This window comes from Cannabis sativa, chromosome 8, assembly GCF_029168945.1.
Source record: "Cannabis sativa cultivar Pink pepper isolate KNU-18-1 chromosome 8, ASM2916894v1, whole genome shotgun sequence".
Taxonomy (NCBI): Eukaryota; Viridiplantae; Streptophyta; class Magnoliopsida; order Rosales; family Cannabaceae; genus Cannabis; species Cannabis sativa.
This window is the reverse complement of record NC_083608.1, coordinates 27354648-27426736: the sequence shown is the minus strand read 5'-3', so window position 1 is coordinate 27426736 and position 72089 is coordinate 27354648. Positions and strand designations below refer to the sequence as shown.

The 72089-nt window shown below is 32.4% G+C and overlaps 3 protein-coding genes across 6 annotated transcripts in view; 1 reads left to right on the top strand and 2 right to left on the bottom strand.

Annotated features, from left to right (window-relative positions):
- The first annotated feature begins 29271 nt into the window (after window positions 1-29271).
- Window positions 29272-35589, top strand: LOC115700577 (choline/ethanolaminephosphotransferase 1). Of its 4 annotated transcripts, none has more exons than XM_030628164.2 (20): window positions 29272-29461; window positions 29788-29955; window positions 30973-30982; window positions 31106-31156; window positions 31670-31747; window positions 32348-32423; window positions 32539-32561; window positions 32655-32755; window positions 33053-33147; window positions 33292-33360; window positions 33555-33624; window positions 33799-33862; window positions 33952-33992; window positions 34095-34179; window positions 34364-34426; window positions 34614-34672; window positions 34761-34813; window positions 35008-35080; window positions 35171-35215; window positions 35338-35589. In XM_030628164.2, exons 2-19 carry the CDS (start codon window positions 29819-29821, stop codon window positions 35190-35192), a joined length of 1170 nt encoding a protein of 389 aa, XP_030484024.1. In that variant the 5' UTR covers window positions 29272-29461; window positions 29788-29818; the 3' UTR covers window positions 35193-35215; window positions 35338-35589. The 4 variants fall into 4 exon arrangements, with proteins under 4 accessions (XP_030484024.1, XP_030484023.1, XP_030484021.1 ...); XM_030628163.2 differs by having other exon boundaries at window positions 29784-29955; XM_030628161.2 differs by having other exon boundaries at window positions 29273-29461; window positions 29735-29955.
- Window positions 35590-40797: 5208 nt separating this feature from the next.
- Window positions 40798-45051, bottom strand: LOC115698495 (uncharacterized). Its single transcript, XM_030625570.2, has 8 exons — window positions 44560-45051; window positions 44216-44296; window positions 44031-44090; window positions 42332-42375; window positions 41674-41716; window positions 41516-41587; window positions 41315-41416; window positions 40798-41227 (listed from the first exon to the last, which is right to left on the bottom strand). Exons 1-8 carry the CDS (start codon window positions 44935-44937, stop codon window positions 41108-41110), a joined length of 900 nt encoding a protein of 299 aa, XP_030481430.1. The 5' UTR covers window positions 44938-45051; the 3' UTR covers window positions 40798-41107.
- Window positions 45052-58431: 13380 nt separating this feature from the next.
- Window positions 58432-72089, bottom strand: part of LOC115710786 (uncharacterized) — a 14452-nt gene continuing 794 nt past the window's right edge. The window contains exons 2-4 of the mRNA XM_061103295.1: window positions 71597-71713; window positions 71252-71482; window positions 58432-61049 (exon numbers count right to left, since the gene is read on the bottom strand). Coding sequence (XP_060959278.1) covers window positions 58432-61049; window positions 71252-71482; window positions 71597-71713 — 2966 coding nt within the window. The remainder of the gene's footprint in view (window positions 61050-71251; window positions 71483-71596; window positions 71714-72089) is intronic.

Sequence of the window (72089 nt, the reverse complement as noted above, 5' to 3'; positions counted from 1 at the left end):
AAATGCTGAGAATATGGGAGAGTTGTTTGAGAAAATTTGAAATGTAGAAAGAGGCAAATCACCTATTGATGACACAGCTGGTGAATTAAATGGGTCAACTGTGGAGGAATCCTTGTTGATTTTGGAGAATAAAAGGAGAAGAATGGGCCACGTTGACTTACAAGGAAATATGGACACTATTAGTTTGCGCTCCCATGCATCAAGCCCAATCAATATGATCAATCAAACTATGGACAACAATGGCATGGAAATTGAAACTGAAACAAATGTCAACACAAAAAACATGTTTGGGGCGGTAACTATTTCGCAGGCCCGCCAAGAATTATGAATGTCCTAAGTTGGAATTGCCGGGGTCTTGAGAACCAACGAGCTGTTCAATTCATAAAAGAGATAGTTACTCAAAAGAAACCCAACTTTATCTTTTTATGCGAAACAAAAAGTGATAAAAGAAAGAGTGGGTTGATTATTGGATTTTGAAGGGGTCTTTACTGTTGAAGCCCAAGGGAGTGCATGAGGCTTGGCATTTCTCTGGAAATATCAAGAAAATGGAAGTATCATGGGTTTCTCACAAAACCATATCGATTTCTTAGTGGAGTCCTCGGAGAGGGGCAGATGGCATCTCACTGGGATTTATGGAGAGCCGGTGCGTGCCCAAAGACACCAAACTTGGAACCTGTTGAGGTTTTCAGCAAGAGACTCGAACCTACCGTGGTGTGTAATCGGAGACTTAAACAACATTGTTAGACACAAAGATAAAAGGGGAATTCGACGATATCCCTAGCACCTCATCGATGGCTTTCAATCTGTCTTAGACGAGTGTGGTTTGGAGGATATGGAGCTGGTTGGGCACCCGTATACATGGGAAAAAGGCAGAGGTAGTAGCGCCTGGATTGAAATTTGACTGGACAGAGCATTGGTTAACTCCCTTTGGTCTCAGGTTTTCTCTCTTGCAACTCTCTTTAATCTTGAATTCTCTTCATCTGACCACTACCCTTTGTGGCTGGAAATTGAAGCCAAACAGGTGTTGAGTGTTAATAAAAAATTCAAGTTTAAAAATGCTTGGTTAAAGGAGCCTATGTGTTTTGAAATCATCAAGAATTGTTGGAACTTGGCTGCTACTGATGTAGTCTCAGATAAACTCAAGCTATGTGCTGAAAGCTTGAGTGAGTGGGGAAAAGAAGTGACGGGAAACTTTAAGCTCAGGATTCGGAGGTGTAAACAAGAGTTGAAGACTTTAAAAAATAAAAGAGACTCTCTCTCTGTTCAACGATATAGTGAGGTGAAAAAGAACTTATTCAAGGTCTTGGATCAAAGAGAGGCTTTCTGGAAATAACGATCCAAACAACTCTGGTTAAAGGAGGGAGATCAAAATAGTAGTTATTTCCATAAAGTTTCTACTTCAAGGAGATGCCATAATCAAATTGAGAAACTGAAGAACAGTGATGGTGAGTGGGTGGACTGGGACAATGGCTTACTAATGGTGGTATCTAATTATTTCAATTCTTTGTTCCAAGCCTCTAGGGTTTCTTACCGTGAAGTAGTTGATTGTGTGAACCATAAAGTCCCTATTTTTGCGTGCTGAATTCCAACAACAAGTAACTGAAGAGGTTAAGAAGGCAGTCTTTTTCAATGCACTCAGACAAAAGTCCATGTCCGGATGGCATGACACCAGCGTTTTACCAGAAGTGTTGGTCCATTGTTGGCACTGATGTAGTGAAGATGGTTCGAAATTTCTTTACTACTGGAGAGTTCGAATCCAATTGTGGTGATGCCAATATTGTTCTAATTCCAAAAACAAAGAACCCTTCAGATATGACTTAACTTCATCCGATTGCGTTATGTAACGTATCATACAAAATTATCACCAAAGTCATGGTGAACCGCATGAAACCTTTCATGGATGATATAATTGCCGATAATCAAAGCTCTTTCATCCCGGGTCACTTAATCTCGGACAACATCCTTGTCTCTTTTGAAGTGCTTCACTATCAAAAAAGAAAGAGGAAAGGAAATGAAGGGTTTATGGCGCTCAAGTTGGACATGAGCAAGGCTTATGACAGAATAGAATGGCAATTTTTGGAGGCTATGCTTTGGAAGTTGGGTTTTGATGCTTGGTGGGTTAGTTTACTCTTAAAGTGTGTCTCCTCAACTCGCTATATGGTAGTTCATGGTGGACGTGACATGGGACCGATTTTACCTACAAGAGGCATTAGACAAGGCGACCCCTTATCTCCCTATCTTTTCATCATTTGTGCAGAAGGCCTCTCGACCTTACTTCATCGATATGAAAGTAGGGGTCTTATTCATGATTACAAGGCTGCTAATGGGGCACCAAGAATATCTCATATGTTATTCGCCGATGACAGTTATCTCTATTGCAAGGCAACATTGGTAGAAGCTTCAAGCATTCAAGAGGTGTTGAACAAATTTGAATTGGCTTATGATAGATCGTTAATTTCTCTAAGTCATCTATTTTTTTCAGCACAAACACGAATGTGGCCACTCAAAACAACATTAGCAATCGGCTTGGTATGAATATTGTTGGGTTTTATGCCCTAAATAAAACTCTTTACAATCTGATTAGTTATCAATATAAGAAATTTGAAGTGATTGTTGTTTGCATGAATTTTACATGCTAATGGTTTAATATGTTTATTACATTTACACACAAAATCAGTTAAATCCAGATCATATGTTTATTCACAATTATAGTATTGTCAACACAGTGGAATGTGATTGTGATCATCTGAATCAAAAGACTTGGTCCCTGTTTCATCAGTGTTATTGGATTTACACTAATGTGATAATCAGCGATGATGTATACTTACACTTGGAGTAAGTGTTATGTTCTTTCCAGGACATTAGTAAAGTATACTAGTTTCGAATGTATGGAGTATACATTGGACTGGACCGATATTGCAACTAAGTTAAGATATTACAAACTTACCGTTATATATATATCTTTCCAAGTCAATATCAGTAGTTGATCTTAAGATTAAAAGAATCTAAATCCTGATATGCTTGGGCTCAACTCAGGAGTGCTATTCATGTTCTTTGATTTATTAGTTAAGCCTACTTTTAGGTCAGGGTGATACGTATATTTTGGGAACATGATAGTATGATTGAGTGGGAGTGCTGAACATAAATATGGAATCTATAGCTTCTACTGGTGTATAGAAGTAAAGTGATGATTCCCTTCAAGCTTAGCAAATAGAAGTAAATGGATGAGCTCTTATTTAACTGACTATTTATTAGATCACTAAACACCATTTACAGGTAGCTAAGTGTTTTAAGGGGCAAAATACATTGAGGGGTGAGAACGGTAAAGAAATCCCATATCGATGTAGATCATCTATATAGAGGATCTTTAAATCACAATAAGATTATAACAATGGTAAGTTGAGATAGCGTATTGATATCGTGTGACATACAATATGCTCTATATAAGTCTGAGAGTGCAATTCTAAGTTCTAAGAGTGGATTCAACGAAGAATTAATAAGTAGGAATTTATTTGGTAAATTTGGTTCACTTATTGGAAGCTCAGCATATAGATCCATGGTCCCCATTCTAGTTGAGAACATTCTGCTTGTAAGACTCATTAATTGATTCGTGATTGATCAATTATAATTCTAAAGTTAGACTATGTCTAATTTTATGAATTTTCACTAAGCAGGGGTGAAATTGTAAAGAAAAGAGTTTCTAGATTTATTTATTTATTAATGGACTTTATATGTCTAATTAATAATTAAATTAAATGACAATATTATTTAATGATCTATTTTAGTTATTAAATAATTAGTTTTGGCATTTAAAAGGTTAGAATTGGAAAATTGGCGTTTTTGAGAAAATAGAAATAAAATTTGATAAAACCGCAAAATCAAGTGGGGCCCACTAATACACCTTGGCCGGCCACTTATTGTGGAGTTTCAAATTGATTTTTTCATTATTTTAATGCCAAATAATTCCTAACCTAAACCTAGTAGTTGCCTATAAATAGAAAGTGATGGCTCAGTCAAATTATAAGTTTTTCATTAGTTTTGTGACAGAAATTTCTCTCTCCAGAAAAACTGAGCCTTCCCCACTTTCTATACCTGGTCGAAATCCCTCTTCTCTTTTCTTCTTCATAAATTTCGAACCCTAGTGAAAGAGTGAGTGCCCACACACAGCAAGCAGTAACTCAATCATAGATTGGAAGACTGTGAAGGATCAAACTTGAAGAAGAAGGACATTCGGGCTCAGATCTTGATTATACTCTGCTACAGAAAGGATTACAAGGGTTAGAGATCTGAGCGGAAGGAGACATTAATTCCGCTGCATCAATGTAAGGTTTTCTTAACTTTATATGTGTTTAATTTATCGTTTTAGAAAGTTCATATTTAGGGTATTTAAACAACATACTTGTGAGTAGATCTAAGATCCTGGTAAAATAAACTCCAACAAATATTGCAGCCCAAAATAGTTTGTATCTTGGCCTCCCAAGTACAATGAGCAGAAACAAACCGACTGTCTTAGGCTTTCTCAAAGAGAGAGTGTGCAAATGAATCTAAAGTTGGGAATCAAAGTTCCTTTCAAGTGCGAGAAAGGAAATTTTAATCAAAACAGTGGCACAATCTCTTCCAAGTTACGCAATGAGTGTCTTTTTGCTTCCATTGGAAATAATGCGGGATATGGAGAAAGTAAAGAGCAAGTTCTGGTGGCGATCGTCAAATAAAAATGGGAAAGGGATTCATTGGCTCTCGTGGGATAGACTTTGTCACCATAGGGAAAGATGAGGCATGGGTTTTAGACATTTACTTAATTTGGCAATGCTTGGGAAGCAAGGGTGGAGATTAATGGTTCGACCCGACTCTTTGGTAGCAAGGATTTTTAAAGCCAGATACTTCCCCAATGGTAATTATCTCACGACATCTTTGGGAAGCAATTCGAATTTTGTGTGGAGAAGTGTTTGGGAAGCCCAACAACTAGTTCAAAAGGGAGTGCATTGGTGTGTTGGTGATGGCAGTAACATTCAAGTATTAAATGAACCTTGCATGCCTTGTGATGAGTACCCTTACATTACTTTATCACATCCAGCTTTAGATAATGCAAAGGTACAAAATTTTGTGAGCACCGAAGGAGGTTGGGATCTAGGAATTCTTAATGATTTGTTTAATGACAGAGACAAAGAGTTAATCACCAAGGTTCCTCTGTTTTCTTCTGTGGTGGACCGCCTGCACTGGAAGCTTGAAATGGCGAGTCTATACTCGGTAAAAAGTGCATATAATCTCCTCCAAGTCAAACATGGTAGATGGGATAATAATCCTGATGATTCTGTAAAATTTTGGTCATCATTTTGGCGCCTGAAGCTCCCCCCTAAGATCAAAAATTTGATATGGCATGCAGGTAGAAGCTGCCTCCCAACATTGTGTCAACTTCAGACAAAGAGGGTCAATGTGTTGTCTCTCTGTCCAGTTTGTAAGGGGGCTAAAGAAACAATCATTCATGCTTTGGTCACTTGTCCAAAAGCCAAACAAGTGTGGAATAGAGTGGGCATAGGCACCTAGAATCGTGGGCAAACTGACAACACCACAACTGAAGAAAATGGCAATTTTTTTGATTGGTTTAAGATGATTTTTGCTGGTGCAAGTATGGCCAATAAAATGTTAATGTCGGCTCTTTGCTGGGCAATTTGGAATGGGCGAAATGAGGCCGTTTGGAAAAAGAAAGAGGTGGGGGTTGAAAGCATAATAGTGTTAGCTAAAGGATATCTTGATCAATGGACAAGTGCTCAACATTCTCTTATTGAGACATCATGGACTGGTTTAAGGTCGGGTGATGGTGCCGAGCGTTGGTGTCCTCCAACAGAGAACAGTATCAAGATCAACGTGGATGCTGCTATGTTTAATGGTGGAAACAATTATGGGATTGGTTTAGTTGCAAGAGACATCCATAGCCCGTTGGTGGAAGGTCGATCCGAATATTACTTGGGAGAGTTAATCCTGAAATTGTCGAAGCTATTGGAGTGAGAGAGGCGTTGAGTTGGATAAAGTGTCGTAATTGGCAAAGTGTGGTCATTGAAACTAATTATTTAACGGTAGTTCAAGCTCTTCGAAATTCAATCCACATGGTTATTTTATTTGGTCAAGTTATTAATGAATGTAAACAACTCTTGTTGGAGTTGGATAATGTTAATGTGTTTTTCGTTAAGCGATCAGCAAATGTAGTAGCTCATAACTTCGCAAGAGCTTCTCATTTATACCCTGGTTGTTGCTTTGGTTTGGAGAATGTTCCGACCAATTTGTTACCTTGTTTGGTAACTGATTTTGATGGTTAATAAAACTATAATTTTCCATTTAATAATAATAATAATAATAATAATAATAATAATAATTGTTATAGTGTGAATTTTTCACCTAGAAACTTGAGATCAAGCTCCCATAAGAACGACACGTGGACTCACTCTCCTCGAGGATTGCTGAGCTGTCAGAAGGAGACCAGTATAAACCTCGCCTGAACCAGACTTAACGAGATGATGTGACCCTGACAGAGTCTAGTCGCATTATTACGCCTCGCGTGATGTAAGACCGAGAAGGCTGGGTTCAAGGATTGCATATATCAAGATATATGCGATGTTTATAAAGGCTTCTCCTGTGAGTTGGCAAAGATCGATTCTTTACTTAGCAAGCCGGTCTGAATGACCTAACGCGCTCGATGATCCGATAAGGACACGCACGTCCTAAATAATCGACGTTCACAAGGTATCCATATATGCGACTTAGATAGAATGTGGATATCTTAACACAAAGACTGTTGGAAATTATTTTACCATGATCTTAGATCTACTCACAAGTATGTTGATTAACACCCTAAATATGAACTTTCTAAAACGATAAAATAAACACATATAAAGTTTAGAAACCTTACATTGGGTGCAGCGGAATTAAATGACTCCTTCCGTTTAGATCTCTAACCCTTGTATCCTTTCTGTAGCAGATTATTATCAAGATCTGAACCTGGATCTCATTCTCTGAATCTTTGATGCTGAAACTCCTTTTGCTGATGATCTTTCTTCACGATCTTCCTCACTATGATTGAGGTATTACTTGCTGTGTGTGGGCACTACTCTAATCACTAAGGTGTTTCAAAATTATCAAGGAAGAAGAGAGAGAGAGAGGGTGGCGGCCAAGGTAGAGAGAGAGGCTCAGGTTTTCTGAATCAGAAGTGTAATTTTCCTGAAGCCTTCACTACCTATTTATAGCATTCCACTAGGGTTAGGTTTGAATTATTTGGCATTAAAATAATGAAAATATCAGTTTAAATTGCCAACAAAAGTGGCCGGCCATGGCTTATTGGGTTTGGGCCTTGCTTTTTACAATTTTGCAGTTTTAACACTTTTCTATTTGATTTTCTCAAAAACGCCAATTTTCTAATTCAATCATTTAAATGCCAATTCTAACTATTTAATAACTATAAATAATTATTAAATAATATTGTCATTTATCATATTTACTAATTAAACCATACAAAGTATCATAATTAACAAATATGCCCCCAACAACTCTTTCTTTACAATTTCGCCCTTACTTAGTGAAAATTTCACAAATAGACATAGTCTAATTTGAGAATTATAATTGATTAATCAAAACCAATTACATGAGTCTTACAAACAATATTATCTCAACTAGTGTGGGGACCATGGGTCTATATAACCGAGCTTCCAATAAGTAGATCAAGAATTTAGCACTAAAATTCACTAACTTATTAATTCTTCGTTGAATCCACGCATAGAACTTAGAATTGCACTGTCAGTATATAGAATGCTCTATATGTTCCACCGTATAGACGCATCATTAGTTATCCATTGTTATAATCCTAATTTGATTAATGATCCTCTATATGAATGATCTACACCGTAAAGGGATTAGATTACCATAACACCCTACTACGTATTTTATCCTTAAAACACTTGATCCCGTATAAATGATATTTCAGCTTATGTGAAATGAGTACTCCACCATTTATGTTCGTTTGGTCAAGCTCGAAGGAGATCATCCTTTGCTTACTATTTGCCAGATAGAAGGTATAGATTCCATGTTTATGTTAGCGCTCCCACTCAATTGCACTACCGTGTTCCCAAAATGCATGTATCACCCTGACCTAAAAGTAGGCTTAACTAACAAATCAAAGAACACGAATAGCCTTTTAAGATTGAGCCTAATCATAACAGGATTAAGAACATTTGATCTAGGATCAACTTGGCAATATTGACTTGAATAGATTTTACGGTAAGTTTAATCTAAGTCAAAGTTCAATATCGGTCCCTTCCGATGCATACTCCATGCATCCAACCTGAGCTTTACTTTAACCAATGTTCTGGAAAGAACATAGCATTTCTCCAAATGCAAGTAAACTCTTGTTGTAGATTATCATATCAGTAAAACCCTGTGTCTGATAAATCTAGGAAACTTTATTCACATAGTCATGTTTACTTTCCAATGTGATGACAACACAATAAACAGGATCAAGTATGTGAAAAGGGTTTCAGATGAATTTATAAATCAAATAGACAAGCAATTGATAAAGTGAACCAAAACATACACAAATGAATGAAAAATACTTCTGTTTCTTTATTGATGTTGAATAAAATAGATTACATTGAAATGGAGTTTTATTTAGGGCATAAAACCCAACAAACTCCCACTTGCACTAATATAAAACTAATCAGTACATATCAATTAATCCTAAATTCTGACGGTGCTTTTCAAATGCTGTCACGGCCAAGACTTTGGTAAATGGATCAGCTAGGTTGTCCTCTGTGTCAACTTTCTCAACTAGTACATCCCCTCTTGCCACGTATTCTCTGATAATGTGATACTTCCTTTCAATGTGTTTGCTTCTCTTGTGGCTTCGAGGTTCTTTACTGTTTGCTATTGCTCCATTGTTATCACAAAGTAAGACCAGAGGCTTTTCCATTCCAGGAACGACACCTATACTGGTGAAGAACTTTCTTAGCCAGACAAGTTCTTTAGCAGCTTCGGCTGCAGCTATGTATTCAGCTTCCATAGTTGAGTTCGATATCGCGGTTTATTTTGCACTTCTCCAAACCACTGCTCCACCCCCAAGAGTAAACACCATCCCAGATGTAGATTTCCTGTCTTCAAGACTTGCCTGGAAATCTTAATCAGTGTAGCCTATGGCATTTAAAGTACCACCCTTGTAGACTAACACAAGATTCCTTGTACTCTTTAAGTATTTCAGAATATAGTTAACTGCATTCCAATGTTCATGTCCTGGATTAGACTGATACCTGCTCACGATTCCAACTGCATAGCAAATGTCGTGTCTAGTGCATAGCATTGCATACATTAGACTTCCAACTGCAGAAGCATAGGGAATTTTCGCCATGTCCTCTATCTCTTGAGGATCAGTCGGAGACTGTTCCTTAGATAGACGAATACCATATCTAGAAGGCATGTTTGCCCCATTGGTGTTGTTCATGGAGAATCTCTCTAAGACTTTGTCTATGTAGGTTGTTTGAGAGAGAGCAAGAGATCTGTTCTTCAGGTTTTTGATAATCTGAATACCAAGAACATAGGCTGCTTCACCCAAATCTTTCATATCGAATTGAGTGTTAAGCCATTCCTTGATGTGAGTCATTTTCTTGACATTGTTTCCAATGATCAAAATGTCATCAACATAAAGGACCAGGAATACTACTATTTGGTCTTCCTTGAGTTGGTAAACACAAGGTTCATCTTCATTCTGTAGAAAGCCGTAGGTCTTGATGATTTCATCAAACCTTTTATTCCATGAGCGAGAAGCTTGCTTAAGTCCATAGATAGACCTGTTTAATTTGGAAACCTTCTTATCCTGCCCAGGAAGAACATAACCTTCTGGTTGCTCCATATAGATGGTTTCTTCAAGTACCCCATTAAGGAAGGCAGTCTTGACATCCATTTGCCAGATTTCATAATCGAAAGCAGCAGCTATGGAGAGAAGAATTCGGATGGATTTGAGCATGGCAATGTTGGGAATTATTTTACCAGGATCTTAGATCTACTCACAAGTATGTTTATTAACACCCTAAATATGAACTTTCTAAAACGATAAAATAAACACATATAAAGTTAAGAAAACCTTACATTGATGCAGCGGAATAAATGTCTCCTTCCACTCAGATCTCTAACCCTTGATTCCTTTCTGTAGCAGAGTATAATCAAGATCTGAGCCCGAATCTCCTTCTTCTTCAAGCTTTGATCCTTCACAGTCTTCCAATCTATGATTGAGTTACTGCTTGCTGTGTGTGGGCACTTACTCTTTCACTAGGGTCACGAAAAAGATGAAGGAAAAGAGGGAGAGAGGTTTCGGCCAAGGTAGAGAGTGAGGAAGGCTCAGTTTTCTGAAGAGAGAAATTTCTGTCAGAAAGGCTTATTGAAAACTTGTATTTTGACTGAGCCATCACTTTCTATTTATAGGCAACTTACTAGGTTTAAGTTTAGAATTATTTGGCATTAAAATAATGAAAATAATAATTTGAAAAAGCCTTATAAGTGGCCGGCCATAGGTGTTGTAATGGGCCCCACTTAATTTTGCAATTTTATCAAATTTTATCTCTATTTTCTCAAAAATGCCAATTTTCCAATTCTAACCTTTTAAATGCCAAAACTAATTATTTCATAATTAAAATACATTATTAAATAATATTGTCATTTAATTTAATTATTAATTAGACATATAAAGTCTATTAATAAATAAATAAACCTAGAAAACTCTTTTCCTTACAATTTCACCCCTGCTTAGTGAAAATTCATAAAATCAGACATAGTCTAACTTTAGAATTATAATTGATCAATCACGAATCAATTAATGAGTCTTACAAGCAGAATGTTCTCAACTAGAATGGGGACCATGGATCTATATGCTGAGCTTCCAATAAGTGAACCAAATTTACCAAGTAAATTCCTACTTATTAATTCTTCGTTGAATCCACTCTTAGAACTTAGAATTGCACTCTCAGACTTATATAGAGCATATTGTATGTTTCACGATACCAATATACTATCTCATTTAACCATTGTTATAATCTTATTGTGATTTAAAGATCCTCTATATAGATGATTTACATCGAGATGGGATTTCTTTACCGTTCTCACCCCTCAATGTATTTTGCCCCTTAAAACACTTAGCTACCTGTAAATGGTGTTTAGTGATCTAATAATTAGTCAGTTAAACAAGAGCTCATCCATTTACTTCTATTTGCTAAGCTCGAAGTGGAATCATCACTTAACTTCTATACACCAAGTAGAAGCTATAGATTCCATATTTATGTTCAAGACTCCCACTCAATCATACTATCATGTTCCCAAAAATATACGTATCACCCTGACCCAAAAGTAGGCTTAACTAATAAATCAAAGAACATGAATAGCACTCCTGAGTTGAGCCCAAGCATATCAGGATTTAGATTCTTTTCAATCTTAAGATCAACTACTGATATTGACTTGGAAAGATATGTATAACGGTAAGTTTGTAATATCTTAACTTAGTTGCAATATCGGTCCGGTCCAATGTATACTCCATACATTCGAAACTAGTATACTTTACTAATGTCCTGGAAAGAACATAACACTTACTCCAAGTGTAAGTACACATCATCGCGGATTATCACATTAGTGTAAATCCAATAACACTGATGAAACAGGGACCAAAACTTTTGATTCATATGATCACAATCACATTCCACTGTGTTGACGATACTGTAATTGTGAATAAACATATGATCTGGATTTAACTGATTTTGTGTGTATGAATGTAATAAACATATTAAACATATTAAACCATTAGCATGTAAAATTCATGCAAACATCAATCACTTCAAATTTCTTATATTGATAACTAATCAGATTGTAAAGAGTTTTATTTAGGGCATAAAACCTAACAAACTCCCACTTGCACTAATATAAAACAAACTGCGCAAATAGGTCAATCTGATGTCTTGATCTTCAGATCAAGTGTAGTATATTTGAATCCACCCAAACTTCTGGAAACTAGTTCATAAATACTCTTATGAAACATCCTTTACTATATGCTTTACTCATCAAGGGATACTGAAATCTTTACTGTTTTAAAAGTACATCTGAATTAACAGAGGACATATCTCTCATATTTTAAAATATGTAATTGAGATAATACGGTGTAGACTTTTTCTTTAGTGATATAACTTTACGGTATTTTCGACTAGACCAAGTTATAGTTCTTCTCTGGTAGAGCTTGAATTATTATACAATAATTCCTCCACCCCCAAAGTAAGCACCATCTTAAGAATTTCGAAATTAGATGGTGTGATACAAAGACAATCGATACACGGTTCCTTAATATCTGACATATAGATCACTTTCATAAATCCTTCTTGAATATCTTCTAATGTTCCCTATTTGATTACATCTCAGATAGCTCCCACTCAATAGCAGATGTCTGGTTAAATAAGACTTTTAACCTCTGATTGTTTAGAGAGTTACCTAGTTGTGACTTTTGTGTTAGTCTGAAACTTTAAGTCAAGACTAAGTCATCAACATAGCAGACTAGTATTTGAAGTGAAAAATACATGCCAGAGATAAAGTAATCAAAATTAAGATACCATCAAATTTTATGAGGATTAAGAATTCTATGTTCAAGTCATTCGAATGGACTGAACTAGAGTTCTTTATCTTATTCTCATAATTCTGATAAGCTATATCTATCCATGTGAATGGATAGATTTGCTTTTCAGTAGTGTTCTTAAGTACCTATCACAATTATCAACCTAATGAAGATGGGTATAGAACTTTAAAATTCTCCCACTCAATTAAGGTAGTGTGAAACTTTAACAAAGAACTTTCAAAGGTATCATGCTTTTACTTACAACAGTAAAAACGAAATGGAACATACAATCAAGATCAAGAATTTATATTGACAATAGCTGACTCATTATATTACTTCTATGTTTAAACAAGATATGTGTTTCATAGGGAATTGTGGAATAGACTCCACCCCTAAGAATATACATATAGGGTACTATGGATAATCTCCACCCCTAAGTATATAGAGATTATGATCCACCCCTAAAGGTTGTAAAGATCATGATTCTCTGTGTGATAGAGTTTATGTGGAGTTGAATACTATCCAGAGTTCATTAGATATAAAAGATCGTTGAACTGCATAGTTTTCTTAACTTTTCTCCACCCCTATCAGATCATAAGATCCTTTTATTAAACAAATTCGTAAAATTGTATGAGAATTAACAATTATTGATAAACATAGAAATAATTTCTAATGTTTATATAATATAACTCTATGAAGAGTTGTAAATATTATAGAATTTGCATCAATAATAAAAACACTTACACATACAAACATACAAATATAATGTGGTAATTGTTGATGAAGATAAAATAAATGAAGCTCAATCTCATAATTTGCAATAGGGAATTTCGAAAAAAAAAAAACTTTATTAATAATAAAAAAGTATTGCAACAATATGAGAGAAACAGGGATAAATATCCCTGACTAAAATTTGAAATCCAAATTGTTTTTAAACTAAAACAATTAATTCAAAAATTGAAGAGCTTCATCTTCATCTGGACGATTTCACCCTTGGTCCAGCTTGCTGATCCAACTCAATTGAGTTCAAGTAGCTTGGCCTATAAGAAGAAGAAAACAAATAAACAAAGTTAGTCCAGAATTATAAATCCAATTGGATAATAATTCACTAAAACTCTTAAAGTTTATGAAAGGAAATACCTTGTTTCTTTGCAAGAAGTTTAGGACATTGGGGTTTCCAATGAACTTTTTTCATTGCAGTGGAAACATTTTTCTTTAAGTGTAGCATCACCAGAAGAAGCAGCCTTTTTCATGACTTTTGTTCGCTTCTTGGTGTTCTTCCACTTCTTCTTCGATTTGGGCTTTGAAGCAGAGGCGACATTTGCTTCAGGTTTCATCGTCCCATTACCATTACCAGGATGAGGTTTACTCCCTTTCTTCTTGGGTCCTCCAATCAAATTTTCATAAGTTTGAAGGTCATTGACTAATTCATGAAAGTCAATTTCCTTCTTATTCATGACATAATTTGATCTGTATGGTAGAAATGCTGGAGTCAGGCTGTTCAAGATAAGACTTACTTGAGTAGCACTGTCCATTTCAGCACCATGATCCTGGGCTTCTTGGAAATAACTGGACATGAGGAGAACATGATCACGCACGTTTTGATGAGGTTCCATCCGTGCGTTAATGTACTTCTTAGTCGCGTCAAAGCGTGACTGAAGTGATGCCTTACCGAATAGTTCATTTAACTTCGTCATAACTTCAGCAGCCTTCTCAGTTTTAGAAAACCGAGTTTTGAGGGTGTCAACCATGCTAGAAAGCATAAAGTATAGAGCTTTGTCATTTGCCTTCTGCCAACGCTCATACTTTTCTTTCACAGCTTTGGATGCATTATCCCCAGGCACTTCAGGTGACGGCTCAGTTAAAATAAACAAGGCACTTTCTCCTATGAGAGCAATATTAATGTTCTCATTCCATTTATTAAAGTTAGATCCATTCAGCTTATTTTCAGTCAACAGTGATAACATGGGATTCATTTTGACAAACAGGATACTACAAAATAATAGAAATCAACAAATAGAAATTAATAATGGTTTAACATACAAAATCAATTCAGAAATTATAAGCACATAGCAAGTAGGAATGATATGAGAAAATACTTAAAAAAAATCAATCCTAAATAATTTCCAAGGTTTTCAACAAACTGATATCAGTGTCCCGTTTAGGCGAGAGTCAAAGCTATCATCCATTGAATAGAGTTGTCAGCTCATCTAAAATGTTAAACATTCTAGCAACCTTTTATTCGATCAAGATCAGAATCCAGCGTTGTCCCGTTTAGGCGAGAGTCAAGGCTATTCTATCTTATGAGCTTCTACCATTGTTTCGCAATTTGCAAGTCAAATATGGTCGCCACCATTAGGGTGATCTATACCATATAAAACACTTACAAACCACTTATCATGCGAGATTAAACGGTGCGAAATTGCTAATGAACGTTCCTCCATTAGGGAGGATTACTCACTAAAACAAACGCGGTGTAAAACCCACAATGGAGATCGAATATCTTAATAATAATAAAGCTCATTGTTTAAAATGTATTTTCTTATTATTCTAATAAATAAATCTCATTAAATTCTATTTAAGAATTAAAATTCAAAAATAAGAATTTAATATAATATTTATAAAATTATACTAGATGGTGATTGAAATAAAATTAATTATTTCCATCTTAGTAATAATCTTAAATATAAATATTAAGGAAATTAATTTAAGATGAATTAAATAAATAATTAGCAACTTAAAAATTTCCTTTGAGAATATATTTATTGGGTTCGAAAATTAAAAAAAATATACAATTTTCGAAAAATAATAAAAATAGAAAAGAAATACTTCAAGCAAAAATATCACCTATCTAGATATTCTTTTGACTAGTTAATTCAATTTCTAATAATATATATATTTTAAATTCACTTATTTTAAATTAATCTATTAAATGAAAAAATCATTGACTTGAGTTGGTCCAAGAATTAATTAAAATAATTAATTAATTTACAACTCAATCTATTTTTCAAAGAAATTCGAAAATATTGCAATTTTCGAAATTGATTAATAAAATAAAGAAAAATATATATTTTGAAAATTATTTAAATTTAAGTTGAAAAATTAAATTTCAACCTAAAATTAATTTTCTATTTAATTAAGTGTCATGAAAAATCAATAAATATTTAAGTATCATTATGAAAATCAACTTAGATATTTAGATTTTTCAACTTAATTAATTGTATTAAATTCAAGAAATAAATAATTAAGTGTAGAGAAGCCTTAATTATTAATTTCTATTTAATACTAGGAAAAATATACTTAATAAAATTGTACCAAAATTAATTATTTAAATAATTAATTTCACAAAAGTATAATATTTTCCTATAAGTATTAGAAATAATAAGTAGTCTAGAAATTACTATCTAGAAAATATCTTATTTGACTAAGTATCTTTTCAAAATTTGAAAAATATCTAATTTAAGTTATATAGAAAAAATCTAAAACTTAAATAATTTCAAATCTAGATTTAATTAAATATCACAAATTAAGTTGTAACCACTTAATTTGAAGATATCTTTTAAAGTTAATATTTGAAAAGATATTAAAAAAAAAATATCTAAGATATTCCATTTCAAGTTAATATTTGAAAAGATATTAACTTAAAAAATATCTTAAGAATCTTTAATAACTAATGCCTAAGATTCCTCAACTTGATTTAAAATTTAAATCAAATATTCAAATTTAAGTTAGTTAAGAAAAATCAGTTGATACAACTAATTTATAACTTAAATAGGAATATTTAATTAAATAAGCTCCAGAAAGAATCTAGTTAGTTAAAATTCTATATTTAATTAAATACAAGAAAAATACAAATAGTTTGTCGAGAAATAATATCTAAACTAAAAGTGTTTTTCTTAAAATTAACTTTAAAATATTAAAATGAAAAATAAATTTTCATATATTTTAAAAGTTAATTATGTTGCTAATTCAATTTTATTAGGTCAAACTAATATAATTAACCTAGTACAGTTATTCAAATCAGGCAAATGGGCCTTCACAATTAGGGTAGTTCATGTGAGGGGGTGCTGGGTTCAGTATGTCGTACCCACTTCTATGGCACCCAACTCTCACACAAGGCCCAAAAGAGAGGAATTTAACCTTAAAATGAATAACTGTTATTAATTGAATAGGTCCAAAAACTAAATGGACCTAAATAAAATCTATCATGGTGTGACATTTTATTTAGCAACAACCTATATGCATCTATATAATAAAATAAACATATAGGCTCACACAGGCACACTTTGGATGGATCCTATCATGTTGCTAGGTCATACACAAATGAAAGAAGATTGTAAAATTTACCTGTTACAAATTATTTACTTGACCAAGGGAGCCATCAGATCATTAGATCTGGCAAAAAGTAACCATGGCTATTTGCAATCAAGTAATAATAGGTTTTTAAAACTTACATACAAGCTAAAAACACATACTCCTGCAACAAGGTTAGCTGGATAGTTGGAAGTAGGATTTATTTAATTTTAAATAAATAATTTCGAAAAAAAAAATAATAATTAAAAATATTTTAATTAATTTCGAAAAATAAAAAAAAAATTTAATTAATTTCGAAAATAAAATAAATTTAAAATTTCGAAATTATTTTTAAAAATAAATATTTAAAATTAAACCTACTATTTGAAAAATTAGGTTTCAACCAACCTAAATATCATTTCAAAATTTGCTAACTACTTTTAAAAATTAAATGTTATTTTAAAAATAAAAATTAAATAAAATTAGAAAAGATAAATAAAATATCTTTTCAGATTTTAAATTTAATTTAAATAAATAAAATAACAAAATTTAAAAAATTAGCAAAATATCTTATATCTATTTAAAATTACATGATTATAAATATCTTATTTTAAATTTAAATAAGGTCAAAATATCTAAAAAGATTTAAAAAATCTTAATAGATAAGATATTTTTAAAATATCTTAAAAGATAGGATATTTTTAAATATCTTAAAAGATATTATAAATATCTTTAAAAGATATTATAAATATCTTAAAAGATATTTTAAATATCCAAAAAAAAATCTGACCTTAAATTTAAAAAAAATATAATCAAATTTAAAAATAAGATTGATTTTTAAGCAAAAAGATAAATACTAGTTCTATTCAAATTCAAATTACACTAATATCTTGAATTAAATTAAAAAAAAATTAAATTAATTCAAAATGATAATTAGAATTGAATTAGGAATAGTAATAGTATATATATAAAACCATACAAAAAATTGGAAGTTAATTCCATGAAAAAGTATGAAAAATTGAAGAAAATTGAAAAAATTCGAAACTGTACGGACAGTTCTGTAAAAGGCTAACTTGCTTAATTTTTTCCATACTATCCAATAAAAATAATTCCAGAACCGAAATAACAATTATTTTTCACGAAAATTTCATAATCATCAATCAATCATCAAATAACACTCAATACAACATGATACCATCCAAAGAACATACAAACAATCGTTTTAAAGTCCAAATTACATGCAAGTAAATCAATTAACCTGGCTCTGATACCAGTTGTTGGGAATTATTTTACCAGGATCTTAGATCTACTCACAAGTATGTTTATTAACACCCTAAATATGAACTTTCTAAAACGATAAAATAAACACATATAAAGTTAAGAAAACCTTACATTGATGCAGCGGAATAAATGTCTCCTTCTACTCAGATCTCTAACCCTTGATTCCTTTCTGTAGCAGAGTATAATCAAGATCTGAGCCCGAATCTCCTTCTTCTTCAAGCTTTGATCCTTCACAGTCTTCCAATCTATGATTGAGTTACTGCTTGCTGTGTGTGGGCACTTACTCTTTCACTAGGGTCACGAAAAAGATGAAGGAAAAGAGGGAGAGAGGTTTCGGCCAAGGTAGAGAGTGAGGAAGGCTCAGTTTTCTGAAGAGAGAAATTTCTGTCAGAAAGGCTTATTGAAAACTTGTATTTTGACTGAGCCATCACTTTCTATTTATAGGCAACTTACTAGGTTTAAGTTTAGAATTATTTGGCATTAAAATAATGAAAAATAATAATTTGAAAAAGCCTTATAAGTGGCCGGCCATAGGTGTTGTAATGGGCCCCACTTAATTTTGCAATTTTATCAAATTTTATCTCTATTTTCTCAAAAATGCCAATTTTCCAATTCTAACCTTTTAAATGCCAAAACTAATTATTTAATAATTAAAATACATTATTAAATAATATTGTCATTTAATTTAATTATTAATTAGACATATAAAGTCTATTAATAAATAAATAAACCTAGAAAACTCTTTTCCTTACAATTTCACCTATTTAGTGAAAATTCATAAAATCAGACATAGTCTAACTTTAGAATTATAATTGATCAATCACGAATCAATTAATGAGTCTTACAAGCAGAATGTTCTCAACTAGAATGGGGACCATGGATCTATATGCTGAGCTTCCAATAAGTGAACCAAATTTACCAAGTAAATTCCTACTTATTAATTCTTCGTTGAATCCACTCTTAGAACTTAGAATTGCACTCTCAGACTTATATAGAGCATATTGTATGTTTCACGATACCAATATACTATCTCATTTAACCATTGTTATAATCTTATTGTGATTTAAAGATCCTCTATATAGATGATTTACATCGAGATGGGATTTCTTTACCGTTCTCACCCCTCAATGTATTTTGCCCCTTAAAACACTTAGCTACCTGTAAATGGTGTTTAGTGATCTAATAATTAGTCAGTTAAACAAGAGCTCATCCATTTACTTCTATTTGCTAAGCTCGAAGGGAATCATCACTTAACTTCTATACACCAGTAGAAGCTATAGATTCCATATTTATGTTCAGCACTCCCACTCAATCATACTATCATGTTCCCAAAAATATACGTATCACCCTGACCCAAAAGTAGGCTTAACTAATAAATCAAAGAACATGAATAGCACTCCTGAGTTGAGCCCAAGCATATCAGGATTTAGATTCTTTTCAATCTTAAGATCAACTACTGATATTGACTTGGAAAGATATGTATAACGGTAAGTTTGTAATATCTTAACTTAGTTGCAATATCGGTCCAGTCCAATGTATACTCCATACATTCGAAACTAGTATACTTTACTAATGTCCTGGAAAGAACATAACACTTACTCCAAGTGTAAGTACACATCATCGCTGATTATCACATTAGTGTAAATCCAATAACACTGATGAAACAGGGACCAAAACTTTTGATTCATATGATCACAATCACATTCCACTGTGTTGACGATACTGTAATTGTGAATAAACATATGATCCGGATTTAACTGATTTTGTGTGTATGAATGTAATAAACATATTAAACATATTAAACCATTAGCATGTAAAATTCATGCAAACATCAATCACTTCAAATTTCTTATATTGATAACTAATCAGATTGTAAAGAGTTTTATTTAGGGCATAAAACCTAACAGGCAACAGGACTAAAAGTTTCCTCATAGTCCACGCCTTCTCTTTGGGTATAACCCTTGGCTACAAGTCTAGCTTTAAAAGTTTCGACTTCGCCTCCAGCACCTCTTTTCTTCTTGTAAAGCCACTTGCATCCTATCGGATGATAGTCGTCAGGTGCGTCCACATATTCCCAAACTTTGTTCTTTTTCATGGAATCCATTTTTGAATCCATGCCGGCCGACCATCGTTTCCGTTGCGGACTAGCCATTGCCTGTTTATAGGTTAATGGATCGTCATCAATACCGTCACCTACGACCATATTGATTTCACTATCCAAGCCATAACGAGCTGGTTTTGTTGAAACCCTCCCACTACGACGAGGTGCGGTGATCTTCTTAACAGAAACTTTAGTAGTAGATTTCTCAGTTTGTTCAACTGAGGGAGTGGGATTGTCTTCTTCACAAGTGGAAGAGGACGGAACATTGGAAGGACTTATATCTGATAGCAATTCCTCTAGAACAACTTTACTTTTCGGTTTGTAGTCTTTAATATAGTTCTCTTCAAGGAAAGTAGCATTTGTAGAAACAAACACTTTATTATCCTTGTGACTATAAAATAGTCCACCCCTAGTCTCTTTAGAATTTTCGACAAACATGCATACTTCGGTACGTGATTCAAGTTTGCCTTCTTTCTTTCTTAAGACATGAGCAGGGCACCCCCAAATTCTGTAGTGGCATAAACTAGGTGTACGACCATTCCAAAGTTCGACGGGTGTCTTAGGGACTGCTTTAGATGGAACAACATTTAAAATGTCATTTGCCATCTGAATAGCATATCCCCAGAAGGACGTAGACAGAGTTGAATAACTCAGCATGGACCTAACCATTTCCAAAAGAGTGCGATTTCTTCTTTTCGCAACTCCATTTTGTTGTGGAGTGCTTGGGGCAGTGTATTGGGATTCAATTTCAAGTTCAATTAAATGATCTTTGAACTGCATATCCATATATTCTCCACCCCTATCAGTTCGCAAGATCTTTAATGATTTACCTAATTGGTTTTGGGCCAAAGCATGAAACTCCTGAAACTTTTCAAACGTTTCAGATTTCTTTTGCATTAAGTAAAGAAAACTATATCTAGAGAAATCGTCAATGAAAGTGACAAAATACTCATAACCACCTCGGGCTTTGACATTCAAAGGTCCGCAGACATCAGAATGCACTAACCCTAGAGGGATTTTGGCACGCTCTTCCTTTGCAGAGAAAGAACGTTTAGTCATTTTTCCTTCTAGGCAGGACTCGCATACTGGCAGTTCACCTAAGACGACATTTTTCAATGGACCGCCTTTGGTTAGCCTATTGAGTCTATCAAAGCCTATCTGACCTAAACGTAAATGCCATAGATATGTTTGATCATCATTATCAATCTCTTTTCTTTTTAGGTTTCTAGGTTTAGCTACATTGAAAAGTTCACTATTAAGTGAGATTTGTGTATTCGGTCTTAAAACATAAAGCCCTTGTTCCATTGTAGCAACACATATTTGAAATCCATTACGAGAAATTGAACAATTTGTACTCGAAAAATTCAATATATAAGATTGTGTTTTCAAACATGAGACACTAATCAAGTTTCTACTAAAGTTTGGAATAAATAAAACATTTTCTAAAATTAAAAATCTTTGTTGAAACTTGATGCGGGTTTTTCCTCTAGCTTTGACCGATACTAATTCGCCATTGCCAACTTTAAGCTTTAACTCTCCTAGAAGCAGATTTTCCCAAGTTTCAAGCAACTGCAGTGAAGAACATACATGGTTAGTAGACCCAGAATCAACAATCCAGATGGATTTGTCGTTCTCTAAAACACATGATTCAAAGACAGAAGCATTACCTTCGTTTGAATTGTTTAGAAGCCTGGGACATCGTTCTTCATGATGTCCCTTTTCATTACAATTCGAACATAGAAGATTACGTCTGATAATTGTACTTGAAGAAGCAGCTTTGCTAGATCCTTCATACCTAGTCCTTTTCCTCTGATTATGAATTGCAAACCCAGGGGGACCTATTGCTATCAAATTCCGTTCATGGGCTCGTAATTCTGCTTCGAGCTTGTCCATGTCGGAGGAGTTAGAATTGTTGATCATGTAAGAGATAACAAATTCATTATACTCCGGAGGAAGACTATTAAGGATGAATTGGACCCATTGTTCTCCTGATAAATCAATTCCTAGTAGATTTGCCTTTTGGAACTTCAGATTCATCATCAACAATCAACAGGTACGAATTTATGCAACTACCAGGATACATTTTCACATTATAGAGTTCTTTTGCTAAGATATTAACTAGGAGAGGATCGGGGTGAGGGTTATTCATAATGACACTACAACACATCAATAAAATAGAAGTAAGGTTTTGGTTCATAAATTCATACACAGTTCAGAAAATAACAAATAATCACATATGCTATAGAAATACTAAATCTAACATAGTTTATTTTCCAAGGTTTTTCAACAAACTGATACAGTGTCCCGTTTAGGCGAGAGTCAAAGCATCATTCATTGAATAGAGTTGTCAGCTCATCTAAAATGATAACCATTCTAGCAACCTTTTATTCGATCAAGATTGGAATTCAGCGTTGTCCCGTTTAGGCGAGAGTCAAGGCAATTCTATCTTATGAGCTTCCACCATTATTTCATAATTTGCAAGTCAAGTATGGTCGCCACCATTAGGGTGATCTATACCATACAAAACACTTACAAACTACTTATCTTTCGAGATTAAACGGTGCGAAATCGCTAATGAACGTTCCTCCATTAGGGAAGATTACTCACTAAAACAAACGCGATGTAAAACCAACAATGGAGATCGAATGTCTCTTGATTAAAAGCTCATTATTTAAAAATAAATATGTATTTTGTATAATCATTTTATTCGATATTATAATAATGAAAAATTACAAATTAAAGTTGGTTTAAATAAAAAAAAACTTTAATTAATTTTCAATTATTATGTAATTCAAAAAATAAATTCGAATAAATATCGAACAAGTTCCATATTATAATAATGAAAAATTACAAATCAAAGTTGGTTTAAATAAAAAAATCAACTTTAATTAAATTTTAATTATTATTTAAATTCGAAAAAATAAATTCGAATTAAAATGGAACAAATTTGAAAATATATTGTTTAAGTTGTTTTAGAATAATCTAAAAAATCAACTTAAATATCTTTCAAATCAGATTTAATTAAATTAAAATTAAGTTGTAACCACTTAATTTGAAGAAATTCCATTTTAAGTTAATATTCGAAAAGATATTAACTCAAAAAAATATCTAAAATATTCCATTTTAAGTTAATATTCGAAAAGATATTAACTTAAAAAAAATATCTAAAGAATCTTAATAACCAATGCCTAAAATTCCTCAACTTAATTTTAAAATTTTAAATCCAAAAGATATTCAGATTTAAGTTGGTTAGTTGTAGATAACTAAATATCAACTTAAATATGAATATTTAATGAAAAATTTAAATTAAGCTTCAGAAAGAATCTAGATGGTTATAATTCTATATTTAATTAAATACAAGAAAATACATATAGTTTAGCTTAGAATATAAAATTCTTTACACTATGGTTTTCTTAAATTAATTTCAAAATAAATGAAATTAATTATGTTGCTAATCAATTTTATTTAATCAATTTTATTAGGTTAAACTAGTGTAATTAACCTAGTACAGTTATTCAAATCAGGCAAATGGGCCTTCACAATTGGGGTGGTTCATGTGAGGGGGTGCTGAGTTCAGTATTTCGTACCCACTACTATGGCTCCCAACTCTCACACAAGGCCCAAAAGAGAGGAATTTAACCTTAAAATGAACAACTGTTATTAATTGAATAGGCCCAAAAAATAAATGGGCCTAAATAAAATCTATCAAGAACTATGACATTTTATTTAGCAACAACAACCTATATGCATCTATAATGAAATTAAACACATAGACTCACACATGCACACTTTGGATGGGTCCTATCATGTTGCTAGGTCATACACAGATGAAAGAAGATTGTAAATATACATGTTACAAATTATTAACTTGACCAAGGGAGCCATGAGTTAAAATCAGATCATTGGATCTGTCAACAAGTTAACCATGGCTATTTGCAATCAAGCAATAATAGGTTTTAAAAACTTACACACAAGCTAAAACACATACTCCTGCAACAAGGTTAGCTGGATAGTTGGATGTAGGATTTATTTAATTTTAAATTAAATAATTTCGAAAAAAAAATAAATTAATTAAATAAAAAATATTTTCGAAAATTTTAAAAAAATTTGAAAAATTCGAAATTAAATTAAAAAAATTAAATTTAAAAATTAAACCTACAATTTTGAAAAATTAGGCTTCAACCAACCTAAATATCATTTCAAAATTTGGTAACTACTTTTAAAAATTAAATGTTATTTTATAAATAAAAATTAAATAAAAAATTAAAAAAGATAAATGAATATCTTTTTCAGATTTTAAATGTAATTTAAATAAATAAAATAACAAAATTTAAAAGTTAGCAAAATATCTTACATCTATTTAAAATTACATGATTATAGTTATCTTATTTTAAATTTAAATAAGGTCAAATTATTTAAAAAAAATTAATTTAAAAAATTTGAAATCTGACCTTAAATTTAAAAATAAGATAAGATATAATCAAATTTAAAAATAAGATAGATAATTAAGCAAAAAAGATAGATATTGACTATTAAAAATTCAAATTACACTAATATCATGAATTAAATTTTAAAAATATTAAATTAGGAATAGTAAATATATAAATACAGAACTACACAAAAAATCGGAAGTTAATTCCATGAAAAAGCATGAAAAAACGAAGAAAAACGAAAAAATTGCAAGATGTACGGACGGGATGCAGTGCATACCCGTACGCGCGCGCGTGCTGGGTGCTGGGCCAATTTTTCTCGGCGGATGCGTGTCACGCATGATTTTCGCGCGCGCAGGGGGAAATCCAGCAACCCTATCTTTTTTTCGAATCTTCAAAAAATCATAACTAATTCAAATTAAATCGAAATTGAGTTCTGTAAAAAAGTAACTTGCTTAATTTTTTCCATACTATCCAATAAAAATAATTCCACAAACAGATATTCAATTATTTTTCACGAAAATTCACAAACATCAATCAATCATCAAATAACACTCAATACAACATGATACCATCCAAAACATCAAACAATCGTTTTAAAGTCCAAATTTCTTGCAAGCAAATCAATTACCATGGCTGTGAGGCCAGTTGTTGGAAATTATTTTACCAGGATCTTAGATCTACTCACAAGTATGTTGATTAACACCCTAAATATGAACTTTCTAAAACGATGAAATAAACACATATAAAGTTTAGAAACCTTACATTGGGTGCAGCGGAATTAAATGACTCCTTCCATTCAAATCTCTAACCCTTGTATCCTTTCTGTAGCAGAGTATTATCAAGATATGAACCTGGATCTCTTTCTCTGAATCTTTGATGCTGAAACTCCTTTTGCTGATGATCTTTCTTCACGATCTTCCTCACTATGATTGAGGTATTGCTTGCTGTGTGTGGGCACTACTCTAATCACTAAGGTGTTTCGAAATTATCAAGGAAGAAGAGAGAGAGATGGTGGCGGCCAAGGTAGAGAGAGAGGCTCAGGTTTTCTGAATCAGAAGTGTAATTTTCCTGAAGCCTTCACTACCTATTTATAGCATTCCACTAGGGTTAGGTTTGAATTATTTGGCATTAAAATAATGAAAATATCAGCTTAAATTGCCTACAAAAGTGGCCGGCCATGGCTTATTGGGTTTGGGCCTTGCTTTTTGCAACTTTGCAGTTTTAACACTTTTGTATCTGATTTTCTCAAAAACGATAATTTTCTAATTCAACCATTTAAATGTCAATTCTAACTATTTAATAACTATAAATAATTATTAAATAATATTGTCATTTATCATATTTATTAATTGAACCATACAAAGTATCATAATTAACAAATATGCCCCTAACAACTCTTTCTTTACAATTTCGCCCTTACTTAGTGAAAATTTCACAAATAGATATAGTCTAATTTGAGAATTATAATTGATTAATCAAAACCAATTACATGAGTCTTGCAAACAATATTATCTCAACTAGTGCGGGGACCATGGGTCTATATAACCGAGCTTCCAATAAGTAGATCAAGAATTTAGCACTAAAATTCACTAACTTATTCATTCTTCGTTGAATCCACGCATAGAACTTAGAATTGCACTCTCAGTATATAGAATGATCTATATGCTCCACCATATAGACGCATCATTAGTTATCCATTGTTATAATCCTAATTTGATCAATGATCCTCTATATGAATGATCTACACTGTAAAGGGATTAGATTACCGTAACACCCTACTATGTATTTTATCCTTAAAACACTTGACCATGTATAAATGATATTTCAGCTTATGTGAAATGAGTACTCCACCATTTATGTTCGTTTGGTCAAGCTCGAAGGAGATCATCCTTTGCTTACTATTCACCAGATAGAAGCTATAGATTCCATGTTTATGTTAGCGCTCCCACTCAATTGCACTACCGTGTTCCTAAAATGTACGTATCACCCTGACCTAAAAGTAGGCTTAACTAACAAATCAAAGAACACGAATAGCCTTTCAAGATTGAGCCTAATCATAACAGGATTAAGAACATTTGATCTAGGATCAACTTGGCGATATTGACTTGAATAGATTTTACGGTAAGTTTAATTAAATCTAAGTCAAAGTTCAATATCGGTCCCTTCCGATGCATACTCCATGCATCCAACCTGAGCTTTACTTTAACCAATGTTCTGGAAAGAACATAGCATTTCTCCAAATGCAAGTAAACTCTTGTTGTAGATTATCATATCAGTAAAACCCTGTGTCTGATAAATCTAGGAAACTTTATTCACATAGTCATGTTTACTTTTCAATGTGATGACAACACAATAAACAGGATCAAGTATGTGAAAAGGGTTTCAGATGAATTTATAAATCAAATAGACAAGCAATTGATAAAGTGAACCAAAACATACACAAATGAATGAAAAATACTTCTGTTTCTTTATTGATGTTGAATAAAATAGATTACATTGAAATGGAGTTTTATTTAGGGCATAAAACCCAACAAAGACTCATTAGTCCGTTACGCATCCTAGGCCCGCGAGCTTATAAGAGAATATGAACAAACAACTTGTACCATAAAGGTCGCGTACGTTGCTATATTTAGTAAATTGAATCGAAACTATTCTTTATTTATTCCATTTACGTTTTTCATGATTTATTGTTAATATTCAATGTAAAATGGTTTGATAATTAATTAAGTTCAATATAATCCAAAGGACACTTGCTTTGTATATAAATGAGTGATCCAACATGAATAAAGGAGAGAGAAATGTCTTTCAACAATGGACTAAGCAGACCGTGATCTAACTGAACCACTATAATTCCCTTATGTTCATTATATTTTCTAGTACGTCTGAGTGTCTTTTCTTTGAATACTCGTCATTCTAGGTTGAGTACTCGCGCATTTTAATTAATAACTATATTTAATTTTTATTCGTTGCTGTCAAAATTCCTCCAACAACATTTGACGCTGTCTGTGGGAAGAATTTTTACTATTGATTTCGGAGGAAAATCAAAATAGCTGGAAATCAGATGAATGAAAATAACAACACAAGTTCTTTCAATGTCGGAACAATGAATGTTCCACTTCCGGGCAACAGAGCGAATCCCGTTTGACACAATCAATGGCGGGGTAGGATGGACTACTGTCACTCACCTCAACTTGTTTCCAGAAGCCACCACTCATGCTGGGGAAACTTCAACACCAGCAGCCACCGTGGGACATTTCCCACCGATCACACCAGTCGTGGCGTTCGAAGGAATTATTCAACTAACTACGACCCAGTATACGACCTTACAGGAGCAAATGCGGGCCTTACAGGCCGAAGTTGATGGAAGGGTCAAAACCCGACGTCCACCTCGCGTACCTAATCCATGTTATGATAACCCCCAAGTAACAACTACTAGGCGACGAACCCCCAGGGTCAAATGCGGGCCTTATAATTTTTGAAGCATTAATGAAAAATATAATTTTCATTAAAAAAAATACAAATTCTATGAGAAAAAAATAATTATATGTGAGAATAAAAGTGAAAAATATAAATTTTATGGGGATAAATATAAAAATATGCAATGACAAAAATGAAAAAAATTTATTTTTATGAATATAAAATACCCAAAAAATTATATACAAAATTTATATAAATAAAAAATTGAGGGGGGGGGGGGGGGGGGGAAATGACCCCACATGCCCCCCTTCCCTCCGCCTCTGGTTGTTGCCATGCCAACAGTAGCACAAGCCAGTCCTGTCCTACCGGGAGGGATCGACTAAGAAAGCCTACTGCGGGCGTTGAGGATGATTGAGCAGCAGAGAAAGCCTATTTACAAATTCCATGGGACCTCGCCTTCAATGAAGATGAGCGACAAGCTTGACTCCCTAAAGGATTCAGGTTATCTGAATCGCTGAAATACAAAGGTGCTACTAATCCCATAAATTATTTAGATAAATTTAATACAATTATAGAAGTAAATCAGTTACCACAACTAGCGAAGTATCGTATACTCGCGGCAACCCTGAAGAATAACGCTCACGATTGGTTCAGCTAACTACTCGAAGCCTCCATATCAACTTGTTCATTATTTTAATTTCATATTTTAAATTATTTAGTTATAATTTTATTATTTCAAAAGTTAGGGTAATTTTTTTTAAGATATTTAAATTTTATATGCTTATTTGTATTAATATATATTTTTTAAATTTAGTATGATAATATATTTATAATTAATATATTAAATAATAATATATGATATTATAATTATAATATTTTTAACGAATAATATAATACTATATTATTAAAATATTTTTAAAAATAATGTGTTAGATAAAATTAAAAAAATATATATTATAGTATCATAGTTAAAAAATTAGTCTTAGCATTTCACTTTTTGAAAAAGCAAACCACGTTGAATAGTGATTTGTCCTGATATTTTTGGTAGCTGTGACCAAACGCCAGAGATTTTTTAACATATATTTGTCAGTTCTGTTCAATAATAGTTATTCATTTTCTTTTTATCAACTATTCCTTTTGATCTGAACTATTCCTTTTTTTTTTTTAATTAGGGGTTTGAAAATCGTTCGTTTCAAAAGAAATTCTTCATTTGCTTTGCCAACTTTTTATTTATTTTCGTTTGATTAATACGAATACAAATATACAATACCCACTCTCCTCTCATCCATCGCTCGATCTTCTCTACCATTCAAAGAGGTAAAGCTTTTTAATTTATATATATATATTTATATATATATACATTTTACTTTACTCGAATGTAGATCCATGTCCTCCATTACATATTTCATCATCTCTTCTGTCCGTTTAAGGTTTTCTATCAATATTGGTATTTATTAATTTTCTTAATTTTGAGACGTTTCTAGCATAGCCCAAATGCTCAAACTTGAATATATTCTATTATATTCTATACTATTTGAAAATGATTGCATTGCTGTTACATTAAATTATTTCAATCTGCTTATTGTGCAGGTGGTTTTGTTGAGACTTGAATTGGGTTCTTTTCTTTTTGTTTTCGAAGCTAGTTAAAGTTTTGGGTTTGGAAAAGAAGAAGGAATGAGGTATATTGGAGCACATGGTATAGCTGCACTGCACAAGCACAAGTACAGTGGTGTAGACAATTCGTTGCTAGCCAAATATGTCTTGCAACCCTTCTGGAGTCGCTTCGTTTTAATCTTTCCCCTTTGGATGCCGTAAGCTCTCTTTTCCTTTTTAAATAATAATAAATGAAACAAAATAATAATAAAGAGTATTCTGTTACTAATGCCTTTCCTGTTCTTAGTTTTTGGTATTCTTGCATGTTATACTTGACCAATTGGTATTTACTTATATGCGTGAGCTATGGGGCTTGTTGGGGCTATGTAACTTGTTTAATCCTTAGTTGCTGGTTGTAGTTTGGTCTAATTGTTTGCCTTTACCTTTGCCACTATGAACCAACTTTGCAAGATGTCAACAAAAGAAAGCAAGTGCCCCTGATTGGCATTGTTTTTGGAAATGAGAATATAGAACACCTTTTGTTGCTTGACAAAATCAAAAGGTGTTTGTGGTTAATGTTTTCTAATTAATTTTTTAGCTTTTCTATTTTTAATTTAAATTATTTAAATGAAAAATTAATAAATATATTAATATGGAGACAATTTTTAAAAGTTTGTAATCTGAAGAGGAAAGTGATGAAAAAAGAAAAAGAGAGAAAGAAAAATGAGAAAAGATAGAGAGAAAGTGATGTGAGAAACTATAAAGATAATTTTGTAAAGTGTTCTTAAAGTTTTCTGTTTTTTTTTTTTTCAGAAAATGGTTTTCTGTTACATTGCCAAGCCTCTAAACGTGAAGTGAAACATTTTGATTCTGTCTTCTTTAAAATTTGGATGTGGGATTCGGCCTTTTTTTTTTTTTTGATAATCCATTTTTTCGGAAGGTAATTCGAAAGTCCGTGGAATTCCTGTTTATAACTTAGCTGAAATAGTATGGTGTTTTTTTTTTCTTTATATAAATGTTCACTTATTTATGGTTGCAGATGCAGTTTATTGTCGACTTAGCGAATGGAATATCTTTAGTCATTCTAATTTTTAAATTACAACTAAGAGCTTTAGCTTTTTTTTATAAGTGTTTCACTAATTTCTCAATGTTAAATTTAGTTTGGTACATTATTATCTTTCTATTATATACTAACTTTTCCTTCCTGTACGCATGTTGGATTCTGGTTTCTTCAGTCCGAACGTGGTATGTCATAATATTCTCCGCTCTTAACATCTTTGTGCCTTTTTATAAACTCTTCTTTCTTGTAATATTCATCTGTGGCTATTTGCAAGTTTTCTAATGGGAAATGCTTTGTTTTTTGTCCAGATTACTCTAATAGGATTCATGTTCTTACTCACGTCTGCAATGCTTGGCATTGTAAGTGGAAGTTTCTCTATTAAATTTTTTCTCTATTCTCTTACAATGCTTATCTTATCTCACTTATGTTCATACTCATTCTTTAATTCTCGGCTCTACACTTTTCTTTATTTTCCCGCACCATTAAGACTGGAATCTGTTGGTAGTTTGGCACTTTAACTCTGTCTTGTGTGTACTTTCTTCAATGTATTCAAGGAATGTTTGGTTGCTGTATTTTGTGATGGATTTATACAGTATGGGATTGGGATTGGCAGAAACACAAATTCTGCTGGTACTTTAAGCTGTCTTGTGTGGGGTGTGGTGTTTTTTCTTCGAAGTATTCAAGAAATGCTTGGTCTTTGTATATTGTAATATAGGTTTATTCAGTGTGGGATAAGGATCGGCAAAAACATTTCTCTCCATACATACACTGACTAACACAAATGGTGCTATGTATTAAATGTAATAGAGACTTCATCTTTCCTCCTACTTCTTTGTGTTAATTTAATTTATATTTATATGTTTTATGTTCAGATTTATTCACCTCAGTTGGATTCACCTCCTCCAAGATGGGTTCATTTTGCCCATGGATTACTACTTTTCTTATATCAGGTTTGGTGGAATTTATTCAAGAAATATCAAATTGTCCACTGTATATTCATAACGTGTGATGATAATATGTACTTGAAGAAGGACACATTTTGCAGAAAGCTAGATAGCTTGATAATATAGTTAACACAGAATTGTATGGTCGTCATAATTTTTTTTTTTCTTTTCAAATATCTCATGTGTAGAATGTGTCACTAGCTTGAAAGTTAGATAGCTTGATAATGATATAGTTATCACTGAAGTGTATGTTCATCCTTCTTTTGTTGCATAGCACATTGTATATCCATCTTTTTTGGCTTAAAGAATTGTATATTCACTTTGATTTCCATAAATTATCATTTAGTATGTGTAGCATGTACCACCCTATTATTTGATGAATAGTTTTTATTTCCATCTTTTTTATTGTTAAATCATCTTTTTATCTCCAATGAAAATGCAATAATTTCCAGTCTATAGTGATAATTTTGTTTGCTTTACAGTCTAAAGACAATTTGATTAAATTTGGATCTTTTATGTTGTCTCTATTTCCTGGATTGTTTCACCGACACATATGTGAATATTCAAAACATCTTTTTAATGATTTCATTTGGTACGCATTGCAAGACCTTTGATGCTGTAGACGGGAAGCAAGCAAGGCGGACAAATTCATCAAGTCCATTGGGGGAACTTTTCGATCATGGTAATTTTTTGTTACAATCTCTCTCTCTCTAAGTATATCTTATTTATATTTTGTAGATGAATAATAACTGTTTAATGATTCATTAAACCTTTTCCTTGTATTATTTGTGTTGCAGGATGTGATGCACTTGCTTGTGCGGTATGTCTTTTGCGCAACTTGGCATTTTGCAGCTCTAAAATATAAACTTGCATTTGCTTACAATATTCTGTGCTGTTTTGTTAATGGCTGTAGCTTGAGGCAGTGGCTTTTGGTAGCACTTCCATGTGTGGAAGAGATACTTTCTGGTTCTGGGTGATCTCAGCTGTTCCATTTTATGGTGCTACATGGGAACAGTAAGTTATATAGTTTGACTCTTTGCTGTAATAAAAGCATTTAATTCTTCGCATATTTCTTGAGGAAATGAAGTAGGAATTGGTTAATTTAACCAGCTGAAAAGAATGTCATTTTGCGTTGTCCTTGGCTTGGAGCCTTGGAGACGGGGGACTTTGATCCTCTTTTATTAATGCATGCTTGTACTGTTTGAACAATTATTTATTTCTTTTTCATAAATTACCTTATTAGGACTAGTTTCATCGTTTTTTTATTAGTAAACTTTATTAATTGTTATGTTTGAAAATTTTCTGATCCAGTTACTTCACAAATACCCTTACTCTCCCCATTATTAATGGACCTACAGAGGGTCTCATGCTGATATACGTTGGTCATTTCTTCACAGCTATTGTGGGTAATGTCTTGACTCTTTGTGAGATTCTTATGCACATGCAATTCAATTTTGATTATATTTAAAGTTGGTATATATGTACCGTAGTTTTTTATCCCTATCCATATCTAGCATGAGTGGAAAATTTATTCATTCTTTGTTTGCCAGGTGCTGAATGGTGGGCTCAACAATTTGGCAAGTCTGTACCCTTTTTAAGTTGGGTTCCATTTATCAGTGGTAAGATTCTTGTATGTTGACAACCCAAAAATTTCTGTGTAACAAACCTTGCTGACTTTATACTTAATATCATTGCTCTTGCTTATGATACATGATTTTTTTTTTTCGGTATGGGCTTATGATACATGATTTTGGTACTGTTTTGCTGTGGCTTTTGACATGCTCTCACTTTATTTTTATTTTGTTTACCTCAGAAATCCCAACATCCAGACTTGTGTTGTTCTTCATGGTAGCCTTTGCTGTTATACCAACAATTGCATTCAAGTATGTATTTCTCTCTTAATATACTATTGAACTTTGCAGGACTCACTTAACAATTGCATTATATATATGTATATAATCTCTCTGCCTAATATGGCTTAGTTGATATTGGTATTGAGCTAATTAGATCTCAAAATGTGAAGAAAACCATAACTTGCGTTTCATTGTTTGATGCAGCGTGTACAATGTTTGTAAGGTGGTTCAAGCAAGGAAAGGAAGCTTGCTACTGGCGCTGGCAATGGTTATTTTATAATTATCTTGAACTTGCCTTGCTTCCCTGCTCACTTATGAATGAACTTGTCTCTTAACCATTTTTGAATTTTCTGTCAGCTTTATCCTTTTACTGTCCTTCTATTTGGAGTCCTTGCTTGGTAAATCTCAAACACCCGTAACCTCTTTTTCTCATTTCTTTAAAGATAGTTATGCATGTTGATTATTATTTCTTATTTTTTGCTTAAACTATATTCATGTAGGGATTATTTGTCTCCATCTGATATTATAAGGAGCTATCCACATTTAGTTGTACTTGGAACTGGACTTGCTTTCGGTTTCCTTGTGGTAAGATATCTTTTTCTCCGTGACCTTATCTTCTGATTTATCTCAATATATGTGTAATATTGTGTCAAACCTACATTATTGTTAGAAAAGAGTCCTTGCAAATTTATTCTATTATGTGATCTTTAGTTCTTATCAAATTTTCATCCTTCTTTTGGGCTGATGCAATCCTTTATGTGGCTGGCAGGGGAGATTGGTACTGGCTCATCTGTGTGACGAACCAAAGGGCTTGAAAACTGGAATGTGCATGGTATGTTGCAAGAATTCTGTGATTGTTTGTAAATTACTATTATGATAAACAAGGAGTAATCTTTCTGATTTTTTAAGGTTCAAATATAAGCTGACTCTTAATCCACTAAATCATATTAAAGTAAACCTTTTTGTGGATTCCGTTACGGAAGCCTGACTATTTTTGCTGACTTGAATATTTTCTGCAGTCACTATTGTATATCCCTATCGCCATTGCAAATGCGCTCACAGCCAGATTGAATGATGGGTATGTTGTAGTTTGCTTCTTTCATTTTGCTTTCTCTACATCTCTTACAATTCCTGATGACAAAGATTTTTTCCTTTCTTTCTTGCAGTGTTCCTTTCTTTGATGAAAGCTTGGTTCTTGTTGGATACTTCTTATTCACACGTATGGTGTTTATTATTATGCATATGCTACATTACTCTGTTTTCTAAACAATCTCTGAATTATGTCTTTGTGTGCAAGTCTTTACTGATTTGTAACTACTGCATCTATTTAGATGTATACTGTATATTTATACCAGATACCTTGTTCATTTTATTATATGTTTCACTGACAAATCCTTTATTTTCTGTACTCAGTTGTGCTCTATTTGCACTTTGCCACATCAGTAATTCATGAAATCACCACAGCCTTGGGAATTTGTTGCTTCAGGTGAGAGAATTTACTACATAAATTTAAGGAATAATAATAATAATTAAAAAAAAACTTTAGTTTTAATTATATTTCATTGTGATCTGACAGGATAACGAGGAAAGAAGCTTAAAGTCCGTTGATGTATTTTTCATGGTATCTTCTTAGTCTTATCTTATCCAAATCCAATAATGATGATTCTTAATGTGATCATTTACTTTTGCATGTCTTTTAGATTTTGATATTTACTTTTCTATATTGTTTTTTTCTCATTCCAGCCGGCAACCTTACATTATTGATACAACAAAAGCCAAGGTTTTGGCTATAATATTTCTGTGTAACAACACTGAGGACAGTTGTGTTATGTGATAGATTGTTTACTGTTGCCGAATAGAATTAGGCTACTACTTAGGCATTTTTTACTTTAATTTATTTAGTGTATGGTGTATTGATGTTATAATTGCCAATTGATGAGTTTCTTATTATATAAAAATGAAGAGAAAAATCAAGATATTTTAGACAATCTTCAAGGCTGCCTCAAGCAAATTGGTCTCTACTATCTGCATATTTTTGAAATTGTTATTTGTTTGTTTGTTTGCACTTGAATTTACTGGATAAATTTGTGTTTAATGTAATTATGTAACATGGTCATCTCATCACCTTTATTCGACCAAAATAAATTAATATTAATAGAGAAAAACATGGAAGGATTCTTTATTACTTGTATATTTAGCAACAAAAAAAAATGTATTCGTGTTATTATTTTTTTGGCAACGAAAATACTATTTTTTTTTTGAACATATATGATACAACATAAATAATTTTTTTTAATGGAATTCCTTCATAGTCTTGCTGAATAGCGTGAGAGGATTAACTTTAATCCACGTAACGCTAGCTTTGTATATCAAAGCTTGACTTGATTGGTTAACCCACCGGCGACCCTATTGGCCTTAAAGGGATACCAAAAATTCTATCAAATAACAATGAGCCCCTAAATTGATATAGCAAACCAATGATCTCCATCCATCCTCTTGTTGGGATAATTAGCCAGCTTTCGATAGCAAAATTTAAAATTTGCACTTGTACAAATTAAATGTTGATTGAAATGTAAAATAAATATTTAATTTAATTACATTGTTGACGTTGAAAATGGCCAATACCAGCTCGATAGATTAACGAGATAAATAATGAGCTTAATGAGCTTAAGTAAATAATTTAGAGAGACACAAAATAAATAGTAGTTTATTCTCCATGTCACGATAGTAATAGAGCTAAATTTACTTCGAGTTTATTTCTCACGAGAATTACAAGAAATTAGCTAATTGTGGGGTTCGAATTTTTAGAGAGAGAAAGTAGATAGAGATGCTTTGATCTTATGAGGACTTTGAAGAATGTGAAAAAAGAATTAGATGAACCCTCCTTTTATAGAGGAGCCCCTATTAAAATAATAATTAAAAACTACAAAAAATATGAAAAAAAAATTATTTTGGGATGATCTTGGTCATTGATGATGATTCAATGGTGAAAATTCACTCTTGGTGAAAATCTTCAATTTTTGGGCTTTGAATCTCGTTCGACTGACTGTTTTTGGGTTATCTATTAGAAAAATCACAACTTTGTTGATGATGAATTATGGATCCAAAATCTTCAAAATTGCGATGCGGGTGTGAGACATGATTGATAGATCTTTAAAATAGATTCGAAACGCAAGTTGAATCGCGTCAATCAACACCCTACGACAAAGTTAACAACCCAACGCCCAGGTTAACACTCAGCGTCTAGAATCGTCAACCTAGATGCCAAGTGAGTGCCGAAACGTCCCAGAATTGTATTTTTTTGATGCCTAAGTGATGTGTTGGCACCACTTAGTCAGTTCAATGTTTTGGTGAAGTTGTTCACAGTTCTTAGAGATGTCGTTGTTTTGTGAAATCGGAAACTCAAAACTCCTCGATTTTGTCGATATTCCACCTTGTTGAAATGGTTGAGGTCTTCTTGGCGACTGTCAATGAAATGTTGTAGCAGTCGCTGGTTGTTATTTGGTTGATTAAGAATGTGACCAACTCCCAAATTAATATACCTAAGATGGGGGTAATGTCTTCCCCGTCTTGGGCGCACCTTGGAGTAATTGTAGGTGCGGTCTCCATTATTTCTTTGGTCTTAACCATAGAAGCCTTCGTCATCCCTTCGACTGAATTTACAGCGGAAGAGGCCTTCTTCGTTCCCTCGACCAGAGGAGGTCATCCTCATCCCCTCGGTTGTTAGCACAGTGTTGTAACATTCATATGCTACTCTTTGAATGCCAAGGAGACGGTCGATACCAACTGCTGTCGAGAACTTGATACCAGCTGCTATCTAGAACTTGACAGACAGGTAGTAGATCGATGAGATGTCTCAAAGGTCGTAGAATGTTGACCTTCCAAGGAGACTTGGTGTCGATCACTATGAAGGTAGTTATAGGGGTGTTCTACCGTGGGGCTGTTTCGACTGTTAGTGGTAATTTGATTTCACCACATAGAGTGATGTCGACTTTGCTGAAACTATACATAAGTTGTTTGTATGACTCCATATTCTTGCGAGGACAAACCCATTCTTTTCGGGGTCTATTTGAAAAGGTATATGATGATGCTTCTGTTGGAATTTATTTTACCAGGATCTTAAATCTACTCACAAGTATGTTGTTTAAACACCCTAAATATGAACTTTCTAAAACGATAAATTAAACACATATAAAGTTAAGAAAACCTTACATTGATGCAGCGGAATTAATGTCTCATTCCGCTCAGATCTCTAACCCTCGTATCCTTTCTGTAGCAGAGTATAATCAAGATCTGAGCCCGAATGTCCTTCTTCTTCAAGTTTGATCCTTCACAGTCTTCCAATCTATGATTGAGTTACTGCTTGCTGTGTGTGGGCACTCACTCTTTCAATAGGGTCGAAATTGATGAAGGGAAAAGAGAAGAGAGGGTTTCGGCCAGGTATAGAAAGTGAGGAAGGCTCAGTTTTTCTGAAAAGAGAAATTTGAAACTCCACAAATAGTGGTCGGCCATGGTGTGTTAATGGGCCCCACTTGATTTTGCAGTTTTAACAAATTTTATTTCTATTTTCTCAAAAACGCAAAATTTCCAATTCTAACCTTTTAAATGCCAAAACTAACTATTTAATAACTAAAATAGATTATTAAATAATATTGTCATTTAATTTAATTATTAATTAGACATATAAAGTCCATTAATAAATAAATAAACCCAGAAACTCTTTTCTTTACAATTTCACCCCTACTTAGTGAAAATTCATAAAATTAGACATAGTCTAACTTTAGAATTATAATTGATCAATCACGAATCAATTAATGAGTCTTACAAGCAGAATGTTCTCAACTAGAATGAGGACCATGGATCTATATGCTGAGCTTCCAATAAGTGAACCAAATTTACTAAGTAAATTCCTACTTATTAATTCTTCGTTGAATCCACTCTTAGAACTTAGAATTGCACTCTCAGACTTATATAGAGCATATTATATGTTCCACGATGTCAATATGCTATCTCATTTAACCATTGTTATAATCTTATTGTGATTTAAAGATCCTCTATATAGATGATCTACATCGAGATGGGATTTCTTTACCGTTCTCACCCCTCAATGTATTTTGCCCCTTAAAACACTTAGCTACCTGTAAATGGTGTTTAGTGATCTAATGATTAGTCAGTTAAACAAGAGCTCATCCATTTACTTCTATTTGCTAAGCTCGAAGGGAATCATCACTTGACTTCTATACACCAGTAGAAGCTATAGATTCCTTATTTATGTTCAGCACTCCCACTCAATCATACTATCATGTTCCCAAAATATACGTATCATCCTGACCTAAAAGTAGGCTTAACTAATAAATCAAAGAACATGAATAGCACTCCTGAGTTGAGCCTAAGCATATCAGGATTTAGATTCTTTTAATCTTAAGATCAACTACCGATATTGACTTGGAAAGATATATATAACGGTAAGTTTGTAATATCTTAACTTAGTTGCAATATCGGTCCAGTCCAATGTATACTCCATACATTCGAAACTAGTATACTTTACTAATGTCCTGGAAAGAACATAACACTTACTCCAAGTGTAAGTACACATCATTGCTGATTATCACATTAGTGTAAATCCAATAACACTGATGAAACAGGGACCAAGTCTTTTGATTCATATGATCACAATCACATTCCACTGTGTTGACGATACTGTAATTGTGAATAAACATATGATCTGGATTTAACTGATTCTGTGTGTAAATGCAATACACATATTAAACATATTAAACCATTAGCATGTAAAATTCATGCAAACATCAATCACTTCAAATTTCTTATATTGATAACTAATCAGATTATAAAGAGTTTTATTTAGGGCATAAAACCCAACAGCTTCATCGTTAATCATCACATTTCTATCATCTATTGGCGATTTAAACCTTGCTAATGAGCGGGTCGTTATATGTTCGGCCAAAGATTCGATCAATGCCTTGGGAACTAGATGTTGGGATTTTATGCTATAAATAAAATCCATTTAAATACAATCTGATTTGTTATCAATAGAAGATTAGAAGTCATTTATGTTTACATATAGTTTTCACGTTTATGGTTTAATGTATACAATTTCTATTAAATCCAGAACATATAGTTATTCACAATTACAATGATGACAACATTGTGGAAGGTAATTGTGATTATATGCTTCAAAAGTTAATGTCCCATGATTCATCAGTGCAATGGATTTACACTGATGTGATAGTCAGCGATAAAGCTCACTTACACATTGGATAAGTGTTATGTTCTTTCCAGAATATTGGCAAAGTATGCTAGTATCGGATGTATGGAGTATACATTGGACTGAGACCGATATTGACCTTATTAATATATTATAATCTTACCGTTGTATCTTTCTAAGTTAATATCACTAGTTGATCCTAGATCAAAAATCCTGACATGATTAGGTTTGATCTCAAGAGTGTTATTTGTGTTCTTAAAGTTGTTAGTTAAAGCCTACCATTTGGTTCGGGTCACACATACAGCTTGGGAACATGATAGTACAATTGAGTGAGAGCGTTAATCATAGATATGAAATCTATAGCTTCTATAGGTATTTAGAAGTGAAACGATGATCTCCTTCGAGCTTGGCTGAATAGAGATAAATGATTGAGGCCTCATTTCTGTAATTATATTAGTTTAATGAAGTATCATTTATAGGTAGCTAAGTGTTTTTAGAATAAAATACATTGAAGGGTAGAACGATACCTGGACCCAGACCCAGACCCCGGACCCCGACCCAAGATCTGGATCCTGGACCTCGGATGCAGACCCAGACCCGAGACCCGAACCGATAGTTGGTGTTGGGATCGAATGTATTAAAAATATATTATAACTTTACACAATCAATTAATACAAGTCAATACCAAACATCGTATTGTATTAAATAATACTAAGACAAGACAAGACAAGACAAGACAACACAAGACAAGACAACACAAGACAAGACAAGACAACACAAGACAAGACAACGCAACGCAACACAACACAACACAACGCAACGTACCAAACGAACACTTTAATTATAACAATATAACTTTAAACATTACAATTGTAATAATTTAGTTGTTTTGTTGCTAAAAAATAATTTAGATATTGTTACAAACTTCAGAATTTTAATGTCCTCGCCGCTTAAAAACAACTTAGATATTTAAAAAATGTTACAAATATAATAATTTATTAAGTATTTTCATTTCAAATATTCCTTATTATTTTATATTTTAAATAAATTACTCTGGTCTAATTCTATTTCCTCCCTTTACTACCAATGCAGCCGCATTCCAAATATCACTACTACATTATTATGAGTCCCATAACAGCTATGATATTGGCACTTCTTTTAACAATTACAGGAATCATATTTTCTTGAAAGGGTAGCTGATAGTAAAAATGTGATGAATGAACTGAATACCACTAATTTAGCCGCCCCAACAAATAATTAACTCATCTTTACAAATGCTTTACTAAATTATATTGCTTTCTCCAGCCATTTTGGCATTCTTAATGAGGCCCTTAATCCAAGCCTGGTTAGGAAAACAGAATACAACAGGTGCAGCAGGAACACAAATGATCCACTATTTAGAAAAACCTGTTCGAGTGAACACGACAAAGTTAACACTGAATAAGAAAAACATGGAGGGGCTTAAGATAAGAGGAGGTTGAGATGTGAAAATACCAGAACCCCGAAGATAATGTAAATTGTATTCATTGACGGAACTGTATAAACTCCTGCTGCAGTGATCAAGAATGTAAGAGAAGCATGTATATTTATTGTGATCTGCAAGTGAACCAAAAACTTTGTTAATTCCTGACAATGTCAAGAAAAGAAAATACACAAACACACAAAAATAAACTAAAGATATAGATGATTAATTACCAAAGCCAATATGTTTTCCCTGATTATAAACGAAGTAATCAAAACATATCCGACAGCACCAAGAGCGCGGACCTGTTAATATAAAGACATTATAAGCTTGTTCTTATAAAAAAAAAGGAGTTGAAACAAATTTAAGACAATCGAGGAGAGGACAGTACAATTGTGCATAGAAAAATTGAGAGCTTCCAATCTGATCCTGACCTGAAAGATGCAACAAGGAAAAATAAAAACAATAAAATTATGTGATAAGTATACTCCTAAACACAATTAATTTAAATAGCAATAGAACAATAGCCAAACAGTAGGAATTTATAGAAGATTGATATTGAATGTATGAGAAAAGCTAGTTACAAAAGATGGGTGCCCCTAGGCCCCTTTGATGCAAAGAGTTTTACTCAATACATTGCATACCCTCCAATTCTCCTTAGTATCCTATATATACTCTTCTATTCCCACCCGAACACTACCCTTAATACAAAGACACAAATACCCTTTTATTTAATCTCTTGTATCCTATTCTACTATCTTGGGTCTATCATTATGAAGGAAATTGAAAAAAGATGTTTCATAATTCTGTCCTTATATTATATATCCTTAAAAGTAACCACACTAGAGGAACATACAGAAAGCTAACTCTTTTTTGATTCTTGAACTGAAAATTTATGCATAATACAGACTTGGTAACCAATATTAGAACCACAAAGTGACAAGACAATAAATAATCATATAAAAGGTTGTAATTTTTTCTTTTCTTTTCAAACATCAAAGCATAGTTTTCCCAATGTTTTATTTTGCGTAGAGAAGAATCACACATACCTCCACAAAGCACCCATTGTCAAACCAACTAGACCATGCTTAAGCTGCACAAGATGTAGCCACAGAGAATGAAATTAGCTTATGAGTTGTAAGGTTAATCAACTGATGAATACAATACTAGAAAACATCATCTCAATGTTGCTCATTTTCATTTACTCTTCAAATATACTGATTACAAACTCTTGATTGTAAGCAATTGCATTTTATAATACAAAATGGACTAGAATAAAAAGCCAATCCATGTTAAAATTTTGTCATCAAAATCCAAGTCTAGCAAAAAGCGAAAACTTCAGCTTCAAAGCCTACGATGATTTTAAGGAGAAATGATAAGCCACAGTCAATAAGTTCATTTTGTATTAACCCTTCTGCTTACATTCCTCATCATAATCGGGCTGAACTGATTCCTAAAACTCAGCATTCATGATAAACCACCAATCACATGTAACAATTTTAATCCTATAAATATATATTTTTTCAGTACAAAGCCTGCTACACCATTATTCCTACCAAATCCTTGGAGATATACAATACAATCCCAGAACTCAAATAGTATAATAATAATTGTCTTTTTAATCATCTTCTCTCCAATAGTATAATAATTATCTAAGTACATGTAGTATGATACAATCCCAATTGCCTTTCTATCAGTTGACACCTCTGGAAGCCTAAGAACAGACATTAGAAGGCAGCTTGATAAAAAAATCACCACTAAGCATACAAAACCAATCGATCTCCTCAAAGACCGGCCTCAGTTATTCTTCAGAATTATCTAATAATCTTGAAAGCAAACAACTTGCTACTATGTGAAGCGAAATTCCACTAGTTCTACAGTGTTGAAATTAGATGTAGTGTTACAAACTTGCTTTCAAAAAGTAAACTCCGCCAATATTTCAGCTACCGAACAATCTAAAGTCCAATACTAACCTCTCAAAATATTCCCAAATCTTCAAATCATTGAAGAAAAAGAATGATAATGTAACTAACAAAAGAAAAAAAAAACACACATGGATGATGTAATCCCTCTCAGGCACCATATGCATCAGAGTTTTACATTCAAGCTCACTCTAAAAAAACCCATTATGCCAATCATGTCAAAATAAAGCTTCCAGTAGATGTTTAGGAGTATTTTCCGAGCTATATGATTACTATAAATCACTAGCCATGTCTGTTTGGTTCCTTGTTGATTCAGAAATTCCATAAATTTGATTCTGTTTGAGAGATCTGACAATAAACCACCTACATTTTGAACTTGGGATAGAGACAATTCAGCTAAATTTGTGTGAAAGTAGCCTCTCTTTTTTATTACAGTTCTACCCAACAGAGGACTTCAACATGCCACACAACTTATTTGTCAGCAAACAAAAATGTTTTCATCATAGTCATCATCCATCTATAAACTTGTTTAGGATATTAATTCTGTTGAAGCAACTTTTAAAACTTTACACAATAGAAACTGATATTTCACAGCATCTATATCCTAAGCTAAGTCCAGTAAACAAATCAGAAATTAACTGAAGATAGTTCTGGGATGTGACAGCAATTAATTTTCTTGTGCTTCTGCCAAGTCATATACAAATATATACTAGACAATATAAGTTAAATTCTTTAAGAACCTTAGAATTCATACTCAAACCTACTTATCTAAGCAATCAAATAAAGGTGTTAGGGAATAAGCTAATAAAAATGAAAACTGACTCACCAGGTAGGTTAATGCTTTTACAGGACCGGACAACACAAGTAATAGCATAGTTGTTGCCACCTACCAAGATGAAAGATTATTGCCATCAGAGTTAAAAATAAAACTTACTTAAAATCATATGCAAGCTATATATACGAGAATTCTCCATATATGGCACATTAGGTAAGCCATTAATGGTGACAGACCATAGTCTTTCTTCCAGCTGGAATTCCCCATCTCATTGATGAAATCACTATTGGAAGTGAGAAGAAGCATCCAAAATAATTCTGCACACAAAGCCATATAAAAAACTTTATACACTAATAACAGTATCAAAAGTGCAGACATAACTAACCGTTTTAAGTAACCAAAGATAGTTGTTCGAATCATAGATAGTAATTAAGATACATATTCCACTTTTCGTTTAACTATTATTCCAACTATTACCAAAAAAAAAAAAGAATACTTTGAAAGAAAAAAAAATAAACTATGATTTTGGTTTCATCAGCTGAAATAAAAAGAACCCACTTTTGAATTCATACTATCGAACCTCAATCGCTAAAGAATTACTCAAAAAATAGACTAAGCCGGTGAGAGCAGCAAACATGGAACACTCCACCAATGCCAAAGTTTTCTGATACACCACTCCCCTTGAAGACAAATCGTCAACCTGAGGCGAAGGTTTGTCTTTATCATCATCATTTTGGAAAAACAATGGTTCAATTTTGAGGACCCTCGGGGGGTTGAAGGTGAGGTTGGAGGAGCGAGGGATTGGGATAGGAGAGGGTGAATGTGAAAAGCAGTGACGATTGGGTTTGAAATGACACCTGCTGGGTCTGTGGGAGACTGAATAGATAAAGGAAGGGAGAGGGATATTTTGGGAAAGGAAGAAAGACAGGTGGTGCGGTTGAACTTTCAGAGGAATCATGGAGTTCAGAAGAGAAGAGAAAAGAGAAGAAGAAGAAGAAGATTACTTAGTTTTACATATATGCCATTCAAAAAAAAAAAATAAAATTTTACATACATGCATTATGCACGTGATGCCTTAAAAGAACAATATATTTTCTTCTTTTTGTTTTTGGTTTTAGGAAATTTGTGGCAAGATAATTACATATAAGACGTTATTTTTTTATAAAAAAATTAAATTTTTAAGTTTAAAGAATGTTTTTTTATATTCTTTGAGCGTCTGCCCTCCTTAGTGCTCTGTGGCAGTTTGTGGTTTTTAATGGTTTCTTGACAGTTTTCTTATGGTTTTTCCTGAGTTTTCTATCTCTCCTTCCCATCACAACACTAAATCGATCATTCCTCTATCTGCATTTCATAGATTTATCTCCTTGTACTCATAGATTCTGCTATGCAAAAGATGAAAAAGCCTATGAATTTAACTGAGGATGAAGAGGGGGTATTCGATCTTACTGATCTGATTCCTTCTCGACACCAAGAGGCTTCTGATCTTGTTCTCTATGCTAAAGTTCTTACAGGAAAGAAAGCTTGGTTATCTACATTCAAAAACCAGATGGCGCAGCACTGGAATGGTAGATTCCCAGTAACAATCACGGAATCTTCAGATATGTTTTCTCTAAGTTTCGGCTGTGAGGGTGATAAAGTGAGGGCTCTCCTTCGAGAACCTTTTCACTTCCAAAATCACCACATCGTGCTGTACTCTCCCACTCAAGGACAAACAGTTAACTCTGATTCACTCATTTATACACCATTTTGGGTACAGATCTTCAGACTTCCTTTCCTTAGCAAGACTAAAGGAATTGCAATTGCTCTTGGAAACATTATTGGTGAATATGTGGATGTATTTGAGGATTCTCTTAGTGAAGGTTGGGGACCATTTTTGCGTGTCAGAGTGAAAATTGACATTACTAAACCACTTTTGAGAGGCAAAATGATCACTTTACAGCAAGCGAAAGAGGAATTTTGGGTGGAATTTCGGTATGAACGGTTACCTGAATACTGTATGGAATGTGGCCGATTGGGACACCCTTTTGACAAGTGCTCAGTCTATCTTGAGAAGTTGGATAATGGTATTAAACCAGATTTGGAATATAGGCCTACAATGAAGGGTGCACCACTACCGATTTCGAATTATGATCGCTATAGAACTGACTTTTCCAAGGGCAATGCTTGGCCATTACTTACCCGATTGGCAAAAACATCACTCATTTCGGCCATAACAAACTTAAAAAATCGTGAAAGTCCTAATCCAACACACTTACTTATAGGTGAATCTTCACAACCAAGGGTTGTTTCCTCTGCCATTTCAACTGGAGGTAGTATCCCTGGAGTTAATAGATCTGTGCAATCGGGTTTTGATGTTGCTACATCGACTGGAGTTAGTATCCCTGCAGTAACCAACACTGCTATGTCTAGTAGTGTTGCCATAAATGGTTCTAAGTCCATGAATACTGCCCCAACCTTGGTCTCTAAACCAGTTGTACCTACGGCCCAACAACATCGCAATGTGCTGCAATTTTCTGCAGCAATGTCCCAGGCGCAATCAAAGCCAAATTCCAATGATAATGTGGTTGACCTATCACGGGTTTTTACTCCTCTGGCTGCTATGGATGTGTCTTCAAACTTTTTTGCAACATATCCTCCAACAAACGCTACTGTCCAGGCCTCCTCTACATTCAGTCAGTTGAATTCTCCAGTACCAACTCGGCTTTACCACAATCCAAAATCGATTATCACTGCTTCTGCTGAACCACACATAGGAAAGGAAAATCTATCTCCAAATAGACTTACGAAGAGAACTTCTGAGAGCTTAAGTCTGAGGCAAACTCTAAAGAGATGCAGGGGTAACCAAGCACTATTCATGTCCTCTTTGTCAGGGGATAATGAATCACACTTTGATGTTTCCATTGATGACATGGATTCTACTGGTGATAAGGACAATTCTACGGAGTCTGAATCTCAGCTCCGCAAGCAGCCATGAAAATCTTAAGTTGGAATTCTCGTAGTTTGGGGAACCCGAGTGCTTTCTGTCATCTCAAATTGCTTGTAAAAGAGCAATCCCCGACTGTTCTCTTTATTATGGAAACTAAGCTAGGTTCTAATTCTATTTCTCACTTTCGTAATGTTTTACATTTCAATAACGGACTTGAAGTCCCTCGTGTTGGTCTTAGTGGAGGTTTAATGTTGCTTTGGAAAGATGATGTAAATGTAACCTTATTGAACTATAATACAAATATCTTTGATTGCTATATGTCTTGTGGAAATGGTCCGACTTGGCATTTTACTGCTTTTTATGGTGAACCGGCTGCTCATAATAGACATCTCACTTGGACACTCTTAGAACGATTGAAGGATGTTGCTCCTTTACTACCTTGGATAGTAATTGGAGACTTTAATGAATTCTTGTCAAATGCCAATAAGTCAGGTGGAGCTCTTCGTAGAGAGTCGCAAATGGACAAATTTAGACAAGTTCTTGACCATTGTCATCTTCATGAGCAGGCCTTTGAAGGCGATTCATTCACTTGGATTAAGGGCAGGCTGTCACTTGATGCTTTAAAGGAGAGACTTGACTGGTGTTTTGTGAACACTTCATGGTGTGATACTTTCCAACCAATTTTAACTCAGCACCTAGATTACTATGGTTCAGACCATCGAGCAATCTCTGTCAAAGTATTGCAGCATTCGGCTACACACCAGCAACATTCTGTGCAAAGAAGGTTCCGATTTGAAAAAATTTGGTTACATGAGGAAGAAGCTACTGATATCATCAAACAAAATTGGCAATGTGCTGATGCCGAAAATGCTGGTGCAATTTTTAACAAAAATATCAGCAACTGTGCTGGTTTGCTACAGCAGTGGCATAGACACAAGTTCAGGAATCTTAAAAAAAAGATTTCAAAAGTGCAGCAAAATGTTACAGACTTGAACAACATCAGTAATCGTATCCCTATTGTGTTGAATGACCTGAAATGCCAAGAAAATGTTCTAGATGACTTGCTAGCTCAAGAAGAGATGTATTGGCAACAACGTTCATGAGTAGATTGGATGCAAAATGGAGACCAAAATACCAAGTTTTTTCATGCATATGCCTCTTCCCGAAAACAACATAATACCATTAAATCCCTGGTTGATCATAATGGTCATGTGGTGAGTTCAAAAACTGGTATGACAGCCATCATTACATCTTACTTTGAGGATCTTTTTTCTGCAACTGCAGTAAACAGAGAAGCTTTGAACCATGTTTTAGACACCATTCCAACAACAATCACCTCAGCTATGAATGATTCTCTAACACAGCCTTTCACGAGTACTGGAGTGTTTAATGCTCTTAAAACGATTAATCCAGATAAGAGCCCAGGGAGTGATGGCATGTCTGCTATGTTCTACCACCAATATTGGCCTATTGTTGGAGATGTAGTCACAAAGGTTGCTTTGGGAGTTCTTAATGACGGTCACAGTATGGCATCTTTTAATCAATCACTCATCACATTAATACCAAAGATTAAGGTTACCCAAGGTATGAGTGATTTCCGACCAATAAGCCTCTGTAATGTCATTTACAAAATAATTTCCAAGACCCTTGCTATCAGATTCAAAGAGGTTCTTCCAGTGGTTATCTCTGAAACACAAAGTGCTTTTCTCTCTAATCGACTCATCACTGATAATATCCTTGTTGCTTTTGAGTTGGTACATCATTTGAAGCATAAAACAAGGGGAAACAGAAGCTACTCAGTCCTCAAACTGGATATAAGCAAAGCGTTTGATAGAGTGGAATGGTTCTACATTCAAGAGGTTATGCGAAAAATGGGCTTCCATCAGAAATGGATTTCTTTGATTATGAGTTGTCTGAGCACTACTAGCTTCTCATTTATGCTGAATGGAGAAGAGGTTGGGCATGTGCAACCTACTCGAGGTCTTCGCCAAGGTGACCTGCTGTCACCTTATTTGTTCTTGATTTGTTCTGAAGGGCTCTCACGTCTTCTACAATATGAAGAAGCAAATCAAAATCTCAGGGGGTTAAGGTTAACACGTCATGCTCCTTCCATTTCCCATTTATTATTTGCTGATGACAGTCTCATCTTTTGTGAAGCTACCAACAATTCAGCAATTGCCATTCATAGGGTCTTGGATATCTATCATAAAGCATCTGGCCAACTGCTAAACACATCCAAGTCAGTCATGTCTTTCTCCCCCAACACTACTCAAGCAGCAAAAACTTTCTTCCATCAAATTCTTGGAATGCCAATAAGTGAATGTCATGAACGTTACCTTGGTCTCCCTGCTTTCTCGGAGCGAGATAAAAAGGAAATGTTTAGTGATATCAAGGAACGCATATGGCAAAGATTACATGCATGGAATGAAAAACTTTTTTCAGTAGGTGGAAAGGAGGTGCTCTTGAAAGCTGTGGTTCAATCCATTCCAACATATGCAATGAGTTGTTTCCGTTTACCAGTTACTTTTTGCAATCAGTTGGAATCCATGATGGCTAACTTTTGGTGGGGCTTCAATAAAGATGGCTCAAAGATCCATTGGCGCAGTTGGAAATTGCTTTGTAAGTCTAAATTTGAAGGGGGAATGGGTTTCTGATCATTCGTACACTTCAACCAAGCTCTACTAGCTAAACAAGCTTGGAGAATTTTTCACATGCCTAATTCTTTGCTCAGCCGACTCTTAAAGCATCGATACTTCTCCAACAACACCTTCTTGGAAGCTCGTCTTGGCCACTCTCCTTCTCTTACTTGGCAAGGAATTCATTGGGGCCGCCAATTATTGGAAGAAGGATTGCGTTATAAGATTGGTAATGGACACAACGTATTGGTTGGTGTGGATAAATGGATTCCAACTCATTTTAATTTTAAACCAGTCAGTTATACGGGCCCAAGTAACATTCCAGTTTCATCATTCATCAATGATCACCGAGAATGGAATCTCCCTTTGCTTAATCAACATTTTCAACCAATTGATGTGGATAAAATTGTTGCAATTCCACTAAGCTTTTTCCCTAGTCAAGATCGGTATATTTGGCATCATACTACAACTGGTTTGTATACTGTAAATTCTGGTTTTCACTTGGCTGAAAACTTAGCAGAAAACCGAGAATCAAGTGGATCAAGCGCTCATAGGGATTGGTGGAAAACTTTTTGGGGCCTAAGTCTACCATCAAAAGTGAAGATCTTTGCTTGGAGAGTAATGCAAAATGCACTCCCTATGGCCACTGCTCTTTGCGGAAGGAAAGTAATAAATTCTGCCACTTGTTCTTTGTGTAGTAATGCTTGGGAATCCATTGGTCATGCCATGTTTAATTGCACAAAGGCAAAGAAAGTATGGAGGGAAACTAAGTTCAAAATAGACCATAATCATGCTCATAATATGCACAATGGTGATTATCTCATTCACTTGTCTTCAATTCACTCAAAACATGACTTTGAATTAATTATATGTACCATGTGGGCTATTTGGCATGAGCGCAACAAGGTAACTCATGGGGGTGTTCCATGATCAAGTCTCACTATTGCCACTTTTGCAAGCACGCACTTGGAGAAATATGCACGGAGTAGAACTAAAAACCGGTCTGACTTTCACTGCACCAGTACAGCCACTGTTGCTGCACCAATTCAGCAACAAAATGTACAGGTTCATCCAAGTATGCCACCTACAGATCAAAGAGCCAGCTCGTCTACTGCTGTACATGCAGATAACCAACATTCTGACCGTAGCTTCAACGCTTTTCCCTGGACACCACCACCAGTTTTTGGTCTCAAATTAAATGTTGATGTTGCTGTAAACACAGACTTAAAAATTCTGGAGTGTGGAGCAATTGTACGGGACCATCACGGTAATGTTATAGCTGCTCTATCTAAGCCAGTCCAAGGATGCTTTCGATCTGATGAAATGGAAGCTAAATCGCTTTTTCATAGTCTCAATTGGGTGATACAACAACAACTTCCGATTACACATATTGAGACGGATGCATGGCGTGTTTCTTCGGCTATCAATTTAGTTTCCCGGGATCTTTCTAGTTTTACTGACTTAATAGTTGATATTAGTTGTCTTTTGTCCTTTTTCTCAAGAGTAACTGTCTCTCATGTTAAGAGACAAGCTAACCAAGCTGCACATGGTTTAGCTAAGTATGCTCTCGAGGTGGATGAAGATGTCTGTTGGATGGGTGAAATCCCAAATCCTATTTTCTCTGTTATTGTAAACGATTGCCAGTTATAATAACATTGAAATTTCTCAAAAAAAAAAGAATGTTTTTTTATATTTTTACGATTTTTTATAAAAACAACATGAAAACAACAAAAAATCTACATAAAAATAACATTTAAATAACAACAAAAATAACATGCAGATAACAAAAAATCAGTAACAAATTAACAAGAGTACAATATAAAAAGATCGTATTTTCTGTAAATAAAATCAAACAAATCGTAAAGATGTTTAAAATTCCGTGAAACTATATTTTTGTAATTCTTTTGTTATTTTTTGTGTATTTGTAAAATTATCCCAATAAATATTTAGAGCACTCCCTAGCTAATCAATATCAATTTATATAGAGAGGAGGTTTCAATAGTTACATTTTTATTGTAACTATCATGGTTATATTTTTAGTCATTGGATCACTATTAAATGTTTGTGATTAATTTAGAAATTAAATAAAAAAAAATGACCTGTAACTTGATATTAACCTGTTAATTTATTTCCTTATAAAACTTTAATTAAGATTAATTATATTTTAAAATTAAATTAAGTATAATTATTAATTAATTTTTTGTAATTTATTATTAAATAAGGATCTTTTAACAATTTTTTTTACACTTAAATTATTTAAATTTTTATAACAAAATTCTTTATAATTTAAAATTATACACATATAATTTTATAATTAAAATTTTATTATACTTATAATTTTAATTTAAAATTATTTAATTTTTTTATTTAAATATTTAAAAAAGTGAAAAATAAAATAGATTACAGTGAGAACCAATACGATAAGAAAGAAGAGAGGGACTTAATGGCAGATGGTTTGAAACTGTGTTTGAAGATTACGTTCATTGCCTGGTTGTCCATCACTCCTTGCCCAAGACCACGTCCATCATCTCTTTCCAGAAGACGATCTACACTTTTACTCCAAAACCTCTACACTCCACCATTTATCGTGCGCCAACCATCTATATATTTATGTGGTTTTGGTTGATTTAGACTTTGTTGACAATGGATAATGATTCTATATAACCCACCATTGAAGAAATAAAGGCAAGTGCAATTGTATTCATTTCTGTCATTCTTTGGGAATTTTTAATGTTTGGTCACTAAGGAAAAGATATTTATGCAGTATTGGGATTAGATCATATGTCTTTACAGTGTCATTCTGTATGCTTTCAATGAAGGGTTCTTCATTGAAGGGAATTGTAGGAACTCTCATTGGATGATCAAATTAAAATTATTGTTTTAGCTTGTCTAAGAAGATAGTAGAGACATAAGAATTGAGAGAGATGAGAGAGTCTAGAGAGAATAAGAAATTCATATATTCTTCATTAATTGGTTAAGTGAGCCAATAATTCTATTTAACAAGTCACCACTCTTCACACCAACAACCAAATATGTTCTTACACTAATAAACTACTAAACTAAAGAGTAATATTTGTTATTATTTTCTGTTCTTTTATATTGGTTTAAGACAGGGGTGTATTAGCTTGACTTAGCAAGTCTTTGAATGATGGCTGGTTCAAGAGTGAGATGTAAGAGGGGTAGCTCAATGATTAGGCATGTTGTTTACTCTTGTAAGGTTTGAGGCCTCATCATCTAATTGTAAAAAAAAAAATTAATTATTTAAAAAATATTATAAGGATAGAATTTTAATTTATATAAAAATAATTTTAATTTTTGTAAAAAAAAAAATTATAAATATTATAATTAAATAACTTAAATGGTAATATAACTATAGTAGTGATTTATATATAAATAAAAAAATTATTTATAAATTTTAATTACTAAAAAATATCTTGTTAAATATTTATTTAATTATTTAAAAAATAGTTAATTATAATTAATTGATTCTAAAAAAGAAAGTTTTACCTATTAGTAACCTGCTATAATAGGTAGGGGTGTTCATCAAACCGTCCAAACCGCTTAAACCGCTCGCACTGCACCACACCGCAAAAAAAATACGGTTTAAAATTCTTTGCAGTGCGGTCGCGGTTTGAATTTTTCCTAAACTGGGCGGTGCGGTGCGGTTTTGAATTGTTAATATGCGGTTCAAACCGCACCACACCGCACATTATAAAAATATAAATTTTTATATTTATTTAGGTCCAATATGTGAACGTTCAACTCAAAGTCCACTAATTATTGTATTGTTGACACTTAATTTTTTTTTTCATATTTATTTTCAAACCTTATGGTATTTTGATAAGTTTTGCTCAAAGTTTGTTGTATTTGTGATAGTTTAATTATTTAGTGATAGTCCAAACAGCATAAACCACAATAACTACACCGCACCACACTACTTTTGCGGTGCAATTTTTGTGGGTTTTTAGTTTCGCGGTGCGGGTGCGGTTTGGGAAATTGGAAAAACCGCATGCGCGGGTTGGTTTGAAAAAATAGTCAAAAATCGCACCACCCGCACTGCGAACACCCCTAATTATAAGTAAAAGAAAAATACAACCATGATAGTTACAATAAAAATATGACCATTAAATAGTCACATATATATATATATATCTTATATATATAAAAAGAGTCTATATATACACTATTCATTCAAAACGTTAATCAAAACGGTGCATTTTTTTAGTGTATAAAAAATAGTTTCTTTTATATATAACTAGAGAATAGATTCGCGCTTCGCGCGGTTTTAATAACTTTTTAAAATTTACATTAAAAAAATTAATTTTTAGTTACGAATAGAATTTCAAGTCTAATACTATTTTATATTTTTTTTATGAATAATATAAAATTATATAATATATTTATTTAAAAAAAATTATTAGCGATCAGCACAAATTTAATCATAATACAATAAAAATAAAAGCACATTTCGGATAAAGTTATTTATCATAAAACAAAGCTATTATAAATATATATTTTTTTTTAAATGAATCAAATATTATAATGGTATAAATTTTTCTGTAATTAAAAAAATTATTATTTTTTAATTATTCATTTATAACAAAACTTAATTTTTTGTTCATATATATTTAAATTAAATATTTTATAAGTTTTTTATTTATTTAAAAATATTAACTTAAGTATTAATAATTTAAACATTATAAATTTTTAACGTTTTTATTGAATGAGAGGTAGATATTTTAAAATATTATTTATTATTTTTTTGTTGCAACAATTCATTAAATTAATGAATCATGATTTGTTATCTTTTTTATTACTGTTATTATTTATAATATTAATTGTTTGTATTAATTTTTTAAATTAGACTAATATTATTATTTTAATTGATGAATATTTTTGTCTCTTCTCTTTCCTAGGGCCATATTTTTTAAACTGAAAAACCGCGGTTTAAATCCGGACCACGACAATCCGAACCATTGTAAACCGTAACCGGGAAAACCGTTTTTGTTGGTTTGGTCAATCCGGACCGTTTACTGTGTAATGGTTCGGTTGCGGTTCGAAATAAATAATTAACGGTTAAACCGGACCGGACCGTTTATAATAAATAATTAATTCATATATATATATTTTATGTATGACTATATGTATAATTTAAAACTTTTTTGTGTGTCAAGTTTTTTATTGCATGAATTTTGAATTTTTATGTTATGTTTGACTTTTGAGAATGTTTTTATATCATTATTTATATGTTATATAGATCTATTACTTATCATGTTAAATATATATTTTAAAAAATAAAATTAAAAACTTAGTAAAAATAGTATAATTACTTAAAAAGTATGAATAATTATAAATTTCACTTAAACCGTGGTTTCGAACCAAACCAAACCGTTTTTGATGGTTTGGTTTGAGAAATTTTTTGGTTTGGTTTGGTTTCTAACATTCAAAAAACCGTTATACTGGTTTGGTTCAAAAACTATAAAATCTGAACCAAACCAATCAGTGAACACCCCTATACATAAACTAATTAAGATATATATTCAAAGTAATTATGAAATGAAAAAATTACAAATATTATAAGTAAATGGAAAAATATTAATTTTTTGGATATTTATATGAAGTTGATCAATTGAATACATATTTATATATAAATATATAAAATTAATTGTGTAAGGTATTCAATTGTCCCTACAAAGAAAAACAATAATAATTATTTTTGGACAAATCAGTGTGAATGAAGAAATATTTTACTTGTAGTATATTTTTAATGAAATATAATATATATTGTGTTTACTTGTAGTTAATAAGTATAAGACACACATAGTTTGTAAACAATGTGAGACTCTCACAAAATATATATAATTATATATACATATTACATAAATTGGGACACGATTTTGTCCCGTGATGTACTTTCACGGAATGTATTCCGTGGTACATTAGATGAGTCTTAGGGTACATTAAATGAGTGTCAGGGTACGTTTCTAGTTTTTAACCCTAATTATCCCTAGATCAATCTCAGCCGTCAGATCAATAACTCCCATATCTGACGGCTGCCGTACATCACGGATTACAATCCGTGAAAGTACAATAATGGGACAAAATCATATCCCTATATATATTACTTAGAAGACATATAATAAAATAGATAAATAGTAACAAAAAATGTTCATATATATTGAGAAAAAAATTATGTTTGGTTTCATTTAAAATAATTTAATTTGAATATATTTTTGGGCTAATAAAAATATAGAATTATATATATAAAATCTTAAAATAAAATTAACTCATAATAAATTGTATATTATTATATATTACATCAAATATAAAAAACTTATAAAATAAATATTTATTAAATAATTATTTTTAAAAATATAAAAAATGAAATGTATATTAGATGAAAAATAAAAAATTATAAGATATTAAAAATAAAATAATAAAAATTCATAGAGTAAGAAATTAATCAATCACCCATAAATAAAAATGCTTTTGGATGAATTAATATGACATAAAAAGAATAATATTTATAACCTACATGGATGATGCTTACCTACTTTATAAACAATGTGGGACATTGAGTTCCATGCATTTTGTAGTTCTTTTCTAAACAAAATAGAAAAAATTCACAAAATTTTAAAAATAGAATAAAAAAAATCTAAGATGCCACCTAAATTTATTTTGTGCTTTCCTTTATATTATATATAGATATAGATATGATGTGTTATCTTTTAATGCATATATATATAAGACACTTTTTTTTTATCTTTTTATTTTTTTTTCCAAAACCTAAAATATATCTAAATATTTTTTTTTTGTATTTCCTTTCTTCTTCAATTTGGTTAAGCATTTTATAGTTTTTTTTTAAAGCTATTATAGCTATTAGAAAATTATACAATACATTTCCTTAAAAAAAAAAAGTGCATTGATGCACTTTCTATTTGTTTGTATTTGAGAGATTTTTTTGTTTAATTTTTTTTAATGATCTTGTACGTATATCTAAAATATTCTGTAAAATTTTAAAAAATTTAGAAAAATTTAATACGTCGAAAGTAAAGTTCAAACAGTTTATTGCATGTTTGACTCTTTTATTTGATACGTGTGAAATAGGCTATTGGACATTGCTTTTCATAGTGTAAACTATATTAAATTTCTCAAAATTTGGTAGGATGTCTCAAATAATTATAACGTATGTGACTATGAAAAAAAATAGACTAAAAAATTATCTTAATGCCAAAACAAATAGGAGTGCATTAGTATATCTCTTTTAAGGGATACATTATAAAATCACACTATTTTGCTGAGTCTATTATATCTTATTTGTAAGTTATCTAAACTTACTTAAATACCAATACTATTAACAAAAAATAATTTATCTCTGCCCATTGAACATATTTCCACCATACCATTTTTTATTTTACCAAAAAAAACTTATAAAGAGATTTTTTTTATTTTTACATTTCAAAACAGTTTTTTCTTTCTAAATCTAAATTCATATGACAACTACCAGAGCAACCATCATAGCAACCCAAACCATAAAAATAATAAAAAGAGTTAAGAAATAGTATATGGAGTGATTCCCCAAAAATAAACTAAAGGTGAATAAATAATATTAATAATAAGAGTAAATACAATTTTAGACCATGTATTTTGCAAAAGTTACTGATTGGACTCTCTATTTTGTTAAATGATAAAATAGACTCTGTGTTTTTTAAATAGTAAAAATAGGACCTTGAGTTCAATTTTCGACAATTTTTTTAATCTAACAAACTTGAAGATATTTCCTAATTAATACGAATAAATATATAAAAATGTAATCAGTTTTGTTATAATATCTCTACATATCAAATTATTATTAAGTTTTATTATGACAAAAAATTATTTCAAAGTCCTATTTGTACTATTTTAGAAAATACTAGATCTATTTTATTATTTAACAAAACAAAAAGTTTAATTAATAAATTTTACGAAACACATAATTTAAAATAATATTTACCATAACAATAATGATAAGGCTAATTAGCAATTTTTACCCCGAACTTTGATATATACTAAATCATGCCCCCTGAACTTTTTTGGCTGTTAAAAATTTCCACTGAACTATTAAGATTGTTAAATTTAAAGATTTTTGTTTAATTTTAGTAAAAAAAATCTAACATGGATGAAAGTTTAGGAGGCATGATTTCATACATATCAAAGTTTGAGGGACATAATTAATATGAAAGTTTGGGGAGCATGTTTTAGTACATAAACAATCACCAAAAAAGTAAAATTGAATGAAATTAGACAAAAGTCCTTAAATCTAACAATCTCAATAGTTTAGGGGGAATTTTTAACAGCCAAAAAAATTCAGAGTGCATAATTTGGTATATATCAAAGTTCGGGGAGAAAATTACTAAGTAGCCTAATGATAATATGTGATCTTACACGTGCAACCCGTCCAAAAAATAGTATATATAAAGAAAGGTATAAAAAAGGACATGTGGCATTACATATATGAGTTTTCTTCTCAATTCTCTATTTTTCTATTTTTTTTATTTATTTAGTTTATACTCATTATTTTTATTTGCTTATATTTATATTAAATGTTACTAATTAACTACAAATGTAACTTATAAGAAACCTAATAGTCATACATTTTCATGAATAGTAATTAATTACAAAAATAAAAAAAATATATAAATATGAAAATTTTATGAATTATAATAATTACAAAAAAGTTAATGATGATTTTAAATTAAATATGTATGTACCTTCTCAATTTTTAATTCTCTATTTTTCTATTTTTTTATTTATTTAGTTTATCCTCATTATTTTTATTTACTTATATTTATATTAAATGTTACTTTTTTTTGTTTTTGAAATTAGCGTGGTGTCATTAAATAAAAAGAAACTAGACCTCATGGTCGTTACATAACAGGTTCTCCGGTAACATAGAGACCGGGATAGATCCAAACATATGATGAGCAAAGGCCCATCTAGCCACATTGTGAGCGGCAAAGTTACATGTTCGATTAATAAAAGAAAAATTACAGCTAATAAACGATTGAGAAGACTTAGTACAAAATGAGACGTAATTTTCAAGCGCCCAACGAGAATCCAACCCATTGAATGCATTGATCACCACCCTCGAGTCATTCTCAACTATAATAAACTTGTAACCCATCTCTAATGCAGTCGAAACCGCTAAACAGCACGCCTCAGCTTCTCCGCAAAGAGCATCAGAGAAATCCACCCGAGCCGTCTGAACTTTAACCACATCTCCGAGATGGTTCCTGGCGACAACTGCAACACACATATTGTCAAACCCCACTTTTACATCGCAATTCAGCTTAATCCAATCCCGTGGGGGAGGGGACCAAACTTCCTTTAGATGAGAAGTAGGACTAGGTAACAAAGAATCATGTAAATCAGCATAGACAAAACATATATCATCAACACATTTTTTCACATCAACAAGACAATTATTGTGAACTTTGTCATTCCGCACCCTCCAGATTGTATCCACGATTATGGAGGCGTACAAGAAAGCATCCTCCACTCGAACTCCTCTACGGTTTAGATCCCAGATGAACTTGACCCAGTCCCAGATTCTGATTCCTGTATCACAAATGGGATAAAAACCCCAAGGAGAAGAACGCCAGAGATGAAAGGCCACATCACAAGAAAGGAAAAGGTGTTCCATAGTTTCTTCCCTTGATCCGCAGAGAGGACAAGTAGTATCCTCAATGTGGAATCTTTTATTGATCACTGATCTTGTAGGAAGCGCATTTGACAGAATACACCACCACAGGACCTTGTGTCTTTCCAGGATTTTGCTATTCCAGAGCTTGTTCCAGAGATTCGGAGCTACCTCGCACTGGGGGGCTCTATCCAAAGCTTGAACAAGATAAGCCGACTTACAAGAGAACATTCCATTACTTGTTTGAGTCCATATCCATCTATCAGTTCCATTCCCAGAGGGGTGGCCCCCTTTCAAGATGGCTTTCACAGTTTCATGATCAAAGCTTTCCTTCAGCTTGTTTACGTCCCAGTGACCATTAGAAAGTAACAGGTCAGACACTCGGTTGAGATTGGTTGCGCCTTCCCTGGTGGGTTTTGGACAAAAACCTTTATAATGAGGAATCCAGGGGTCCTCCCAGATAGCTGTATTCTCTCCGTTAGCCACCTGTTTACAAGCACCTCTCTTTAAAATCGAGTTAGCCTTCACAACACTTTTCCAGAACCAAGAGTCAGAGTTTTTATATTTATATTTTAGGAAATCCTTCCCTTTTAAGTATTTTGCCGTCAAAACTCTGCAGCACAGCGATTGGCTACCAGTAAGGATATGCCATCCCCACTTTGCCAGAAACGCCTGATTCATTTCTCTAGTTTTCCGAAAACCGAGACCACCAAGAGATTTAGGAAGACACAACTTGTCCCAAGCTTTTAAATGGAGCCCATGATTTCCTTTTTCAAAACCCCACCAGAAATCCCTAACCAGACCATCGATACGGTTGACCATACGATTAGAGAGTTTGGTGGTCTGCATAGCATACATTGGCATCGAGAGGCCCACTGATTTAATCAGAGTGGCCCTGCCCGCCTTTGACAAAACCTTTGCCTTCCATCCCTGCAGCTTTGAAGTGAGATTATCAAGAATGAAGTTAAAGTCGGCGTCCTTTTGTCTCGACCGGAACAGGGGCAAGCCTAAATACTTGATGCACCCTTCAGGTGAATTAATCCCCAACAATTCTTTTATCTCTTTCCTCATGTTTGACGAGGTATTGTTACTGAAGAAAATAGAGGTTTTTAACTTATTAACCTGTTGACCGGACCACAGACAGAATTTTTCAAGGCAACTCCAGAAACCCCTAACTTCATTCAAATTGGCTCTACCCATCAGAATTAGATCATCCGCAAAGAAGATGTGGGAGAGGATTGGACCACCCCTACTTAGCTTTATGCCTTGAATGCTCCCCTGAGTCAAGGCGTCATGTAATAGCCTCGAAAGCACTTCCGCTGCCCAAATGAACAGATAGGGCGAAAGGGGGTCACCTTGACGAAGGCCACACGAAGGGATAATTTTTCCAACCTGACCCCCATTCAGGCAGATATTTAAAGAAGTGGTAGATATGCATTGCGAGACCCAATTACGGAATCTGACAGGGATCCCACAGCACTCCAACACATGGTCAACAAAACGCCAGCTCAGCCGATCATAAGCCTTGACAAGATCAATCTTGATCGCAAAAAAACCTTCCTTACCTTTCTTCCGACCAAAAGAATGAATAACTTCTTGAACAATGACGTTGTTGTCATGAATGTTTCTTCCGGGCACAAACGCAGCTTGGGTAGGACAGATGAAGGAAGGTAACAGAGGTTTTATTCTGTTCGCCAGGATCTTGGAAATAACCTTATACACGACATTGCAGAGAGAGATGGGTCTGAAATGACTGGTTCTTTTCGGGTTTTGAACCTTCGGAATGAGAACAATGTTGGTAGCATTAATGCCTTGTTGGGTTTTATGCCCTAAATAAAACTCATTTCAATATAATCAGATTTACTTATTAATATAGATCAGAAATAACATTTAATGTTGCATGGTTCACATGATTTATTTCATGATTATATGTACATAATGTATAAATTCATCTGAAATCCTTTTCACATACTTGATCCTGTTTATTGTGTCGTCAACACATTGGAAAGTAAACATGACTATGTGAATAAAGTTTCCTAGATTTATCAGACATAGGGTTTTACTGATATGATAATCTACAACAAGAGTTTACTTGTATTTGGAGAAATACTATGTTCTTTCCAGAGCATTGGTTAAAGTAAAGCTCAGGTTGGATGCATGGAGTATGCATCGGAAGGGACCGATATTGAACTTTGACTTAGATTTATTAAACTTACCGTAATATCTATTCAAGTCAATATCGCCTAGTTGATCCTAGATCAAATGATCTTAATCCTGATATGATTAGGCTCAATCTTGAAAGGCTATTCGTGTTCTTTGATTTGTTAGTTAAGCCTACTTTTAGGTCAGGGTGATACGTACATTTTGGGAACACGGTAGTGCAATTGAGTGGGAGCGCTATCATAAACATGGAATCTATAGCTTCTATCTGGCGATTAGTAAGCAAAGGATGATCTCCTTCGAGCTTGACCAAACGAACATAAATGGTGGAGTACTCATTTCACATTAGCTGAAATATCATTTATACGGGGTCAAGTGTTTTAAGGAATAAATACATTGTAGGGTGTAACGGTAATTTAATCCCTTTACAGTGTAGATCATTCATATAGAGGATCATTGATCACATTAGGATTATAACAATGGATAACTAATGATGTGTCTATATGGTGGAACATATAGAGCATTCTATATACTGAGAGTGCAATTCTAAGTTCTATGCGTGGATTCAACGAAGAATTAATAAGTTAGTGAATTTTAGTGTTAAATTCTTGATCTACTTATTGGAAGCTCGGTTATATAGACCCATGGTCCCCCCACTAGTTGAGATAATATTGCTTGTAAGACTCATGTAATTGGTTTTGATTAATCAATTATAGTTCTCAAATTAGACTATGTCTATTTGTGAATTTTTCACTAAGTAAGGGCGAAATTGTAAAGAAAGAGTTTATAGGGGCATATTTGTTAATTATGATACTTTGTATGGTTCAATTAATAAATATGATAAATGACAATATTATTTAATAATTATTTATAGTTATTAAATAGTTAGAATTGGCATTTAAATGGTTGAATTAGGAAATTGGTATTTTTGAGAAAATCAGATACAAAAGGTGTTAAAATTACAAAATTGCAAAAAGCAAGGCCCAATCCACTAAGTGTAGGGCCAGCCACTTTTGTAGGAAATTTAAACTGATTTTTTCATTATTTTAATGCCAAATAATTCAAACCTAACCCTAGTGGAATGCTATAAATAGATAGTGAAGGCTTCAGGAAATTTACACTTAAAATTTTCTATTTTTCCTTCAGAGAAAAACCTGAGCCTTCTCTCTCCCTATCTTTAGCTGTCACTTCTTCTCTTCCCTCTTGAGAATTTCGAAATCCTTAGTGATTACAGTAGTGCCCACACACATCAAGTGATACCTCAATCATAGTGAGGAAGATCGTGAAGAAAGATCATCGGCAAAGGAGTTTCAGCATCAAAGATTCAGAGAAAGAGATCCAGGTTCAGATATTGATAATGCTCTGCTACAGAAAGGAATCAAGGGCTAGATATCTGAACGGAAGGAGTCATTATATTCCGCTGCACCCAATGTAAGGTTTCTTAAACTTTATATGTGTTTAATTTATCGTTTTAGAAAGTTCATATTTAGGATGTTAATAAACATACTTGTGAGTAGATCTAAGATCCTGGTAAAATAAATTCCAACAACTGGCCTCAGAGCCATGGTAATTGATTTACTTACATGTAATTTGGACTTTAAAACGATTGTTTGTATGTTCTTTGGATGGTATCATGTTGTATTGAGTGTTATTTGATGATTGATTGATGATTGTGAAATTTTCGTGAAAAATAATTGTTATTTCGGTTCTGGCATTATTTTTATTGGATAGTATGGAAAAAATTAAGCAAGTTAGCCTTTTACGTAACTCAATTTGGATTTTATTTGAATTAGTTATGATTTTTGAAGATTTGACAAAATGGGGGCTGTCTTTGATAGTTTCACACGATCGCGAACTGTCCGTACAGTTTCGAATTTTTTCAATTTTCTTCAATTTTTCATACTTTTTCATGGAATTAACTTCCAATTTTTTGTATGGTTTTGTATATATACTATTACTATTCCTAATTCAATTCTAATTATCATTTTGAATTAATTTAAATTTTTTTTAATTTAATTCAAGATATTAGTGTAATTTGAATTTGAATAGAATTAGTATTTATCTTTTTGCTTAAAAATCTATCTTATTTTTAAATTTGATTATATTTTTTTTAAATTTAAGGTCAGATATTTTAAGATATTTATAATATCTTTTAAGATATTTATAATATCTTTTAAGATATTTTAAAAATATCTTATCTTTTAAGATTTTTTAATTAAATCTTTTTAGATATTTTGACCATATTTAAATTTAAAATAAGATATTTATAATCATGTAATTTTTAAATGATATAAGATATTTTGCTAATTTTTTTAAATTTTGTTATTTTATTTATTTAAATTACATTTAAAATTTGAAAAAGATATTTATTTATCTTTTCTAATTTTTTATTTAATTTTTATTTATAAAATAACATTTAAAATTTAAAAGTAGTTAGCAAATTTTTTTTTGAAATGATATTTAGGTTGGTTGAAACCTAATTTTTCAAAAATTGTAGGTTTAATTTTAAATTTAAATTTTTTAAAAAAAATTTCGAATTTTTCAAATTTTTTTTAAATTTTTCGAAAAATTATTTTTTTTATTTAATTAATTATTTTCGAAATTAAATATTTAATTTAAAATTAAATAAATCCTACATCCAACTATCCAACTAACCTTGTTGCGAGTATGTGTTTTAGCTTATGTGTAAGTTTTTAAAACCTATTATTACTTGATTGCAAATAGCCATGGTTACTTTTTGCCGAATCTAATGATACGATGGCTCCACTTAGTCAAGATAATAATTTGTAACGGTATATTTACAATCTTCTTTCATCTGTTTATAACCTAGCAACATGATAGGACCCATCCAAAGTGTGCCTGTGTGAGCCTATGTGTTTAATTTCATTATAGATGCATATAGGTTGTTGTTGCTAAAATAAATTATCATAGTTCTTGATAGAATTTATTTAGGCCCATTTAGTTATTGGGCTTATTCAATTAATAACAGTTGTTCTTATTAAGGTTAAATTCCTCTCTTTTGGGCCTTGTGTGAGAGTTGGGAGCCATAGAAGTGGGTACGACATACTGAACCCAGCACCCCCTCACACAAACCACCCCAATTGTGAAGGCCCATTTGCCTGATTTGAATGACTGTACTAGGTTAATTACACTAGTTTAACCTAATTAAAATTGATTAGCAACATAATTAATTTCATTTATTTTGAAATTAATTTAAGAAAAATATAGTTTAAAGAATTATTTTTTATTCTAAGCTAAACTATATGTATTTTCTTGTATTTAATTAAATATAGAATTATAACCATCTAGATTCTTTCTGGAACTTAATTTAAATTTTTCATTAAATATTCCTATTTAAGTTGATATTTAGTTATCTTCAACTAACCAACTTAAATCTGAATATCTTTTGAATTCAAAATTTCAAAATTAAGTTGAGGAATTTTAGGCATTGGTTATTAAGATTCTTTAGATATTTTTTAAGTTAATATCTTTTCGAATATTAACTTAAAATGGAATATTTTTAAATTAAGTGGTTACAACTTAATTTTTGATATTTAATTAAATTTAAATTTGAAAATATTTAAGTTCTAGATTTTTCTAGTACAACTTAAATTAGATATTTTTTCAAATTTTGTGGAAAAGATACTTAGTCAAATAAGATATTTTCTAGATAGTTATTAATAGACTACTTATTATTTCTAATATTAAATAGGAAAATATTATAAATTGTGAAATTAATTATTTATTAATTAATTTTGGTACAATTTATTTTAAATATATTTTTCCTAGTATTAAACTAGAGATTAATAATTAAGCCTTCTCTACACTTAATTATTTATTTCTTGAATTTAATACATTTAATTAATTTGAAAATTAAATATCTAAGTTGATTTTATCATCATACTTAAATATTTCTTTTTCATGACATTTAATTAAATAGAAAATTATTTTTAGTTGAAATTTAATTTTTCAACTAAATTTAAATAATTTTCAAAATATATTTTTTCTTTATTTTATTAATCAATTTTCGAAATTGCATTTCTTAAATGCTAGAATTTCGAATTTTATCTTGAAAAATAGATTAAGTTGTAAATTAATTATTTTAATTAATTCTTGGATCAACTTAAATCAATGATTTTTTCATTTATTGATTAATAAATTGAATTAAAGTATATTATTAAAAATTGAATTAATTAGTCGAAGGAAAATCTAGATAGATGATATTTTTGCTTGAAGTATTTTTCTAGTGTATTTAATTAAATAGAAAATTAATATTTAAGTTGATTTTCATCATCTACTTAAATATTTGAAATTTTTCTTATATATTTAATTAAATAGGAAAATTATATTTTTTGTTGTAAATTAATTTTATTAATTAATTTTGGGCCAACATTAAATTAGAATAATTTTTCCAGGATTTATTTTTTATTTTAATATGCATTTTTCGAAAATTGTATTCTTATATACTTTAATTTTTCGAAATGCAATATATATTTATAGAAAATTAAATTTGAGTTGTAAATTAATTTAAATTAATTTTGTAACAACTTAAATATTTTTTTCTAAATATTTATTGGAAATTATTACTAAGATGGAAATAATTCATGTTATTTTCATATCCATCTAAGTAAAATTTATAAATATTAAATTAAAATTTATATTTAGAATTTTTCATTCTAAATTGGAAATTTTAATTAAATAAATATATATTTAAAATAGAATAAATAAAGAGAATAAAAGAAAATACAACTCTTTTTAAATAATGAGCTTTATTATCAAGAGACATTCGATCTCCATTGTGGGTTTTACACCGCGTTTGTTTTAGTGAGTAATCCTCCCTAATGGAGGAACGTTCATTAGCAATTTCGCACCGTTTAACCTCGCATGATAAGTAGTTTGTAAGTGTTTTGTATGGTATGGATCACCCTAATGGTGGCGACCATACTTGACTTGCAAATTATGAAACAATGGTGGAAGCTCATAAGATAGAATTGCCTTGACTCTCGCCTAAACGGGACAACGCTGAATTCCAATCTTGATCGAATAAAAGGTTGCTAGAATGTTTAACATTTTAGACGAGCTGACAACTCTATTCAATGAATGGTAGCTTTGACTCTCGCCTAAACGGGACAACGATATCGGTTGTTGAAAACCTTGGAAATTATTTAGGATTGTAAGTTTTAGTATTTTCACTTGTCATTCCTACTTACTATATGTTTATAATTTCTGAATTGTGTATGAATTTATATTGAACCATGTTATTTTCTGTTATTAAGTTGTAGTTTAATTTCGAATCTTCATTGTTGGTCTAACTTGGCTTGTTTATCTAATGAGATAAATCCCTAGTGGATTTTCACCATTAGACATACATAATAGTGTTAGATCTCGAAAGATGAATATTGTATATGCGACATCTAGCTGTTCATCAATTGATGACACCTTAGACTAGTATTTTTACGATATAAAACAAGAAGATTATATAAATAAGATTACTTTGACTTTCGCTAATCGAAGCATCGTTGGATTCTTATTTTAAACGAAATTATCCTAATTCCTCTTAGCTTATTCATTTCGAATTAGCTTTCAAATATATCATTGGATGAATGGTCTATGAATCATTTCATGTCATTATATTTTCTCTTAAGAAATTAAATGACGCATATGATTATAACCCCGAAATTCTATTCCCAATTGATATAAATCCTCAATCTTAGAAATTTCCTACTTGTATGGGCAAATCTACTTAGAGTTTGTATTAGTAGTGCTGGTCCAAGATAGAATTACTCATTATATTTGGTATAAATTTAAGTCTTTGACTTTAATTTTAGATTCCAAATAGAAATTTTCTTAAATTTCTAATTCCAGAATACAATACAGTTACACTTTCTCAAGTGTTTAATATCCATCTTTTATTAATGGATTAAAACTGTATGGAATGTGAGTTAGGTATTCTGTGACCAGGATCCACTTGAAGTATTCTAAGAACTCTTTGATGTAACTAAACCTATGTCATCATAGACACTACCACATTTTCTTAATCTATGGCATTTGTATCTTGTTCATAGTGGTTTTGACAAGATCAATCTCTGCAAAGAGTAATATGCCTATATCCACTGAAAGTAGTTCATCTCATTCGCAGATGGATGTACATTCAGGGGTGGATATGAGTTTTTCGTTGTATTCTTAAAACGATAACTCTAGATTATACCTTATGCAAAGAAATTTGAAATGTTTGAAAAATTTCATCAATTTCTAGCAATGGTTAAACACCATTAAGGTATGTGGTTAAAGATCTTGCGAACTGATAGGGGTGGAGAAATAGTTAGTAGATATGCAGTTCAAAGATCATTACATTGATTTTTGAATTATATCCAAACTTACCTCCCCAGAAATTTCGATTTGCATATTGATGATTAGTTACTAGTCGTTGCCTAAGTCCTTCTATGGTAATACAATTTCAGAATGATGTAATGGTTGTATACTTAATGTAAATCATTACTAGATTCATGGATGACCTAATCAAAATCTTAAGAAAGGCTAGAACTGTTAACCATGGTTTGTTAGCTTTTCTAAGTGATTAGGGGTGGACCATCCCATTGTCAATAGATAAGAAAGTGTTTGTTCAAACAAATACTACTTTTCTAAGAAAATGACTAAGTCTGAAAACAAGTAGCAAATAAAGGAGATATTTAATTCTTGATTCCAAAAGTGTTCTATCATCTTATATGACATATGATGATCCCACTGCCTCTGTTGTCTTGTCACAACCAAAGAGGTTAATACCATTTAGTTTTCTTCGACATAATTCGCGGTACCTTGTCGTAGTGGGAGAGTTTCTAGGAACTCACCTTCTTATGACTTGGGAGACACTAGTGATTAAAATCCATTGTGAGTTTAAACAAGTAATGGATTGTCAAGATAAGAAACTAAGAAGAAAGCCTATAGAACTATGGTTTAATCCATTCACATGGAATAACCTAAAGTTTTCTATTACAAGGACATAAAAGGAAATTTTCGTTTATAAGTCTATTCAATGGACTTAACAAAACTTCCTGTTCCTAGTATTACAGGTTTGAGTTTATCTAAACCTATGGCTTGTGGTATACCTGGTAATTACTTACTCTAATGCAAGCAACTTACTTTAGTAAAATGCTGAAGCATTTTCTTTCTAATGGAAATCTATAGAAGCTTCACAACTTCTTAGGTATAGATTTTATTTATCTAAGGAAAAGTCTTAACTATTCCAGAAAACATAAAGCCATGAAAGAATTTCTTACATCAACAGTGAGAGGTCTTAGATATGCTTTTGTATGCCTTAGACCAGACATCTGCTGTTGAGTGGGAGTAATGAGTAGGTATCGATTAATCCGGGGAGAAGAACATTGGAAGACAATCAAGTAAATCCTAAGATTAAGAAGAGGAACTATATGTTAGTCTATAAGAGTGTGTTTTAAAACTCTTAGACTACACCATATCAGATTTCGAAATTTGCCTATGTGCTAGTAAATCTTTCTGATAAGATGGTGGTTACTCTGGGGGTGGAATAGTGATTTTGGAGAAGTGTAAAAACCTATCTGAATTCTCTAAGTCTACCAGAGAGAGACTGAATGTGTTAAAGCTGCAGGAAAGTTACTTATTCGGTCTAAGGAAAGTTCTATACATCTTTGGCACCATTCCAAATTGCCTTAAACTACTAGTGTTAATTTCCTGATTAACCAAAAGTAGTTGCCAAAGGTATAGAATCCAGTATCCCAAGAGAGTAGACATATAGAGAGGAATTTCACATTATCAATGATTTTGTGATTAAAGGAAGAGTAATGGTGGAGAAAAGGTTGTGGTTAATTCAACCTTTCAGATCCTATTACGAGGAGTTTACTAGTACTACACTTGATTTGTATATCAAGGTGTTGAGATTATTTGAAACGCACTTTTTGTTTTATATTAGTGCAAGTGGGAGTTTGTTGGGTTTTATGCCCTAAATAAAACTCATTTCAATATAATCAGATTTACTTATTAATATAGATCAGAAATAACATTTAATGTTGCATGGTTCACATGATTTATTTCATGATTATATGTACATAATGTATAAATTCATCTGAAATCCTTTTCACATACTTGATCCTGTTTATTGTGTCGTCAACACATTGGAAAGTAAACATGACTATGTGAATAAAGTTTCCTAGATTTATCAGACATAGGGTTTTACTGATATGATAATCTACAACAAGAGTTTACTTGTATTTGGAGAAATACTATGTTCTTTCCGAGCATTGGTTAAAGTAAAGCTCAGGTTGGATGCATGGAGTATGCATCGGAAGGGACCGATATTGAACTTTGACTTAGATTTATTAAACTTACCGTAATATCTATTCAAGTCAATATCGCCTAGTTGATCCTAGATCAAATGATCTTAATCCTGATATGATTAGGCTCAATCTTGAAAGGCTATTCGTGTTCTTTGATTTGTTAGTTAAGCCTACTTTTAGGTCAGGGTGATACGTACATTTTGGGAACACGGTAGTGCAATTGAGTGGGAGCGCTATCATAAACATGGAATCTATAGCTTCTATCTGGCGAATAGTAAGCAAAGGATGATCTCCTTCGAGCTTGACCAAACGAACATAAATGGTGGAGTACTCATTTCACATTAGCAGAAATATCATTTATACGGGGTCAAGTGTTTTAAGGAATAAATACATTGTAGGGTGTAACGGTAATTTAATCCCTTTACAGTGTAGATCATTCATATAGAGGATCATTGATCACATTAGGATTATAACAATGGATAACTAATGATGTGTCTATATGGTGGAACATATAGAGCATTCTATATACTGAGAGTGCAATTCTAAGTTCTATGCGTGGATTCAACGAAGAATTAATAAGTTAGTGAATTTTAGTGTTAAATTCTTGATCTACTTATTGGAAGCTCGGTTATATAGACCCATGGTCCCCCCACTAGTTGAGATAATATTGCTTGTAAGACTCATGTAATTGGTTTTGATTAATCAATTATAGTTCTCAAATTAGACTATGTCTATTTGTGAATTTTTCACTAAGTAAGGGCGAAATTGTAAAGAAAGAGTTTATAGGGGCATATTTGTTAATTATGATACTTTGTATGGTTCAATTAATAAATATGATAAATGACAATATTATTTAATAATTATTTATAGTTATTAAATAGTTAGAATTGGCATTTAAATGGTTGAATTAGGAAATTGGTATTTTTGAGAAAATCAGATACAAAAGGTGTTAAAATTACAAAATTGCAAAAAGCAAGGCCCAATCCACTAAGTGTAGGGCCAGCCACTTTTGTAGGAAATTTAAACTGATTTTTTCATTATTTTAATGCCAAATAATTCAAACCTAACCCTAGTGGAATGCTATAAATAGATAGTGAAGGCTTCAGGAAATTTACACTTAAAATTTTCTATTTTTCCTTCAGAGAAAAACCTGAGCCTTCTCTCTCCCTATCTTTAGCTGTCACTTCTTCTCTTCCCTCTTGAGAATTTCGAAATCCTTAGTGATTACAGTAGTGCCCACACACATCAAGTGATACCTCAATCATAGTGAGGAAGATCGTGAAGAAAGATCATCAGCAAAGGAGTTTCAGCATCAAAGATTCAGAGAAAGAGATCCAGGTTCAGATATTGATAATGCTCTGCTACAGAAAGGAATCAAGGGCTAGATATCTGAACGGAAGGAGTCATTATATTCCGCTGCACCCAATGTAAGGTTTCTTAAACTTTATATGTGTTTAATTTATCGTTTTAGAAAGTTCATATTTAGGATGTTAATAAACATACTTGTGAGTAGATCTAAGATCCTGGTAAAATAAATTCCAACATGCCTCTATGCATATTACCAGTTATAAAAAAGTCTGACACCGCCTCACAAAAATCAGCGCTAACAGAATCCCAATAATGCTTGTAGAACAGAACTGACATCCCATCAGGCCCAGGGGCCTTATGCTTATTCATGGCAAACAGGGTTCTTTTGATCTCATCAGCACTAGGGCAGTCAAGCAGATTCTCTGCCTCTTCTGAAGAAATTCTCTCTTGAAATAAACCACTGCAGTCATAAGGATGCCCGTTGTCTGCTCCAGAGAAAATACTCTTAAAAAAATCAACAAACTCTCTGCCGATACGATCCCTACCAGAGATCCAAGTATTGTCATTGGTTAATAAACTTTCAATTGCATTTCTCCTACCTTTGATAGTAGCCGACAGAAAGAAAAATTTAGAGCACTTGTCCCCATCTTTGAGCCAAGAAATCCTCGCTCTTTGTCTCCAATAGGTCGCTTTCCTTTCCCAGGATTGTCTCCTACCTATATTAAATGTTACTAATTAACTACAAATGTAACTTATAAGAAACCTAATAGTCATACAATTTTTCATGAATGATAATTAATTACAAAAATAAATAAAAAATATGAATATGAAAAGTTTATGAATTATAATAATTAAAAAAAAAATTAATGATGAGTTTAATTATATATGTATATATATAGATTTGTAGACTTTAAGAAAAACTAGCTATAGATAATTGTTCAAATGAATTCAATTTTTGCCATGTTGCTATTTATCTCAATTTTGGTATACTTTTTTTCTTTTCTTTAGTGTTAGTTGATTTGATGTTGGTTCCATACTTTTTTTTTTTTTGAAAGAAAAGGAGCCCGCTAGAGAGAAAGAAGCTCAATAAGA

What these genes read in the sequence shown, in the direction of transcription:
- LOC115698495 (XM_030625570.2), bottom strand. Translation starts at nt 44,937, where the DNA reads ATGATTCCTCTGAAAGTTCAACCGCACCACCTGTCTTTCTTCCTTTCC. An exon ending in CAGCTGGAAGAAAGACTATG is followed by an intron (nt 44,091 to 44,215) that starts GTCTGTCACCAT and finishes TCATCTTGGTAG; the next exon opens with GTGGCAACAACTATGCTATT. An exon ending in TAAAAGCATTAACCTACCTG is followed by an intron (nt 42,376 to 44,030) that starts GTGAGTCAGTTT and finishes CATCTTGTGCAG; the next exon opens with CTTAAGCATGGTCTAGTTGG.
- LOC115700577 (XM_030628164.2), top strand. Translation starts at nt 29,819, where the DNA reads ATGAGGTATATTGGAGCACATGGTATAGCTGCACTGCACAAGCACAAG. An exon ending in TTGCTTTCGGTTTCCTTGTG is followed by an intron (nt 34,180 to 34,363) that starts GTAAGATATCTT and finishes TGTGGCTGGCAG; the next exon opens with GGGAGATTGGTACTGGCTCA. An exon ending in TGAAAACTGGAATGTGCATG is followed by an intron (nt 34,427 to 34,613) that starts GTATGTTGCAAG and finishes TATTTTCTGCAG; the next exon opens with TCACTATTGTATATCCCTAT.